The 72,089-nt window shown below is 35.8% G+C and overlaps 2 protein-coding genes across 2 annotated transcripts; one reads left to right on the forward strand and one right to left on the reverse strand.

Annotated features, from left to right (window-relative positions):
- The first annotated feature begins 11,565 nt into the window (after positions 1 to 11,565).
- On the forward strand, positions 11,566 to 14,250 carry LOC129901331 (peroxidase P7-like). The gene is made up of 4 exons (XM_055976481.1): positions 11,566 to 11,933; positions 12,793 to 12,984; positions 13,076 to 13,241; positions 13,670 to 14,250. The coding sequence occupies exons 1-4, from the start codon at positions 11,727 to 11,729 to the stop codon at positions 14,062 to 14,064; spliced, it is 960 nt and encodes a 319-aa protein (XP_055832456.1). The 5' UTR covers positions 11,566 to 11,726; the 3' UTR covers positions 14,065 to 14,250.
- A 32,367-nt stretch (positions 14,251 to 46,617) lies between these two features.
- On the reverse strand, positions 46,618 to 57,277 carry LOC129899906 (uncharacterized). The gene is made up of 3 exons (XM_055974903.1): positions 57,024 to 57,277; positions 56,674 to 56,918; positions 46,618 to 46,688 (listed from the first exon to the last, which is right to left on the reverse strand). The coding sequence occupies exons 1-3, from the start codon at positions 57,275 to 57,277 to the stop codon at positions 46,618 to 46,620; spliced, it is 570 nt and encodes a 189-aa protein (XP_055830878.1).
- Positions 57,278 to 72,089: the final 14,812 nt, after the last annotated feature.

A 72,089-nucleotide genomic window follows, 5' to 3' on the forward strand; every position in this document is an offset into this window, starting at 1 on the left:
TAAGTCAATGGAAACATCGTCTAATTATGCTTTAAAGATAAGTAAATTATAATTCCGGTAATTGTTGTTTGCAGAAAATCGTTGCCGTAATTGCTGACCTTCTATGTAAAGTACATAAAATGTTTTGGTATGGCACCTTTTGACCACTATAGGTTTACCTATTTTGCTATATCTCTTTGTTTACTTTTCTAGGAGCTCGTTTAAACGTGCTTAAAAAAAAGTAATTTTTATATATAAAGTGTTTTTAGAATTTTAAAATGCTGAAAGTTATTTTTATAAATAAGCAGTTGAGTGTTTGGATAAAAGTGCTTATGCCGAAGAAATGAGGAAAATAATGTGAATTTTAGGGTTAAAAGAATAAAAAGAGTAGTTTGGAAATTTAGTTAAAATATAAGGAATATAAAAGTAATTTCTACCGTCAAAGAAAATGACTTAAGCACTTAGAAAAAAAAAGTTAGGAATCCTATTTTTTTTATTTTTGGCTGACTTTAAGAACTTTATGGCTTAAAATTAGCATTAGACAAACACCACAATAAACTAAAAAGGACTTATAAATTGATTTGACTAACTTATGAGCCCATCCAAACGGGCTCTAGCTCACTTTTACCTTTATAACTAACAACTTTCTTTCTGTTTATTTATTTTTGAAAGATCGTAAACTCTTTTTTTGTGTTTTTTTCCTGAATGGTGTTTTTAAAGTGACAATTGATGTTTTAGATCTATCTTTATGCAAAAGTATAATTTTTTAATTATTATTTATTATGTGTCATATTTTTATTGGACAAAATTAAAATCCAACATACCCAACTTTATCTTAAAACATACAAATTATTTTTATCTGTTCACTACAAAAATATCACAAAATAAAATTATTATTTTATTTACTCACCCAATAAAACATATAAATTATTTTATTTTTTCACCACAAAAACAGTAAAAAATAAATAATTAGTTATGGACAAAAGAACAACTAATAAAATTAAGGTTGTTGATTAGGTCGTAAAATTAATTTGTTTTGATCAAAAGCAACATAAAATGAACAAATAAATAGTAATTTTTGTTGTTGTTTTTCTGGTGAACAAATAAGACAACTGTTATGAACAAATAAAATAATTTGTATGTTTTATGACAAAAATAAGTATGTTGAGTAGGGCGGTTTAATTAGAGAGAGTGTTTTAATTTTTTTCCAATAAGAATACAGGTAACAAATAATAATTAAAAAAAATTATACCTGACCATAAGATAAATTTGTGCCTCAATTGTCGGTTTAAGAAATAAATAAAAAGGAGGTAGGTTAGGCAAAAGTGAGCCAAAAAAGTGAGTGGGTATTTTTAGCAAAATAAGTTAGTGAGGATATATTTAGATCTTTTGAAATAGTTAAGGGCATTATTGGCTTTTTTCCATTTAAACAATCGGAAAAAAAATTATAAAAATGTTCTTGATGAATTAGAAATGATTAAAAATTGTCATCCTTCCATTTATCGAATTAAATTTAACTTTTACTTATATTTATTTGATCAAAAATATTTTTAACATATTGAAAATGATTCAAAACGCTCTTATTTCACCTATCACCACACAAACATTATCTTCATGCTTAAAATTGCCCCTCAACTAACATCACAATTTCACAATTGTAAGACATTTAATTAAATTATAATCAACCCCGTGACCTTTATTTATTCGTCTGTATAAAATTTTGATTCTACTCAAGAAGACTCCACTCATCCATAACTCAAATCAAGACAAAATTCATTATGTTATTTGTCTCTTTTATTTTTCCTCTTGAACTATGGTATATTTCATCAGTGAAAAACATACATGCCTCGAGTTGTATTTGTTTTTTTTTTCCTTGAGTCAATTTACTTTCACTCTTTTTCCTGGATGGACCACGTTGATATATATTCAATATATGAAAAATTAAATGTTATTTTCTTATATATCTTAGCTAATGATCCTTTGTTCACCAACATATTCTCCTCAAGTTAACCCAACATTCTTCCTCAAATTTTATGTTATGCATCTATTTTTATCGTACCTCATGTTATACATAATGCATATCAGATAAGTTCAAAATTTCAGTCTCAACTCAAACACTATGAGGTCGTTTGGTAGCTGAAAACAAATAAATTATCTATGAATTAATTTTCATTTACTTATTTGATATTAGATAGATAGATAGAAAACAAATCATTCATGTATAAAATTAATATAGCGTTGAGTTGACAATTTAGAAATCTCAATAACTAATACATATATAAGTCATGAAAAAATCTGTTAATTTTATGCAGAGTAGAAGGTGAAATTTCTAATACATGCATAACTAATACATGAATAACTAACTTCTGAAAAAAAATAATCTAGAGATAAGAGTCGAAAACACACTTAAATTATGTTTTTTATTTGAGTTTCATATTTAAACTATTGGATTTGAAAGTGTGATTTGAAAGAACCTCAGTGATGCGTGTAATACAATCTCTCTACTCTCTCTATTTGTTTTTTGCAAAAACCTTGCCACATTGTTCCACATAAGTAAAATATTCCATCTTGACAAAAATTAAATAAACTATTAATATTAATTAAAAGTTAAAGACTAAAATATTTTTATCCCCAAAAAATAAATTATTTTTAAAAAAAATAAATTATTTTAAAAAAATAACATTAAAATATTTTTCTCATCCACTCCACCACCCCCCTCCCCCCGCAACAACAATCCCCATCCTTTTATTTTTTAAAATTTCTTATATAAAATATATTTTTAAAAAATTCATACTTCACCCCTCCCCCACTCCTTTCTAAAAAAATGTTATTATTTTTATCTTTTTTAAAAATAAAATTATACTCACCCATCTAACCCTCTGCTTTTTTTTATTTTTATTATTATTATTATTATTTACATTTTTCTCATTTTGAGTTAGATATGTATATATATTTTTAGGAAAATATTTTTTTATACTTGCATACCAAATATAACAGAAATAAAAATTATATTTTAAGAAAAATCTTGCTGCAAGTAAGGTTTGTGATGATTTTTTAATCTTCCTATAAGTTAATCTAGTATCCTTATGCATGAAGATAATCAATTCAATCGTTGTGGTATACTTTCCTAAAATCATATGTATATATCTAACACAAAATGAGAAAATTTTTGAAAGCGGAGGGTTAGGTGGGGTAGGGTAAAAAAAAATTTTAAAAAAATTAAAATAATATCTAAATTATTATTTGAAGGGGGATGAAGTAAGAATTTTTTTACACCTATCTTAACAATCTATAAATTTACTCATAATAATCTTAATATTACTTATATTTGCATAACTATAAAACTACCCAACGAACCCATAAGAAGTAATCATAACTAACAAGTTTGGGACTTGGATAAGAAAGTTAATAATGACATAATGCTAAAAGAACAGAGATATTCTTTTTTAAAAAAATCATTTTTTTAGGAAATCAATATATGAGATAGAAAATCACGAGGGAAAAAAGTTTAATGAGTGGAAAGAGAGCATTTTGAGGCATTTGTGGAAATTAATATATGAAACAGAATATAACGAGGAAAAAAGTTTAATAAGTTGAAAGAGGTCATTTTTGAGGCATTTCTACTCCTTAAGGTAGGAGAGGGGGGCAAATTTAACTCAAATATTTCTTTTACCCTTCTCGGTCAATTATTTTCCCCATAGTATTTGTCTAAGTTGTGATCCATATATCCACGACTTTACCGCATCCTATGTAACTAACCAAAAAGTGGATAATCTAGTTTTCTAGCATTTCTAGAGAGAGAAACTCTACATTCTCACTAGAAAATATGCTACAAAATCAAATTTGCCAAAAACAATTCGACCCTCCTGATGATAGCCGTAAAATGAACATAGCTAAACTGGAAACTGCACCAATACCAATTAAGAAACCAACTCTTCTTAAAGATGAACTAATCTTCCTTGTTCCATCCTACAACCATCAACCAATGTCGAGATATGAAGATAGAATACCAACTAGCTCGATGAACTGCTTGAGATCAATATACAAATAATAAATTGGAACAATTTCATTCAGCAAATAAAGTTGTAACTATCTGTCACGACTCAATAACCGAGGTTATGATGACACACATCTACAAGTCTACAAGTAAAACTCATATGAGAGTCACAAAGGGGCAGTTAGGCCACAAAAGTAAAGGAAAAAAAAAGACAACAACGAATATATCTTAAAACCTAGTGTCATAAGTATAAAGAGTATCTAATACAAAGTCTGAATCTGAATATAATCACAAGTCTTCGAATACTACAAAAGACTGAAAAATAAAGGATAAAACAAGTGGCGATCCGGATCCCACGATCTCACCACTAATCTAAGGGTGCAGAATCCGCTAGAACGATTAGTTGCCACTGAGGTACCCTGATTAGTAACTGCATCAAAAAGGGACACAAAAGTAGGGGTGAGTACAATCCACATGTACTCAATAAGTTTGACCGATTGAGTATAAGGAATTAATCAAACCTATGAAATAAATTAAGGAACGCTTCCACTTGCATAGAGAAAAGTCGCATCCCAGCATCGATGCCGCTAATTTATACAGAACGGTGTGATTAAAATAAACACAGAAAGGCAGATCATTATCACAATTAACCAGATAAGTCAAGTAGTATAGATAACAATACAATGCAATGCAATATGATGATGCAATGATGTGGTGGTTCGGTGGAATCAAGGTTGTCGCACAACCTGTTGAATCTAAAATGATTACCCACTATCAAGAATGACAAGAGCTCATCAAAAGGAATCTAATGATACCCATATTGCTAGGTTTTAGAATTGAAGTCAAAATCGTCCAAAACCGCTTCAAAATCGAAAAAGACAAATCTGGAATTTTATTTTAAAAATATGTTCTACAAATCAAGGGAGTTTGTTGTTGAAAATTCCATAAAAATTGGCCAAGAAATTAGTTAGAAATCATCAGAACACTCACTTTGAATTTAGGAAGAAAATCCCTCAAAACCCATTTAAAATCAAGACTTTAAAATGATTTAAGAAGATAAAATTGATAGAAAATGAGTTAGGGATAAAGATGAACTTACCCAAGCTAAATTTCTCAAAATAACTAAACTTGGGCATCCTATTGTTGAGAAGCTCATAGGGAGTTTTGTTCAAAATTGACCTTATCAAGCATCGTTTGTCACATAAAAGCTATGTTAATAGCTTTAGCCCAAAAGTTTTTTGGAAGATTTGAATCAATAAGCATAGTTCTTGCAATATCAACCAATGTTCTATTCTTTCTTTTCCAACACCATTTTGCTAAGGTGTCCTTCAGACAGAAAAATTATGATGATCCTATTTTGAGCACAAAAGTTATCAAGCTTGGCATTTTCAAACTTTGTGCCATGACCAGACCTGATTCCTGCGATTTTGCAGTTCAGCTTCGTCTGAATAATTTTGGCAAATATCATCAGCACTTTATATGTTTCATCTTTGGACCTTAAGAACATGGTCCAATTATATCAAGAATAATCATCCATAATTACCAGAATATATTTCTTTCCACCTCTACTTTGAATTTTATAGGACCACACAAATTCATGTGAATCAACTCAAGAGGTCTTGTTGTACTAACCTGCTTCTTTGATTTGAAAAATGATTTAATTTTCTTTCCTTTGACACAAGCACCACACACCTTGTCTTCAGAGAACTTCACTTCAGGCAATCCACGGACCAGGTCCTTGGATACAAGCTTGTTCAACAGAAACGAACTTATATGACCCAATTTTCTGCGCCATAAATTTGAATTCACTTTGAGCACTAAGACAAGTTAGATCATTCCCTTGGACAGTGTCTAGATCAACAACATACATATTCTTGCATTTTCTAGCCATTAGAATTACCGCTTTTGAAGTCAGATTTGTCATAATGCATATTTCTGATAAAAATCTAACCTCATTCCCTTTATCACATATTTGAGGGACATTAAGAAGACTGTAATTCTGGCCATTCAAATAATATACATTCTCAATGGAGTGCCTAAGAGATTTTCTAATTCTTCCTACTCCCAGAATGTATCCCTTCTTACCATTTTCAAACGAGACACCTCCACCTTGAAGTGCCTTGATTGAGAGGAAGTTTTCAATCTTTTCAGTCATATGCTTTGAGCATTCACTGTCCATAAATCAACATTGACTGCTACTTCTTTCACTTACTTGCAACATATATTAATTGTTAAATTTGGAAATCCATTTCAATTTGAGTCCCCAATAATCAGACAGAGACATAATAAGAGAATTTCTTGTCTAGTATGGGAATGCAACTTTTCTCATACTATGGTAGACTCCAGAACTATGACCAGGTCTCTTGTTCTGTCTAACTTTCTATTTAGAGTACTTTGAGAATTTTACTTTTGATCTTTTTCAAGCTAGACAGTCCTTCTTCAAATGACCATTTTGGCCACAATAAATACACAGGAGATTATCAAAAACTGACACATATTTGTTGTGAGGGTTATAAGAAGAACTAGTTTTCAAACTTTTCTAGACCCTTCCACCATTGTGACCCTGACTAGTGAGATTTGCAAGTATTTTAGAGGAGGTGATCCATTTTAGTGACTTATTCTGCTCTTTTTTACTTGAACTAGGTCCTTTTCTAGCTATTCATTTATTTCTAGTGCCATAGCTAGCTTCATTTCAGCAGCATTCAACTTACCTTCAAGTTTAAGTTGTAAGCTGCTAGTTTCACACTTACCATTTGCACAATTTTTATTCAACTTCTTAAGCTCAAGTTTAAGCTGTACACCATCGGCCACTAGAACCATCATTTGTTATTTCATTTTAGATATTTGAGAAATCAAAGCCTCCTTTTTATCTTGAAGAACCTTACCATTCTCACAGTTTATATTTAACTTCTTAAGTTCGTGTTTAAGTTTTACATTATCAGCTGCTAGAATTATCTTTTGTTCTTCCATTTCAGATATTTGAGAAACCAAAGCTACTTTTTCATCTTGAAAGATGTCTAAGTTGTTGTTCATCATATCCTTCTCATTTGTTAACTCAGTAATTGAGTCAATCTGAAAAGTTGCTAGACTTCTCAACCTTTTAATAGAATAAACATGTAAGTTCTGTTTAAAGTTAGAAAGGGTTACCTCTTCTTGAGGTTCTTCTTCAACTTCCTTATCATCAGATATTGCCATGAAAGCAAATATTGAATCAAACACTTCTTTGTCATCCTTCACTACGAGCATGGAATTATCTTTAAGGTGTAAAAACTCCTCAGAATCGCTTGAGGTATTTATTCAAATGGCAAGAGCTTTCTTGACCATGTAGTCTGTAATAGTTTTTCTTCCCTTTTTAACACAGGACCTGTTCCCTTCTTTTTCTTTGTCTCCTCCAGCTTTGACATAGTCATTGTAGTTCATCTTGTGCATAGGAAAATATTTGATGAAATGCCCTGGTTTACCACACTTGTGACACAGATCTGTGGCATTTGTAGGTTGTCTGGTGTTACCCTTTTTCATGAACTCTCCGTTTTTCGTCACAGTCTTCTGAAATCTTCTAGTCAAATAGGCCATATCTTCGTCTTCTAAGAACCTTCAGGTCCTTAGCTTCAGTGATATCATCAACCTTACTTGCCCAAGACTTGGCCAACTCTCTCAGAATCTTCTTGATCTATTTGCTAGTCTTGATAGGTTCACCCATGGCTCTGAGTTCGTTAGTTATAGCTGAAAACCTCGTGTTCATATAATAGATTGATTCACCCTCCTTAGTAAATTTTTCATACTAAGAAGTGAGCATATCCATCTTCGGTTCCTTCACCTGTTCTGTTCCTTCATGAGCAGTTCGTAGACAGTTCTAGATTTCCTTAGCTAATTCACATGCAGAAATTCTATTGTATTCCTCAGCTTCTATACCACATGCAAGCAGCTTCTTCGCCATATAGCTCTTCTCAATGTTCTTCCTATCAGCTTCAGTGTACTATTGTCTGGTTTTTACAACAATCCTTGTGATATCTCCATCTTTCACTTCAGTAGTAGGAATGAATGGACCATCTAGCACCACATCCCATAGTTCACTATCTTCAGCTATCAAGTAGTCATGAATTTGAGTCTTTCACCAATTATAGAACTTGCCATTGAAACGAGGTGGCCTAGTTGATCATTGTCCTTCCTCCAGATTCAGTGGAGCAACCATTCTTTCACAAGATAATCTCTTGGTGTTAGCCAAAAAAAGAGAGCCTAGGCTCTGATACCAATTGATAGAATGTACTCATTCACTAAACGATAGGGATCGGGTCCCTTATCAGAATAATAATGTGAAAAAGTAAAGAACAGAAAGTAAAATCAAAACGCGAGATTTTACGTGGAAAACTCCTTGCTCAAGGGAAAAAACCATGACCTGCCACACATAATTTCACCTCCAACTTCACTAATCAAAGAGCCAAGATTTAGATTACAAACTATTGCAATATAGGAATTGCACCCACAATCCCTTCCCCCCCCACTGGAACAACTCTATTACAATCGAATTTAGAGCAATAGCTCTATTGCCCACTAAACCAACAAACTCTAGTTGACTTAGAATTTAAGATGTCTCCACAACGAACTCTAGCTATATTGACACATATTGAAACAACTATGAGATGATCTAAATCCTTTATAGTATAGGAATAGATCTACAAAAATAAGACCAAAAAAACCAAAACTCTAAAACAAAATAAGGACTGCTAACCCTATTTGGTCCTCCTATTCTTCGAGGCTCAATTTCAGAGAGCAATAACTTTTCAATATATTTCTTCATTCAGATTCCAAAAGGTCAAAGAGAATGGTGTAGAAGATGTATATATAAATGATATACATAGTGTTGTAAGCATTTCATTTGTTAGACAACTGTCCCTCTGCAACAGGACTCGTACGCTCACACCCCAGACCAGTGTACGGTTGTCTGCTGTTACTTTTAATGCTTCTGAGTTCTCGCAAGAAATCAGATCTCACACCTGTTCCCATGGTTTGTTAAATCATCAAAACATATAATATCGGTTCTTGAGGACGCATTCTAGGACTCGGATCTATATTATATTTCTTACACTTTATTTCATTTTATTTACTTTGTCCAATAATTAATCGATAACCAAACCACTAGTAAACTAACCTAAATAAAGTTAAATTAAGAAAGGTTCTCTTAACTTTATATAAATTTAATTGTACTATTTTTCTGATAAATAAAATATTATTTTATTCTGAACTCGAAAAGTACACGAGACAGTGAAAGTATATAAGAAACTTTCAACGAAATTAGATTTAAGTAATGGAGTCCCCTAAGAATTTGAGAAGCTTCCAATGTGAATGCACAATGAAATGATATATTCTTGTGGTTAGGCGGTTCAGGTACGAGAGAGCTCAAAAGCAAAAAAAAAAATCGATTTTTAACCTTGCCTATGGCACACGGAGGTGTGTCCACTATCCAATGCGCAAACAAGAAGAGTAGGTACAGCTTCAAATTCACGGCAATTTCTCTAACTTTTGGTAAAAGTATAAGTCAAAATTTACTTTTGGAAAAGCAACGAATAACTCAAAGTTCACGCATAATGATAATTAAACAATAAGGATAATTTCTTTTAAAAAACTCTAGAACTTAAATCAATAGGGTAAAAAGCAATTTCAGTCCCCGTATTATTGTATTATTTTTATTTTAGTGCCTAATCTGACTAAGCACATTTGATCTTTAATTAATTAAATTATGTGTGTATATTTTTAATCCTTTTACTAATGGAACCAAAACAGAAAAACAGATTGATGGCAATTTGGGATTTTCAAGCTAAAGTTTTCCAAAACAAAACAGAAGAGAAAACTTCATTTCTACCTTTTTAATTGGATCATCTGCTAGTAACTTATCCTTGTGATTGCCTTTCATGTACTTCACAATTGGACACAGATTTAAATCTTCTTTTTCCTCATTTAGTACCATTATAACCTCCTTAATCATCTGCAATGTCGCCATTCCAATTTTAGATACACTAAAATTGCTAAGTTACAAAATTTAGGTACAGTAATATTGGAAGCATTTGCAGAAGCTGCATGCTCGTGGAGTATGCTTCTCGATATTTTACAATCCTCACAAATTATTATCAGCTTAGCCTAGCTAAATTATAACTTCTTGTGATTAGGGCTGGCCCAACCCAATCCAACCCTTAAGGACTAGCGAGTTAAATGGGTTAGAATGGGCTGAGTCTTTTAACTAAATAGTCTATAAAATAGCAGCTCAATTCAACCCTAAGCGGACTGCGGGTTGAGACGGGTTGACCCTTCAATCAAAAGATAGACAATATTGGCCTCTTAGAAAGACTATCGAACATTGATCAACACAACACCAATACGTCAAAAATTCACATGTTCATGAGTTTCACACACTTTAGCGGAATACTTACAAAACAATTGAACATGCAAGATACAACAGTCAACAATCATAAGATTCATCATAAGAACATACATTACATGATCATTTTTTCATAAACTAGACAAGAAAGGAGAAACGAGAAATTAAGCATAAACACAAAAGTAAAAGAGGTCAAAGATTCAAAATTATTATTTCTTCAATTGCCTAGTTGTTGAAGATTTGACAAAATAAAACACTATTTAAAATATATATTATAAACAATTTTAAATTTCATGATCCACGGGCCGGCCTCTGAGGCTTGCGGGTTAAGCCCAAGAGGCTGGCGGGCCAAATGAGGCTGGGCTAAAAAACCTTGTTCCTAAATGAAGTAAAAAAAGTTAATCCAACACTACTTAATTCAAGGATTGGATTGGACCGACCTCATGTCTACTTGTGATTGCCGCATGATTATTTGAGGAATGCACATGTTTTACATTAATGAAGTATGCATGATTATTTGAGGAATGGACATGTTTCAGATTAATGAAGTATCAAAAAAAAATACGAGTAAAAAAAAGATATGTTGGACTCGAACACAGAGCTTAAAATTGGGGGAAAACTTAGAATAGACTTCGACAATAGCAAATTCGAGTCAGTCGTGAGCATTTTGTGTTGGTTTTCAATTAATTGTGTGCAATTACTGACAGTTCGGTAAGTAAAAAGACTAAAAATGCATATATTACTTTAATTAAGCTAAGGTTAAATAAATTAATACAGTAAAATGGGGACTAAAAACTATTTTCCCTAAAGAATACAAGTGCGCGCGTGCCTAATGACAAACCACACAATTGTATAAGTGAAAATAAATTAAAATTATCTACGTAATCTTCATTCACAATTCGATGAATCTATTTTATATTTTGCCTATGTCGGGAAAGTCCACTTTGCACATTAAGAATACCCTCATGTCTCCTCTTCACCAAATGGTCATAAGATAATTGGTTTTCTTTGGGTCCCCTTTGTTTGACTAATAAGATCATAACAAGTCCTAAAAATGTCATACTTTTATAACTACCTGTAATTTTCAAACAGGTATACGCGGATCTTGTTTTATATATTTTTCTCGTTTAATCAATGATTCTATTTTTTTTCTATTGATCTAGCTTATTGGTTTTGTTTGCTTTTACTCTTGTCAAACGTAAAAAGACATGCAATGGAGTCTCCGTGTTAGGTAGCCTGCCTAGAACAATAACCTTGAGAAAGCATTCTCTAATCTCTACAATTTCCCTATAAATACGTGATTTTTCTCATCATCCACATATACTTGTTTCTTTCAAAGTAATAGGTTATAATATCTCAAGTACTAAACCCTCTTCCATGGCTTCTTTTAAGAGTGCCATAGTTTTGTTTTTTCTAGTGAGCTTAATGGGAAGCTCCTCAGCTCAACTCACCACTGGGTTCTACTCAAAATCATGTCCTAAGCTCTATGAAACTGTGAAATCTGTGGTGAACTCTGCCATTCAGAAGGAAACCCGAATGGGTGCTTCCCTCCTTCGCCTATTCTTCCACGATTGCTTCGTCAATGTAATCTACCTTCTTCATTTTCTCTTCTTTTTGTTTTTGCAAATGTTGTTGTTGTTTTCATGTTCTAGAACATGCGGGCTAGTTTTTATTATACAGGGAAAAGATCCTGATATGTTCATCAATTTTACGAGTTAGAGCTGATATACATTTTGTTACAAAAATGACTCATGTATATCTAATCTCAAAGTGATATATGTAGTTACAAACGTTTATCTGTTAACAACATGCATGAGGGTTATAGTGTGCACTTTGCATAATTCCAAAATGGCTGGTATTTTCTATTGCCAAGTTTCATAGGACTGATTGTGATATATTTTTGCTAGAGTTTGACAACTTTGTTGGTGAGTTCGTTTACTAGTAAAGTTGTGTACGTCTTTTTCTGTCTCCAGGCATTCGAATGGTCTCTGGGCCGTTTATATATAGTCTTTTTATTTTTTCAAAAAGAATTATTTGCTTATATAATATAGTCAATTTTTCATTTTAACATGAAATTGAATTTTTCAATTTTGCAAAAATAATTCTAATCACTTCTTCAAGAAAAGAAAAGGAAGATTTTCCGTCACAATATTTCCCTAGGAGTGTTTTCCAAGTGAAGTGTGTCTAGATACCACTTTTAATTTTTAAATACATTTTTACCTCCGACTTAACTTTATTTTTTTTCTTTCAAATATCACTAAATTCATGTCCCCGCTTAATCTTGATTGAATCCATAAGTTACGTTAGTCGAAATACACCTAATTGTGTAACTTTTGACTTGGCATACTCCTAAATCAGACACGTTTACCTTAATTTTTTTATGCCTTTTGGCTCTTTGGCTCTGTTTTTTGGTTATCTAAACTCCTTAATGAATTTATTTCAGGGATGCGATGGATCATTGTTCCTGGATGATACATCAACCTTCACAGGGGAAAAGAGGGCACAACCAAATTTTAATTCCGCTAGAGGATTTGAAGTTATTGACAACATCAAATCTGCTGTCGAAAAAGTATGCCCTGGTGTCGTCTCTTGTGCTGATATTTTGGCCGTTACCGCCCGGGACTCTGTTGTCATCGTAAGTTGTTGATGTTATTATCAACATATTTCTTATGTAAACCTCCTTTTAATATTATATGCTAACAAGAATGTTGGATGTATATATGTAGCTTGGAGGGCCTAATTGGGATGTAAAATTGGGAAGAAGAGATGCCAGGACAGCGAGCCAAGGTGCTGCCAATAGCAGCATTCCTACCCCAACTTCTAACCTTAACCGTCTCATCTCTAGCTTCAGTGCTGTTGGTCTTTCCACAAAGGATATGGTTGCTTTAGCTGGTTTGTTCTCATCTCCAAAACTCTTCAAACTTAATGGATTTAAGTCATCTATACTGATATTACAAAAAAAAAAAATCATTAGACTCCAAATATTGTTTAAATCATAATAACAAGTACTCCCTCTATTCCAATTTAAGTGGCTTAATTTGATTGACACGAAATTTAAGAAAAAAAAACGACACTTGAATCTTATAGTCTTAAATTAAAAATGTGTGTAGTTCTTTAAATTTTGTAATTTTAACCTTATCATGAAAGAAATTAGAATTCGAAAACTTAGCTATTTTTTTTAAGACAAAATTAAAAGGAAAGCAAGACACTTGTAAAAGGGAGTACTATTTTTACCGAATTACCAATTAATATCGTTACGATAAAGAATTACTTTGAACGAATCTATATATAAGTTATGTTGTTTTATTGGTGTTTTACAGGAGCTCATACGATCGGACAAGCAAGGTGCACCAGTTTCAGGGGACGCATATACAACGAGACCAAAAACTTGGACGCATCACTAGCAAGAACCAGGCAAAATAACTGCCCGAGAACCTCAGGCTCAGGGGATAACAATTTGGCACCTCTTGATCTACAGACTCCTACAAACTTCGACAACCACTACTTCGTAAACCTTGTTAACAAAAAGGGTCTGCTCCACTCTGATCAGCAGCTCTTCAATGGGGGATCCGTGGATTCAATTGTCAAATCATACAGTAACAACCCCAGCAGTTTCACCACTGATTTTGTGACCGCCATGATTAAGATGGGTGACATCCGTCCTCTCACTGGATCTAAAGGAGAGATCAGGAAGAACTGCAGGAGGATCAACTAATTATGTTACTTTTGCTTAATATCAAGTGTGTTTGGAGATTTCAATTTGTAGTTGTTGTTTTGTTGCTTGATTTGTAGGCTCAATGGCTGTTACCTACCCCGTCACAGCTTTACGTGCCACGTTTTACTGCACTCTTTAATTTGTATCGTATTTGACTTTTATATATATAAAAAATACCTTTCTTTGCTAAAACTTCAAAAACAAACCGGGGTACTCTCTAGTGCCAGAAGAAAGTTTTTAGAAGTTTTTCCCACTTAGCGTACTTTAATGTAAACACCCGCATATAAATCACATTTGGACGGATTGAATACTGAAAATTGATTGAATTAACCTATATAAATATGGATAAATAATGGATTGGGCAAATAAAACATAATCCACTTCAATCTCCTAAATTCAAAAAGCTTAAACCTTTAATTGAGTTAATTAAAATCAACTTTAAAAATAATAACTTTTACACGTGATAAACGTATTTCACAACATCATTCTTGTTAATTTCCTTCAGGAGAAAATATAATGACTATCAAAACAAAGTTATTGAGTAGAAGTTTGTTGATATATTCCTATATATATTTACAAGATATTAATTTAAGAAATTCAATAAAAATTAGACATACGTAAATTAAAATCTTTTCAAAATAAATCCAATAAACATTAGACAAACACAAATTGAAAAGAGAGTATTAATTCCGAGTAAATGACTTAACATATTTAACATTCAATTAATGTAAATGTGTGTTTTGATCTCTTCATGTAGAAAATATATCATATTTAACACTATTTATAGAAGTATATTCATTTGTCAAATAAAGTGTGAAGCAACAATATAAATTTGAAACAACATATGAAACAATTAGTAATTATGATAAAATTATAAATAATTCACAAGCAAATGATCAAAAGTGTTACAATATAAATGCGACTTATTTTTCTCCTTAATATAATACTGGAATGACTTGAGAGACTCGTACTTGGTTTTATTTGTTACTTGGACCATTCTACTCATCACTTTACCTATTGAATCCTTAAACTGATCATTAGAACACAACATTCTAAACCCTTCTAATTAGATCTATTAAGAGGTTTTATAAGGAAACAAACTAAATGCACTTATTGAGGTGAATCTGAAAAACTAAGAATTAAATCATAAAAATAAATACACTTAATAGATTGAATCTAAATGATTAAAATTGAGACCTCTATTAAGTGCAAATAAATGAGGCTTAAGCTAACCTCTAGTCTTTTATTCAGGGGATTTAAAATCTATATATGTACATAAAAACTTATCTTATATATAATTTTTTACTGAGATAATTTGGATGAACACCCTCCTGCCACCTAGGTCCGTCTATGTTTGATGTCATTCTATGTCTATACTTCTTTCACAAATTTAAATTCGTTAATTTTTACACTTCTACCATTGATGCAATACTTACATCTTCTTAATAACTCTTTTTAATATTTTCTTCTATCGTCACTAAGATCCATGTAAGTTAATTTAATATAAGAAAACGGATCAAATATATTACTAATGTATTTAATATAAAGTAATTTTATTCGTCGTTTCAAAAGTGTCTCATTAGCTAAATGACCTAAATATGTCATTATTGGTTAACATAATTTATTTTCCCTACTAAAAATTACAATGACATACTCATTGTAGTCCCACGAATGGGATTTGAGAATGATGATATATACACAATCTTATTTCTACCTTATGGTATTTTTCATATTAAATATAACAATTTACTTTTTTTTACACCAAAAAATATCACCTACTAATAATTACAACGTAAAAGGGTCATATTTTCCCTTATACTTTAAGAAAAATGTCATATTTGTCCTTCGTCATATTTTTTTGATATATTTACCCCTACCATCCAAATTTAAACACATATTTACCCTTGGGATTGTTAAGTCTCATCTCCCCACTTTTATCATCCTACATGGCGCCTATGTAGCATGCCTACATGGATATATATATTTATTCCACTTAAAATTTTCTCCTAATTTAATCATTATACCCAACTCAATATTACACCACCAATTTAATCCATAAAACCCACTCTAATACTCTCATTTCATTGTCACTTTTCCATGAAAAAAATGATCCTTTTGTTAGGTGTTTGCCCTAACTTTCCTAGTATAATTAGGTTTTTCTTTTCCTAAAAGGAAAACACAATGTCTCCATATTTGGCTAGTCCTTTTTCTTATAGGAAAATGTTAATGACTCTATAAATAAAGGCTTATTCCTTCTAACTTAGTAGCATTCACAATGTAGTCTTAGGGGCTTTGAGAGTTTTGTGTAGGGGGAGAAACGGTGAGACACAAGTGTTACGTTAACACTTGTGTGAACCTCTTTTTATTCCGAGTGAATTGTGTGAGGTTATTTTTCTCGATTATTTGTACTCTCATATTTTATAGTGGATTGCTCATCTCCTCTTGTGGACGTAGGTCAGTTGACCGAACCACGTTAAATGTTTGTGTCTCTTATGGTATATTTTTCATTTGTCTTCTTACTCATGGTCATTCAAGGTTTGCTTTGCTAGCTTCCTCATGACACCTAATTATTTCGGTCCTAACAAGTGGTATCAGAGCGAGGTTAAAAAATGAGTGTTCATCTTGGCGGGTTCAGTTCTAGCTGCAACCTTTTTGACAGTAATGAAGATTTTCGTTGGAGAAATTTTTCAGAGAAGTTCTCTGTGCCCAGACATAGATTTTGCAGAGGAGATTTTGAAGATGGAGATGAAACCTGTTGAAGATTATGTGAAGAAGGTGGAGCAAATTTATTTTGTTAGAAATTCAGGCCAAGAGGGAGAATTGTTAGGTGTTTGCCCTGACTTTCCTAGTATAATTAGGTTTTTCTTTTCCTAAAAGAAAAACACAATGTCTCCATATTTGGCTAGTCCTTTTTCTTATAGGAAAAGGTTAATGACTCTATAAATAAAGGCTTATTCCTTCTAACTTAGTAGCATTCACAATGTAGTCTTAGGGGCTTTGAGAGTTTTGTGTAGGAGGAGAAACGGTGAGACACAAGTGTTACGTTAACACTTGTGTGAACCTCTTTTTATTCCGAGTGAATTGTGTGAGGTTATTTTTCTCGATTATTTGTACTCTCATATTTTATAGTGGATTGTGTTAGGACCGAAAATAATTAGGTGTCATGCGGAAGCTAGCAAAGCAAACCTTGAATGACCATGAGTAAAAAGACAAACGAGAAATATACCATAAGAGACACAAACATTTAACGTGGTTCGGTCAACTGACCTACGTCCACAAGAGGAGATGAGCAATCCACTATAAATATGAGAGTACAAATAATCGAGAGAAATAACTTCACACAATTCACTCAGAATAAAAAGAGGTTCACACAAGTGTTAACGTAACACTTGTGTCTCACCGTTTCTTCCCCTACACAAAACTCTCAAAGCCCCTAGGACTACATTGTGAATGCTACTAAGTTAAAAGGAATAAGCCTCTATTTATAGAGTCATTAACCTTTTCCTATAAGAAAAAAGACTAGCCAAATATGGAGACATTGTGTTTTCCTTTTAGGAAAAGGAAAACCTAATTATACTAGGAAAGTCAGGGCAAACACCTAATAGATTGCTCATCTCCTCTTGTGGACGTAGGTCAGTTGACCGAACCACGTTAAATGTTTGTGTCTCTTATGGTATATTTCTCGTTTGTCTTCTTACTCATGGTCATTCAAGGTTTGCTTTGCTAGCTTTCGCATGACACCTAATTATTTCGGTCCTAACACCTTTGATAGAGAAATAGCAAGGTTTGTTCATCGAATCGGGACATACGCTCTAGCTGTCTTCTAAAATGATAAATCGCCTCTATAATTGCCCTTACCCCTCCAATCTCGTGATCTAGAAGACCAGATAATTCATCTTCCAGAGACGAGAGTCTAGAAAGTAAATTTCTGAATCCCTTTCTAGTTTTTCTAAAGCCTGTTCTGCTTTTGTTTTGATTTTATTGTGATTTTTATATACTTTGGTACACACATTCAATGAAATTCATTATCCTATATTTGTAAAAGAATTGTTATTTTTTTGTGGAAAAGCGACAATGAAATATGAGTATTAGGAGTATGTTTTACGGATTAAATGGTTGGGTATAATATTGAGTTCGGTATAATAATTAAATTAGGAGGATTTTTTAATGGAATAAATATATTTATATCCATGTAGGCTTGCCTTATAAGTGCCACGTAGAATGATAAAAGTAGGAAGATGAGACTTAACAATCCAAGGAAAAATATGTGCTTGAAGTTGGATGCTAGAGGCAAATATATCAAAAAAATATGACGAATGACAAATATGACCCTTTTCTTAAAGTACAAGGGCAAATATGACCCTTTTCCGTAATTATAATTTATGAGTGACAAACATTTGAAATGAAAGGTATATTTGTTCTATATCAAATACTGTTACACCCGGTAAAATTATCAAAATACCCCTAGACTAAAGAATGCTGGTTCAATGCATCATCCTTAACTTTTTTGGTCAATCTAAGGCCGAATTATCGATCAGGGAGAAAAATAATGTGGGAAAGAGGTCTTGATTGAATTTTATGTCAACCGAATCAGAAGATAAATTTTTGGAGTGAAGTGACGGTAAACAGAGGAGTGGGCGACATGTCCGTGTTGCAGACCTGCTGCAGACTTGCACTAAATTTTATCGTAGTTATTTTCTTCGAGGATAAAATTGGATTGAAAGTTTTTTTGAAAAAAAACTATGAGGGAACAAGTCAGTGTCGCACACTTGTTCCCCCACAAGTCAAATTTTCTGCCCATTTTTTATTTTTAAAAAGGGACATTTTGGTCTTTTTTCCATCCCTACTATACTTAACGCACGACTGATATAGGTTGTTTTCGATCTTAAAAGTATTTTTAAACGTTCCTAAGTCCATTCTATGTATCATAACTAGAGACCTAGGGCTAAGGAGTGGAGAAGAGGCTAGGGTTCAAAGGATTTAAACAATTTTTTGCCAGATTGATTGTCTTATCTTCATCCCAGGTATGTAAGGCTAAGCAAAAGCATGGACTTTGTTCTTCTATGTGGTCCATGATTGTGATAGGTTGATTTGTTAATGAATTGAGTCCCCATTATTGTGTTTCTTGAGATTTTTTCTTAAACTTAACATACTTCTTTTTACATAATATTGTGTAATTTATGTTTTCTATGAACTTGTTCTTGAACGAATGATTCTTGACTATTTAATTCATAAACCCTTATGATATTTTGATCAATATTGAATGAATATGATTAAGGATTGAGTCTAGAACTTTGAACTTGTGAATGTATGATTGTGATTGGATGTGAGCATGATGATAGTTTTGATGAAACTTGTTAGCCTTGGCATCTTTATTATTGAATCAATTGAATGATCCCAACTAAATATTTTAATAAATGATTGTCCCAACTACTCATAAATGAATGATTTAAGAATGATTGGAAGATTTATTGTTCGAAAGGATTGATTGGATAGAAACGATGAACTAATGAAAGTCCATATGAGACTTCTTGATTGGTTTGATTGAAAGATTGATTATCCAATAGGATTGATTTGATAGAACTGATGAAATGATAAAATTTCATATGAGACTTGTTGATTTGTTTGATTGGAAGATTGATTGTCCAAAAAGACTGATTTGATAGAACCGATGAACTGATAAAAGTCCATATGAGTCTTGTTCATTGGTTGATTGGTATTGATTGTCTTATGAGCATTGAGTCTTAGAAGGAGTATCGAGCATCGAATTAGCTAAGAGTAAGGAATAACTCGAACCCAATAACTACATAGCCAGCGTAGGAGAGGATTGAACCATTAAAGTCAGATATTTTCTTTTATTTTAATATCCTAAAAAGATAGGACTTGATTATTTGATTGGATCCTTGATTGGATGATTCTTCCTTTAACCTAAAAAAGTGCTGGACGGTTGTGGTAACAACAATGGGCTTGTTGTACAATTACTGAACCATAAGTGATTGTTGTCGGATAAGAGAAACTCCCATATAGGTCTTGATAGTACTCTGATTTGATTGGATCGAATTGGATTGGATTGGATTGTATATGATTGGTCTCTGTCTAAACCTTACTCTTGCTTTAGACTTATGACATCTTAATTGAATTCCCTATTTTTTTGATTGCGATATCTGAACTGGTATTATTCTACCAAATGCATATTTCATTCTGCCATATTACATACTCGTTCACTCCACGTAATGACATCCATTTGGGTCTGTATTATTTCATGATGCAGAGACAGGTTCTAGAGATCATCAATAGGCGCACCGTTGAGGATCCATTTGCATTCAAGCTAATTGGTGAGTCCTCCCTACTTTCGAAGAATGCTATTCTTTTATCATCTAGCTTTAGAATTTAGACTTTTACTTTTATTTGATTTGAGGTAGCCATGAACCTGTCATTGGCAACACTCATGTAGTTGATAAAGGCTTCATAGACTAGATTATTGACTTGTTGATTTGAGATTGTCTTTTGGGTTGTTTCATTCATAGTAGTCTTGTTGATTAGATTAGATAGATTGTTGGCCTTTGTCCTTATTCCATAAGTATTTATTTGATCATCTTGATGAGTTACGTCTTCTGCTGATAGAGAGTTGATTGAATGGTGTGTGAACATGCCAAGTGGTTCGCTTAGGGACTAGCAATAATCTCTAAGTGCCGGCCATACCTAGGGTACCCTTTTGTGCATGACAAACTTGGTATTAGAGAATAGAGTTCAAGAGTCCTAGGGAGTCTATGAAGACATGTCTAGTAGAGTCTTACTTATGGGTGTGTCGTGCACCACACTTATAATCAGAAGGCCGTATGACATTAGGAATTGTTTCACTTCTTTATATTTTGAGTTCGTACGATAGAGTTTAACTCTATGAAAGTTTGCTTTTAATTAGTGCGTTCACGTTTTGACTTCAGATCATGTCCTCAAGAAAAGATGCAGGACGAGTTAGGGGCAGAGGATGCCCAGCCAGGCAAAATGTTAACCAACCTGGTAACAAGTTCCGGAGGTGTAAGGAAATCTAGCTGTGCCTGCAGAACAACCACCACAGGTTTACATCACAAATGCTGAGCTTCGCCAAGCCATACAAATCTTGGCTCAGGTAGTGACACTGCTAATTTCTAGATAGGAAGTAGGTAGACAGGAAATAATTCCTTATTCACCTTTTTCGACTAGTCTATTAGTTAGTTAAGAAGTTAATGGAATTCGGGCAGAATCTCCTCTATAACTTGCCCTATCCGAACTTTCAATTACATATTCAATTAGTAAAGACAACCAAAAACAACAACCATCAGCCAATACACAATTACACTACCTCAACATCACACCAAACAAGTCCCAAATGGCCCGCTAAAAACTATGACTCCAAAATACGATTTTCAATCTTTACTTCGTAAAATCTTAACCACACAAAATGGAGCATAACATGGCTTCAATCAGCAGAAATTTTACCCCTATTTCAACACTTTTCCATCCCTGCAACATTACAACCCGTCTCCAAATATGACACCACAATAACAACGACACTAGTTAAACTTTAAGCCAAATAGAATACGCCAAAATAGTCCCTACACAACCTGCGACCTTCTTCAGCAGTAACGTACATATTTTCACATTTACAACTCATATTTACACACCCATAACATGCTTAAACCTTTAACAAAACATGGGAGAAGAGAATCAATCCATACCTTAACAAATGGATTCCCAAACTTGCTGAAAATTAACTTCGAAAACTCCTTGACGCGGCTGAGCTTTGGTGGCTGTTTTCAGCCCTATATTGCTGCCCCAACTATAAATTTCCATTGTTAAACAACTCCACTTAGTTGAGAATACCTTAGATAATTAATTCATGGAATGAAATAGGATAGTTTACCTTGTTTTCCTCCAAGCCATGGCTGCCCTCTTCCTCTCTCATGTTTTTCTCTCTTTTTTTTGGCTAAGGAAGCTGAAAATGAGACATACTTAATCATAACATACATATATACACCTCCTTAGGAGGTGACATGTGGCAGCCTCCTAGGGGTGACACATGTCAGCCCCATAGGGCACCACCTCATCTATGAGGCCACTCATATGCTGCCACATGGCAGTGTGGGGTCCATCCCAAGTAGGTGCGTCACCTACTTGGTACAAGTAGGTGCATAACCTACTTAGTCCAAGTAGGTGCATCACCTACTTGCTTCGAGTAAGTGCTTCATCTCCTTATTTCTCTTTTGTGAGTTCGTAATTTCGTCTCACTTTAAGAGCCTGTGCATTCCTTGCTACTTAAGCTAAATTTGTACCCCAGTAGCTTAAGTATATAAAACCTCCAAATTGGTAGCTTACGCAAGTAAGTCGAGTTCCACGACTTGTTATTTGGCCCCCAACTCTTCTCAAATCCTTATAACCCTATTTCCCACCTTCGCACTTATGGCGCATTACATCCTTGCTTCCTTAGAATTATTTGATAACATTATGGATAATTTGGGTCACGTGGCAACTTTTAAAAAGTTTAAGACTGCTTTTCAAAGTACAAAAGTATGGGCATAACATCATGCTCTATTTATGATCGGGTGTCTTAAATTTAGTGTCTAAGGAGTTCAAGTCTTCCATGTTGATTAGGGAAATGGATATGTAATAGGCTCATAACCCAAGTGGAGAAAATAGAGGATGATAATATAAGGGAGATATCTAGAGAGTCCCAAAGGGCAAGGATCGATGGTGGTGATTCTTCTCATGCTAGGTCCAAAAATGGTAGGCATCCCCAATTTTGCCAAAGGTACTCCGATCAAGGTTCTTCGAATGCTCCTACTCAAAGGTTTGACAAAGATAGGGTGCCCAACCCTAAATCTAAAGGAGGAGTCCCAAATTACCAAGTTATTCTCGCATGCAAGAAGTATGGAAAGAATCACAAGGAAAAGTATCTAGCGGGAATAAATATGTGCTATAGGTGTGGCAAGACGAGTCATCATAGTAAGGAGTGGAGGGTTAAATATGGTCTTCCTCAAGGCTAATTTTCTCATGGAGGACAAGTACAACAAGGTGACCAAGCTTAACCAAAGGGTGGTCAACACAACAATCGGTTTTATGCTCTTTATGCTAGGCAAGAGGTGGAAGAGAATCCCGATGTATTCACCAGTATGTTACGGGTCGTTCACTATGATGTTTATGCCTTACTTGATCTGGGTGCAAATTTATACTTTGTTTCTCCTTATATGGCTTTGAGATTTGATGCTAGCCCCAAAATATTGTTAGAGCCCTTTTCCATCTATACTCCCATAGGTGAGTCGGTTGTGGCTAGAAGAGTCTATCTAAATTATCCGATTTTGGTTTTTCACAAAGTTACTTTATGTGATCTAGCAGAACATGAGATGACCAATTTTGATATTATCCTTAGTATGGATTGGCTATATGTTTGTTATGCTTCTATTGATTATAGAGCCTATGTGTTTAAGTTTGAATTTCCAAGTAAGCCAATCCTAGAATGAAAGGGTAGTAACTCCACGTTTAAGGACCAATTCATCTCGTTCCTTAAGGATCAGAAAATGATTTCCATCTTATGTGGGTTAAGGATACTAATTTTGAGTCCTCTACTATAGAGTCAATCCCATTTGTTAATAAGTTTCCGGCTGTGTTTCCTGATGATCTACCCGGTGTTCCTCTCAAAAGGAAAATTGACTTTGGCATAGACCTTTGTCTTGATACCCAACATATCTTCATTCTTCCTTTCGAATGGCTCCAGTGGAACTAAAAGAGTTGAATGATCAATTAAAAGATCTGTTAGATAAGGGTTTCATAAGGCCAAGTATTTCACCATGGGGTGCTCCCGTGTTGTTTTATAGAAAGAAGGATGGGTCACTTCGCATGTGTATAGACTACTGGCAATTGAATAAGATCACCATAAAGAATAAGTATCCCATTCCAAGAATAGATGATTTGTTCGCTCAACTCCAAGGTGCAAGTGACTTCTCCAAAATTGACCTTCGGTCTAGTTATCACCAATTGAGGATGAGGGAGTGTGACATCTCCAAGATGGCATTTCGAATGAGGTATAGCCATTTTGAGTTTTTGGTTAAGTCATTTGAGTTGACTAATTCTCCAAGTATCTTCAAGGATTTGATGAATTGGATTTTCAAACCTTACTTCAATATATTTGTGGTGGTTTTTATTGATGATATATTGATTTATTCACGAAATAAAGAATATCATAAGGGTCACTTGAGAATTATGTTGCAAACCTTGAGGGACAAACAATTATTTGCCAAGTTTAATAAATGTGATTTTTTTAAAGTCCGTGGAATTTCTTGGTCACATTGTTTTCGGTGATGGTATCATGGTTGATCTAAACAAAATGGAGTCGGTAAAAAATTATCCCAAACCATTGTCTCTTTTGGATATTCATAGCTTTTTGGGTTTGGCCAGATATTATAGAAGGTTCGTAGAAGGTTTTTCATCTATTTCATTGCCTTTGTCTAGGTTGAACCAAAAGAATGTGAAGTTCCAATGGTTGGTTGAGTATGAAAAAATTTCCAAACATTGAAGGATTGTCTTTTGTCAGCTCCTATTTTGACATTGTTGGAAGGTCTGAATGGGTTTTTTGTATATTGTGATGCCTCACGGGTTGGATTGGGTTGTGTTTTGATGCAACATGGCAAAGTGATAGGAAATGCCTCTAGGGAATTAAAAGTTCATGAACTAAACTATCCAACACATGATCTTAAACTTATGACGATTGTATTCGCATTAAAAAAATGGCTTCATTATCTTTATAGGGTACATGCCGATATATTCACCAACCACAAAAGCTTCAATATGTGTTTAGACAAAGAGATTTGAACCTTAGTCAAATGAGGTGGCTTTAACTACTAAACGACTACACTATGAGTTTGCTATACTATCCGAGTAAAGCTAATATTGTTGTTGATGCCCTAAGCGGATTGTCCATGAATTGTGTTGCCCATGTTGAAGAGGGTAAAAAAGGGTTGGTTAAGGATGTGCATATATTGGCTCATTTAGGTGTTCGTTTGGTTAATTTTAATGAAGGTAGTGTTCTTGTTCGTAATGGTTTGGAAGCTTCCTTTATGGCAGATGTTAAGCCTTAACAAGATAATGATCCAGTGTTGGTAGAATTGAAGAATTCGGTTACTGAAAAAGCAATTGAGGTTTTATCCCAATAGGGAGATGGTGTACTTTGTTATGAACGTCAGTTGTGTACCTAATGTGGATGGTCAAAGAGAAATGATATGATATGAGGCTCATACTTTTTGGTCTTCGATTCATTCGTTATCCACCAAAATATATTGTGATTTGAGGGAAGTGTATTGGTGGAATGGCATGAAGAGGGACATAGCGGAGTTTGTGGCTAAGTGTCCTAATTTTCAACAAGTGACAGTTGAGCATCAAAGGCCAAGAGGTCTAGCTCAAATATTGAGATTCCTACTTGGAAGTGGGAAGATGTGAATATGGACATTGTGATGGGTTTTCCTTGTACTAAGAAATAACATCATTCTATTTGGGTTTTCATGGATCGAATGACTAAGTTAGTAGATTTTCTATCGGTTAAAACTTCTTATAGCACTGAAGATTATGCTAAGTTGTACATTGTGAGTTGGTATGAATTCATGGTGTCCACGTGTCTATTATATAGGATAGAGGTACTCAGTTAACCCCACATTTTTGAAAGTCATTTCAAAGGGGTCTTGGTATAAAAGTTAAGTTAAGTACCGCTTTCCACCCTCAAACGGATGGCCAAGCCAAAAGAACGATCCAAACTTTGGAGGATATATTGAGGGTGTGTGTTATTAATTTTAAAGGAAGTTAGGATGAGCATTTACCATTGATTGATTTTGCATACAACAATAATTATCACTCAAGCATTGAAATGGCTCCTTTTGAAGCTTTGTATAGCAGAAGATGTAGGTCTCCGGTGGGATGGTTTGAAGTGAGTGAGATGGCATTGATTGGCCCTGATTTGGTCTTAGATGCTATGAAAAGTAGGGTTCATAAGATAAAGATGGAAGATGGCTCAACGTCGCCAAAAGTCATATTTGAACATAAGAAGAAGAGACCTTGAATTTGATGTGGATGATTGGGTCTATTTTAAGGTTTCACCCATGAAGGGTGTAATAGGTTTTGGTAAGAAAAGGAAATTGAGTCCTATGTATGTTGGACCTTATAAGATATTGAATAGCTTTAGCAAAGTATCATATGCGTTTGATTTGTCATTAGAGTTGGCAATGGTCCATTCGATAATTCACGTATCAATATTGAGAAAGTTTAATCCAAATTCTATCGTGCCAATGGAAAATGTGAGTATTGAAGAGAACTTGACTTATGAGAAAATTTTGATTGAGATTTTGGAATGCCAAGTTAAAAGGTTTTGTAACAAGGAATTGTATTTGTTAAGGTCTTATGGAAGAATTAAGAAGTTGAGAGCGTTGCATGGGAAGTGGAAGCAAACATGAGGAAATGCTATCCTTACCTCTTTCCTTCTGAACCATCCTAAGGTACTTAGACATATATACTCAAGTCCTTCAAACTCCCATGTTTTGACTTCTCCGTGTTATGACATAAGCATGCATACCATGAAGATGATTTGTTTAAATAATGTTGATGTTTAGAAGTTGCATTTTTGCATTCATGTTGGGCTGTTGCATTATCACTCTATTCTACTCAAGCTAGCTCCTATCTCATTCGAGAATGAATGTTCCCAAGGGGACATATTGTAATATCCCATGTATGAGAAAGATAAGAGTATGATATAATAAGGTGAATGATTAGCCTTGGTGAATACATTGATGGGTCAAGGGTGATTTTAATTAAAGGTATTATAGACTTTTCCCTATTTTTATGTAGAGAATGAACCTAGACAGTTTTGGGGATAGGTTACTAACCTATTCAATACCTAAAGCTCTAAATTCTCCTCATTCATTCACAATTCACCCATCATAAAATTCTCTCTCTACAAAAGGCTGTCAAGACCTGTATTGAAGACGGAGCAAGGATTCTCTCAAATTCTCCATTAAACTTCAAGTTTTCTTCAAGTTTCTTCAAAATTCTTATTCAAGGCAAGTGAGTTCATCCATGGGTACCTTTCACCTATGGAGTTCAAAGAATTCTCCATGTCTTCCATGAATTTCAACTATATCTTGGGATCTTCTCAATTTCATTTTCAATTGCATGAACTATGATGTATCTTGTCAATTCAAATTTATTTTGCATTAATTGATAAGTAATTGTATGGGATTGGTAGATTCTTCATATATAATCACTATATTGCTATTTAGGGCATAAAATCTCATTATGGGGGATGAATACTTATGAAAAATGCTGAAAATCTGGAAATTCCTTAGGGAAACGCTGGGGCGGGGCACCACCATCAAGCTAGGAACAACCCCTAGTTGTTTACGGACTTGGGAGACATGCCTGGGTGATCCATTACCCAGTAATCCATAAAATGCATTCAGTGAATGTGATATATGTTTCGTGCATAAGTTACATTCACCAAGTGCGATTGATCCTTACCTCTTATCAACTACTCTTTCAAGTGCATGAATTACATTTCATTTATGATTTAAACTTTTATCTAAGCATGAATTACTACTAGATTTCATGATGTTAACTTAGTTTGCAAAAATTTATGCATAACATTTCTTTCAAGTATGACTATTCAAGTATGAGTTATAAAGAGTTTGATTATAAATGAGATATGAGATATAATGAGACTGGGCTATGGTGTTTAATGATGTTTCAAGAAGTTGTTATGGTGTGATAATTCCAATTCTCACACAATAATGATTAAGATGGTGATAAGTACAATTCTCACCAAAGTTTATGGATTTTTATGAATTACTAAAGTTAACGAGCTACTCTAACGATTTATTTTCATGTTGATGTTAATGATGATGTTATAATGTTTTAATAAATTCCATTGGGATATTGATTAAGTACCACGAGGAATTTTAGGTGGGGTTCAATCGGGTAACACACTTAGTTACCCAAAGGAATCCTAGTAGAAACCTAAAGTCTCAAACTACATTGCCATCGTAGGTTGACTTGATGGCCTATATAGTGGATCCACATATAGCATAGTTGAGTTGAGATGTGTACCACGAAGGAGTAAAACCTGGAAAGGTAGCCTCATTCTTCTCGATGTGGGGATCATCGAATTTCATGTTATAGCTCGCATGGTCTTCGATGTTGGTTAAATGCCTTATTCACATAAGTTTTATAAAATAATGTAAGTTTACAATGAAGTTTATGATGCATTGACTACATGCTTTCAATATGAATTCAAATGCTTTAAGATCTTATTCATGCTCTTCATTACATTAGTCATGGCTCCTATGTACATATTTTTCATGTGCTTATTTCATTGCTAATACTTTTATCTCACATACTTAGTACATTCAAATGTACTAACGCATATTTTGCCTACATTGTATCAAAATATAGGGGTTGAAGATCACATCTAACCTCCACGTGGTTAGAGTTGATTTGCTATATTCCACTATTGGTGAGTCTTCATTTTTCGAGGGCAAGGTTATGAGTTTATTTCATGTCAAAGACTATATTTCTCATTGAGAGTGAGATAGGGACTTTTTTTGCCCCCGTATATATTGTTATGTAGAGGCTTGTTGGATATCTTTCGTAATGGCTTATGTTGTCATTTTGACTTGACTATGATATTTCCACAATTTCTTCTAACCTATTTGAGTTTATTCTTATTATGTCTTGTATGTGTTCATATATAATACGTATGATGGCTTGGTTGAAGTCCTTCGAGATTTCGATCACTGTATCATGCCTAGGCCCTAGATTAAGTCATGACACACTTCCTCTGTACAATCCCCTTCTCCAAATGAGGCACCAAAAAACTAACATGATGTATGGACCTCTTAGGGTCCCCAAATACCTCTCTCTCTTTTTCAACTCTGCCTCCTTAGTAAAACTCTCAATGGACTTGAAAGAATCCCACTCTTGAGATACCTTAAGAACAACTAATTGATAAAGAAAGTCAACCCCCTCACAAATCTACGAATCCTCGTCCAGAATAATAGCCAAAGCATCCCTAGACAACTAGCAAATATGGGCCTCATACTCTATACGGATAAGCTCTTTTGTCTCAGGCTCTCAAATATCATGCAACTCTCCAATATCATGCTCTATGGGACGTGGAGGTAATGAAAGGAACTGGAAAATATCTCCCAGTAACTGGAGGAGATCCAACTAGAAAAAAACCTGAATAATCTCTCCATCACTCTCTCGTTGGCCTACGATGAAAAAGTGTAGCATACTAAACTCCATGTGACTCAGTGAAGCCAACCATCTCTAGCAACTCTTGACATGTGGTCAGAAACTCATGAGCGTCCTTTCTCTATACACCCTAAAATTAGGGTAGATCTATTTTTTGAAATCTCTCATACCTACGCAGCTTATCCTCTGTTAGAACAACCAAAGGTGCATCCTGACCCCTAATTACTGGTGAAAGGTCACCCTCGACCCTAGGACCCATTGGTGGCCCACCATATTAAAGCCTATAGAGGCTCTGGGATTTGAGCCCCCACTTTGGGTTTAGATCCCTATGGTGTGCCTACCACACCACCAGCCTGAGTAATACCCTTAAGTACACTCAACATCCTCAACAAAGTATCCTAAATAAAAGGTGCAACTGTGTAGTCAGGAGGAACCTAGTCCTTTCTAACATAAATCTCAGGATCAGGAGAAGCAACTTTGCCATGGTCTCTTATTGGTGCCACTCCATGGGTACAACCATTTCCCCTAGCTGGGGTCTCAATAGCTGGCTCTGAGACTGCCTTCTTTCCTCTATCAATAACAGTAGCTTTAGTTCTCGCCATCTATCGAAAGAATATATGGAAAATTAGTTCTAACGAAGGTAACCACATAAGATGGGAAATAATAAACCAAAGAAAGTCTCCTAAAAGTTTTCATAGCCTCTCACAGATAAGTACAGACATCTTTGTACTGATCCTCGAGACTCTACTTAGATCTATCTTATATACACATGAGACATATGAACTTGGGTCTCTAATAACTTTTTTCCATGACATAAAAATGGACATGATAGCACTTTTCTTATCCTACCAAGACAAGTCATCCTAAAACCCAATTATAATGATATAATGCGAAATTAAAATTACAATGAAAGGTTAACAACAATAAATAACTCGTATAGAAAAGTCAACTTAATTAAAACCCTAGAAACTTGATTGTCAGATGTACAAACCTCTAATGTATTTTGATAGATTTGAAAAAAAACACAAGTCTCAAATGATGCTGCCTCTAAAGTAGAACTTGATCATAAATAGGAATTAGAAGGTCTGCTGAGATGACAAACAACTACCTCACAAATCTTCTCAGGAAGCCTTGAAAAAGAAGAGAAGAGAGAGTATCACAAAGATCTAGGTTTGTAACCTACACAATGTAGAAGTCAGAGGTGAGTACCAAACAATAAGGTACTTAGCAAGCAAACTCCTAAACATAAAGTAAAGTAATATAGAATAAGGGTACTCCTAACACTCCAAGAGAACCTCCACAACTACATGTATAAAACCAACCCAACCTAATAGTTCACAATGTACATAGTATCTCCTTAACAACACTCTAACAATTATAGAATAGCAACACATGAGATCAAGTTCATCTATGACAAGTTCCACAGAAAGTCACTCACAAGTTCACAAATGATAAAGATATGCAGTGAAATAAAATGTAATGCTAAGTATAGTGATGCATGTTTGACCTAGTGATACACACCCGCTGTCTTTCAGTTTGGGACCCATGGCTGACTTATCAGTCCATGCGTACGCCATGACCCTTGAATTAATATAACCATCATGGTGCGTGACACATCCCTCGAAATGGTACATCCTCTTTAATTCTTATTATTTTAAAATTCACATAACACTTGCCACAATCTTGTCCCTAAACTAATGCAAATAGGCATGTTCACATAAATAATGAGAAGATTACCATTTCCATAACAATGCACAATTCAGAACAACAAAATCTTGATAAAACACCAATAATAACTCAAATTGTTTTTTTAAATCATTGTCGATGCATCACACATCAATATATAATCAAGTTGCCTTTTAACTCCCTTTTCAACATTAGGATTATTCAATATGAATAAGGGAGTATAAGATTCTATACACTTAACAAGGGTCAAGAAATGCACCTGCTTTAAATAATCGAATAATCAGTCTGGACTTGTGCCTTCCCCTTTTGTTGGGATCATACATCAATACAATCTATTCAAATAAATAATTACAATAAGATTTCTAAACTAACAACACCTATATACTATATGTCTAGCCTAGAGCTAGAAATTCATCCAAATGTACAATCAAGTCTTAAATATCAAGCCTAGGGTGAAGTCTCAATTTTCTTCAAATATCATAAATTTGTTGGTATTCACATCATACATTACATCTAATATTTAATTACCTATCAAAATCTAAATCATAATATAATACCATACGAATCCAACATGGAACTAAGTTAAAATACTGAAATCTCACCCACAGAAAGAAACAAATAAATATATGCATTAATAACCAATGTAACAATTGATTTATTAATAATTCTACCTATAATTACCTAATGGTGGCTCAACATTACTTATTACTTTCAATCATGCCTCGATTTTCCAATCCAAAATTTATTCTGCAACACCTAATTCTTTTTTACAAATTTGAAGGCTCACTCTAACAGTTAAATGCCCATGTAAATATTTATAGACATTTCACCCAATAATATACTATAAATATATTTAGTGTCCACATACTTAATCATCAATTTGTTTATAAACAAGAATATGAGATTTCTCAAATTCGTACATGCACTCATCATTTTCTATGGTGAGCAATATCGCAGGTTCTCCTTCTTTTTTCTTTCCTAATTTAATTAACTTGTGATCTTGTTCTTTCCTTGGACGATTAGCTTGAGAGTATACTTGAGAGCGAAGAAATCTTTTAGGTAACATTTGTGAGAGAAGCAAGGGTTAGAGTCCTTAGAAAATCATTTAAACCTTTCTAAGTAAGCCTAAAAGCAACCTGATATTGGGAATAAAAAAGTGGGAAATGATTAGAATACCTCTAAGAAAATACTGTTGGGGCCAACTTCAAAGACCATTATTTAGTCCATACAACTTACCATGACTGTAATAGTGTCTGTAGAATAAAGGGTGGTTCTCCTAAGGGCTAACCGATACCGGAAGGTCTACGGCTCGTGGTTGTATACCCTTTTGTATGACTCCCTTAATAAAAAAATTCCCAAGTTTTTAGAACCCTTTCTATGAGGGCCTTATAAGGTCCATATAAGCTTATGTAATCCGTAGTCTTGCACCAGAAATATTTCTGTACTTTCTTTTCCAACCATTCTTTTCGACACTCTAGGTGTTATAATATCTGCCCCTTAGGAATATTTTTTCTCAAATGGGAATCAATCTACCATGAATAGATAGGAAAAGAGATGTGAAAATCCAACATAAATGCAAAACGTATGAAAATGCATAAAACCGAGTAATCAAGACCAAGCTAAAACATTACTTTAAACCTGAATTTATGAACATGTATGCGTATGCAAATATGAGAATAGCTGGAATGCAAGAATCCAAAAGAGTGAACATAAGGAAACATAATAACTCAATCTGAAATTGAGGTAGAGGGAAAGAGATGAGGATAATAAGATAGTATATCCGCTTTGCCCTCCCAATACCACCCTTACTTATTGATTCCTCCAAAGAACATTCACGAAAGGAACTTCTTTATTCCAGTAAGACTCTACAAGATAAAAATTCGAGTGAAAGAAAAATTTCAGAAAAATTAGACTTTCCCAGGTCTACGAGCCAGTCTAACTCATGCAGGTTATTACGAGTCATAAACACAACTCGTAGAATAAAGTAAGAGATGTAAATTTGGGTAAGGAAGGTATGAGGGTCTAAGAGTCGTATGATAACTCATGATAGAGTCTACGACTTCTAGATTAGAGTTGTAGTGCAGGCCTGATACCCTACAATTATTCAACTCTCACAGCCCATTACTAGTATTTGGCAAGATTTCATACCCTGCAGGACAAATAAAGTCTACAATTCATAGACTTGAGAACGAGTCGTAGACATGACTCGTATAGAAAGTTCAGACACTTATTTTCAGGTCTTTTTCTCAAGGACTACAGGATGAACTGTTCCTATGACTCATCACTGCCTCTAAGAATCGTAGAGTGCCCTCGTAGGGTTGTCTGACTCAGGGTTGATGATGGGTAGTTTGGTCCTTTTACCTATATTCTACCAATATATATGGACATTTTTAAGGACTAAATTCATTAAGTAATATGTCCTGAATACTCCTAAACCCTTTTTATTCTCTCATTATTGTCCAAACAAATTTTAGACTTCTCTCCCAAGGTTTCTCAAGGGTTCATCATTTTCATCAAGCTTTGGGTTAGGGTTTGTTCAAGATAAATACTTTTTTATCAATTTCAAAATCTTATTCCAATTAAATTAAATATGGATTTATCCATGGGCCCTTCCACCAATGGAGTCCAAGGTTTACTTCAAAAATATCATGAAATCTCATTACTTTTAAACTCCAATTTTAATGAATTGTGTTGGGTTATTTCAATTATATTTTTAATCATTATTAATGATCATTATAAATGTGTTTTTATGTAAATTACATAATTTTAAGTTAAATTATGAATGCCCATGCATGAAGCTATTTTCTTTGATGAATTACATAAAGTATAATTATGAAGTTCAATAATTTCCAAGTATGCTGTGATTTTTCAATCAAAATTGATTATGTATTTACGTTTTAGTCTAAATTCAAGTATGAATCATGATTAAAATTTTCAATTATTATCAAACTATGATACTCATGCAAGTTATGAAGAAATGTGACTTAGGGCCCTATGTGGTGACCTAGGAACCTCATGATATGAATTATGCAAGTATGATTTATAATGATGAAAGGCCAATACTCACATTGCAAATATGTTATGAAATGAGCTATTCTATGAAATTCAAACCTATGATCATAACTATGATATATGTTCATTGTGATTTCTATGCTATGTTATGTATTTTGTGGGATTTGGCTTAACATCGAGCGGACTTGAGGTGGGGGCCCTACCAAAAGACTTAATAGCAGCCTCAAGTTCCTTAAACTACATGCCACTGTAGGTTACCTTTATGGCTTAGCTAGTGGATCCACTATAATGTATGTACATGACCCGCCTAGAGGTGTAGAGCCTATCCCACATTTATATATGCTCATTATGTTATTTTATGATTTTCAACTACATCCCTTAAATGCTTTGATCATTATGGTTTTCTCATCGCTTTATTTATCCTCTTTATTATGTATATTCCTTGATCATTGCATCCTATGATTTATATTGCATGTCATGCCCACATACTTAGTACATTCAAATGTACTAACGCATATTTTTTCCTACATTGTTTCATAATGTAGGGGTCGAGGATCATTTTCCCACACGTGGCTAGTGAGCTTCCATTCTGGCAAACATTGTTAAGTTCTCATCTATCGAGGACTAGATATGAGTTGGTTATTGCATTCAAAAACATTTTGTTATGTTCTATTTCGAGGGTGAGCTAGGTATACATCTTATCCCCCACTCGTTTTTCATTAGTAGAGACATTTGTTGGACAAAACATGTAGAGTCTAGGTAGTCGAATTATATTCTCTTTATGTTTGATGTTAGACTCTTTCTTACGCGATATTCCACTTTACCTTTCCTTATGTATGCTTTATGATATATTAAGAGGCTTGGTTGGAGCCCTTCGGGGTTTCAATCTCTGTGTTAGAACCAGGACCTAGGTTGGACTGTGACAAATTTTGTATAAGAGCATGAGGTTTAAGATGTCCTAGGGTGTCCAACATGCCACATCACGTAGATTCTTATTCATGGATGTGAAGCGCACCACATCTATGAATAGGAGGCTATAAGGCATTTTAGTAATCCTAACTTCGTTCATGATCTATGTCATTCTTTAGAATACACTCTAAGATTTACTTTCCCTAAAGTTTGTACTTTGCGATTTTCAAAAAATACCTCCAAGAAGACCACCTTTGCCAAGGGGGATCAATGCTAATGAATCCCAAGATCCTCCGGTTCCTTAAGGTAATGGTCCTTTGCTGAATAAAGTGACTAATGTGGAGTTTTGGACCGCTTCCACCATTCTATCCCAAATAGTGGCCAACCAAGAGGTTGCGGCTCCTGCTAATGTTCATACTCCAGATTCTAGAGTGAGGTACTTTCCAAGAATGAACCCTCCCGAGTTCCATGGTTCAAAAGTGGATGAGGACCCCCAGGGGTTCATTGATGAGGTCTATAAAATAGTAAGTATCATGGGGGTGACTTCAGAGGAGAAAGCAGAGTTCACATCTTACCAACTCAAGGGTGTTGCTCAAGTTTGGTACACTCAATGGAATTTGGAGAGAGTAGACGTTAGTTCTATTAAATGGGAAGCCTTCAAACTCTTTCCTTGATCAGTTTTTCCCTTTAGAACTAAGGGAAGTTAAAGTGTTGTAGTTCATTAATCTTTGACGGTGCAACATGGGAATGAGGGAGTATGCCCTCAAGTTCACTAAGTTATCAAAGTATGCTCCTTCATTAGTTGCTGATCCATGTACCCGAATGAGTCAATTCATATCAGGGGTGTCAATTTGGTTTCCAAGGAATACCGTACCGCTATTCTTGTTAAGGAGATGGACATATCTCATCTCATGACTTTCACCAAAAAAAATTAAAGGAGAAAAGCTCAAGGAGATGATAATGAGGGATTCTAAGAGGGCCCGATATGAAGGTGGGCTCTCTAATGCTAGGACCGGTGGTGGTAGTTTTGGATGTTCTCAACAAGGCCAAGATTCAGGGAAGAAGTTTTCTAAGGATAGGGTGTCATACCCTAAAGTTCAAGGAGGAGGAGGTATGAATGCTAGTAGCCCTTGTTTTCCTAAGTGTGAAAAGTTTGGAAAGAATCATGAAGGGAAATGCTTGATGGAAATGGGTACTTGTTATAGATGTGGCAAGATAGGCCATAAGCAATTCAATTTCCCTCATGTTGCTAACAAAGGTGGAGATGGTCGTTCTCAAGGAGGCCAAGTGCAACAGGGCACTCAAGCTCAACAAAGGGTAGCCAACGCAACAACTAATTTTTTGCTTTTTATGTTAGGAAAGATGTGGATGAGACTCCCGATGTAGTCATGGGTATGTTACATGTATTTAACTTTGATGTTTATGCATTTCTTCATCCGAGTGACAACTTGTCTTTTGCTATTCCTTACCTTGCTATGAGATTTAATGTTTCCCCTGAAGTGTTGTTGGAACCTTTTTCTGTTTATACTCCTGTTGGTGATTCAGTGTTAGCCAAGAGAGTTTATAAAAATTATCCCATGTTCGTCTTGCATAAATTTATCCCTTGTGATCTTGTTCCACTAGACTTGACCGATTTTGACTATGGAATAGCTTCATGCATGTTATGCGTCTATATGTTGTAGGACCCGTGTGGTCAAGTTTCATTTTCCTAATGATCTTATTCTTAAATAGAAGGGTAATGATTTGATGGTTAAGGGTCTATTCATATCATGTCTTAAGGCCTGGAAAATGATTTCTAAAGGGTGCATTTATCATATTGTGTGAGTTAGGGATGTTGATTTCAAAACTCCTACTCTTGAGTTGGTCCTTATAGTTAATGAGTTTTTCGATAATTTTCTTAGTGTTTCTCCCAAAAAGGAAATCAACTTTGGCATAGATCTCCTTCCTAATACTCAACCTATTTCTATTCCACCTTACTGTATGGCTACAGCAAAACATAAGGAGTTGAAAGAGAAATTGAAAGATTTATTGGAAAGGGGTTTTATAAGGCCAAGTATATTACCATGGGGTGCTCTTGTGTTGTTTGTTAGGAAGAAATATGGGTCACTCTGAATGTGTATAGATTACCGATTATTGAATAATATGACCATAAATAACAAGTATCCAATTCCAAGGATAGATGATTTGTTTGAACAATTAGAAGGGGCAAGTTACTTATCAAAGATTGATCTATATTCCGGTTATCATCAACTAAGTGTGAGAGAGTGTAATATTCCCAAAACGGCATTTCGGACAAGGTATGGACATTTTGAATTTTTAGTCATGTCATTTGGGTTGACTAATGCTTTCGCTATTTTCATGGATTTGATGAATAATATTTCAAGCCATACTTGGATATGTTTGTGGTGGTGTTTATTGATGACATTTTGATTTACTCTCGGAATAAGGAGAATTATATGGGTTACCTGAGAATTTTGTTGCAAATGTTGAGAGATAAGAAACTATTTGCCAAGTTTAGTAAGTGTGAACTTTGGCTTAGGTAAGTTACATTTCTTGGTCATGAGGTATTCGGTGATGGGATTAAAGTTGATCCAAAGAAAAGGGAGGCAATAAAGAATTGGCCTAGACCATTGTTTCCCTCGGACATTAAGCTTTTTGGGCTTAGAAGGGTAATATAGAAGGTTTGTTGAAGTGTTTTCATCAATTGCTTTACCTTTGACTAATTTGACCCGAAAGAAAGTGAAATTTCAATGGTCGGATGAATGTGAGAAGAGTTTTCAAATATTGAAGGATCATCTTATGTCGGCTCCTATTTAGACATTGTTCGAAGATTCGAATGAGTTTGTTATTTACTGTGATGCCTCAAGTAATAGTTTGGGTTGTGTTTTTATGCAACATGGTAAGGTTATAGCCTATACTTCTAGGTAACTTAAGAAACATGAAATGAACTATCCGATCCACGATCTTGAACTTGCGAAGGTTGTGTTTGCTTTGAAAATTTGGCGTCATTATCTTTATGGGGTGCATGTTGATGTATTCCCCAACCATAATATCTTGCAATATATGTTTAGCCAAAGAGACCTGAACCTTAGGCAAATGAGATGGCTTGAACTCCTAAAGGATTATGACATGAGTGTGTTGTACCATCCGGGTAAGGCAAATGTTGTAGCCAATGCTCTTAGTCGGTTGTCGATAGATAGTGTTGCACATATCAAAGAAGATAAGAAGGAGTTGGTTAAAGATGTCCATATATTGACACATTTGGGTGTGCCTTTGTTTGACTCCAATGATAGAAGTATTCTTGTACATAACATCTCGAAATCGTCTCTTGTGGCGGATGTTAAGGCCAAACAAGATTGTGATCTGATTTCTGTTGAATTGAAGAGGTTGGTTTCCGAAAAAAATATTGAGGCTTTCTCCCAAGGGAGATATCGAGTACTACATTACCAAGGTCATTTTTGTGTGCTTAATGTGGATGGACTAAGGGGATTAATATTGAATTAGTCCCATAGATCACGGTATTCAATTCATCTGGGATTGACCAATATGTATCGTGATTTGAATGAAGTATATCTGTGGAATGACATTAGGAATGACATAGCAGAATTCATAGCTAAGTGTCCAAACTGTCAACAAGTGAAAGTTGACCATCAAAAGCCGGAGGTTTAACTTAAGACACTAAAATTTCTACTTAAAAGTGGGAAGAGTTGTATGATATTGGAGAATACTTACCATGACTTATAGGGTATAACAGATCCTTTGGAGGCTTTGGGATGATACACCCAAACATACACTCCAATTAAAAGTATAAAATAGTAGTTGTAAAATATAGAACCCAACTAGGTTGGGGTCGAACCCACATGGAATGTGGTGGAAATAAGTCTGGTAACACTTAAATTCAGTTGTAGTCACTATTTTCTGAAATTAAAAATGCATAAAGTAATTGAGGTTTCAGTTGTTTGATTAGAAATAATACTCAATGTTCGTAGTAATAAAGTTTAATAGAATTAAGGTTTAAACAGTATGAGGTAGCTAGGACTAAGTCCCCCATGATATGAAAATCAGTTGTGGTATTGTATTGGTGATTTCATTTCAATGCGTTGCATGCAAAATATAGAAAGTTATGTAAACCTAAATACCTTAAGATCCTCTTTGATGAATTTCATTCTTTACCTTCCGGTCTTCGAATGTGTATCTAACTAACCCTTGCTTTTGACCTTAGAAAACTATCCCTCTATGCTCAAGTCCTTAGATGAGGGTTTATAACTTTGAACTTCCATTGTAGTTTTCTTTTCCTAATTACTACCCCTCTCCTGAGAAAATAATGAATACAGGAAATTCTTAATACATGCAAATTAAAAGGATCACAAGATGAACAAAACTACAATGCATGCTAAAATATGGACAAAAATAACCTATACGTTTGCCTACTTAGTTATTCAGTCAAGGTTCCCACAACTCTAGTTATGGGGTTTTGCTACTCATATTCATAAGTAATGCATCAAGAAATGATGTATAATTCATAAAACAAGACTTACGTTTGTTTGATAACAAACCTTGAATCACAAGAACAAAGAACGAATCTAGAAACCAAAACATTATATTCACGTTTGATTCTTGAAAGTATTCAAACTAAGCTTCTCACTATGTCACAATGCTCAAAAATCAGTAAGATTATGTAATCCTTTGAACAAAATAAGTTTGGGTATTTATGGAAATAGAAAACTCAATCCCAAACCAACTAGGAAACCTAAGTCGGCACATGTTCACGATAGTTCTTCATGGAACATACTCCTGTTAATGCCTCGTGGTCCTACTCTATGGTGTTTAGTTTGTTTTCACAACTGTGTGGTCCTCTGCTCCTTCATGCGCAAGGTTCATATACCATATTTCCTTCCACGCCTGTTGGTGGGTGTCATGGTCATTTACTTGGTCCTTCATCCATTGTTGTAGTAATTATTTCCACGATCCTCCACCACGACCCATTGTGGACTCCATAGCCCGTCAAAGGTCTCATGGAGTTTCACTTGGTACAATTTCCTCAGCTTATTTCCTGCAGAACATCATCACAACAACCATCTTCCATAAGGAGTATATGGCTTTACGGCCCGTGGTGTCTTTCATGAATATCAATCAGTAGTGTTTCTTAGAAAACTCAGCAACATACCAAAAAAACTTGTTTTTGACATAATTTTCTTGCAAAATGAACAAAATGCACATCATATTTACAAACACATGCTTGAAACTCAAACTAGTTAACCGTTTTGAGCATCGAAAGTGTCGTAAATACGCAACCTATCAACATCCTCAACTTAGAACTATTGTTTGTCCTCAATCAATGACACAACATAAAGCAAAACGAAGTGCAAACACAAATGTCTATTAGAAAGTATTAGTAGCCCAAGTACACAATGCATAACCCTTTATATTCATCAACTCAGCTAAGAAATGAAAAAACAAATTCCAACTAACTCACAAAGATTAATTCACAACATTATACTATTCATAGTCAACCAACCCAATGCAAACCACAACATACCAGTCAAGTTAGTATCCAAATAGCAAAATCATAGTGCCCTCACCACAAATAAGTCTCTCATACAATATATATATAAACAAAGCAGAGACTGAACCGATATCACTCACATTCTCATATGAAGTTCAATCAATGCACATATACAAACCATAGGCTTGCCCTTATTTTCTACACTTAAACTTTCAAATAGCTCTTTTAGGATCACATTAAGACATTCTTTGCTTGTAACATAGGATCAGGGCTCGGGTAGGACACATATAGTATTAAAGCGACTATTTTCCCCCTCCACAATGCTACTTTGACTTAGCTATACCTTTTTAACTCCAAACTTGTGTTATCCTCCTTTTCTTCCTTTACTTACGCCTGAGTGTGGTTTCTGCTTTTTTTCTTTCTTTTTCTAAGTGTTTTTATCATTTCACTTTGAGTTTTTTGTACTTTACACTTTTTATTTCATTTTTCTAGTAGCCACAACCCAATTCCTTTCTTTTTCCTCTTATCACACAATTCTTTTCATACCCCAAATTTTCCAACTTTTCTCTATAGTAGCCACCCTCAACTTAGGCTTTTAGCCTGAGTTGAGGTACACATTGTCCCAAGAGGGACCATGGACAAGATAAAGTTCTACAATCAGACAGGGAAGGTGAATGGCATTATTTCGAAGAAAAGGTCTTTTTCAGGTTCAAGCTTTCGGTTTAAAAGGTAAAATTTCATTTGGTTGGTCATTTTTAGGCTAAGTGACTTATTTTTGACAATGGCCGATGATTTTATCCTAATAAAATTATTCAATAATTTTAGTGACACTAACCAGACAAGTTCTAGCTTACAAACACATTGTTTGAACTAGGGAATTTAGCTCACACATTCATGACACATATCTTACGCTATTCAACACCAGTCAACACAATCATGTTCTAGCTAATATTTGATCGATAGGTCAATATGTACAATTTCCTATAAAGATCCTAACAAAGTCTGTTTTCATAGTTCAGATACAATAACATAGCATTTTAAAATTTTCAACTGGGGTCATTCTTTTTCACTTCAAGGAATTCATTTTAATAGGCTTATACATACTTCTATAGACTCTTGTATTAACAATAAAAACAAACCTAAACATGCTAGTTCTACTTGATAATACGCTTGAAAGAAAAGAAATATAACAACAAAACTCCCAAGTGGTTAGGATGCCCCACCCCATTAAAATGTTGTACATTGTCCTCAATGCACATCCACACACTAAAAAGTAAATATAAGGGAGGTGATCATACATGCGATGCCCTAGGCATCAGTCTATGGATTTGTCGTTGCACCAACTGTGGCTGGCATGCTCAATGATGTGGGCTCACCTGGAGGATCATCACCCATAGTAGGAGAGAGTTTGCTGGAAGGCACCTCACTTCTAGTGGTCTATGATACCGGGGTCTCAGCAGGAGAAACTCTACTAGCCAATGCTCCAACACTCGCAAACTCAACCTGGTGCTACTCTCGCTCTTCTAGCTCTATGGATGCTCTTGTTAAAGCTCGTGTTGCTTTTTGGATTTGCTTTTCTGCAACCCTCCTCTAATTTTTTGTGTCATTTGAAGTGTTTTCCCTATATTAGTGTTTCTTTTCCTTGCCCTTTGTATCAGGATTGGGGGCCAAGATGGTGCCCCATATATCATCTAATAAAGTAGGCTCAGGTTGACTTCTCTTGTATTTTATCGAAGCCTAACTTAGAGAAGCCAACTATTTTTACATGGATTCAGTCTCCTCAGACCCCAATCTACCACTCTACTCTGTGAGATGAGCCTCGAACTCATCCACACGACCCTAAACTATAGATATCTACTTTTTGAACTTAGATCAAGTAGGGCTTCTTCCTACTATACCTATGATTAGATTATCCTTGATAGCCACTCAATAACGTGATCTACTAGCTCTCTCATTTGGCGCTGATCCTTCACCAACTTCTCCAGAAATGCATATGGTATAGTAATTATAATACCTATGGCAACAGGCGTGGAAGAAGTAGTCCTGCTCTCACCCTCAGGCTTCTTAGCGGCCTCGTCAGTCGGGGGATTTATACAAACTCCCTCCTAGGAAAGTGTAGAAGTTAGTGGGCCCTTAGTCATGGGTATAGGCATAACTAGCCGGACTATCTTGGTCTTATAGAGTGGGTTGTCCATGTCTTTGATTAATGTTATGTTCGTAGTCTTAGTTACTGTGGTGTAGTGATAATAGTAATAGCTCTCTAGGACACTCATAGAGTTACACAATTCTTGAATTAGGCATGAGAAAGGGAACCCAGCCCACTCATTAAAGGCTCTATCCCAAATCTCAACCATAATCAAATGGCCATTGTGCAATCTATACCAAGCCATAATGTAAGCCACAAGTAAATCCTGTGATGGGTTGTGATTGTTATCATTTTTGGTCGGTCGAAGTGGGCATGGACCACTACCCATCAAAACTTGGCGGGAAATGTGAGGGAAGACTTAGTGATGAGATGCCTTGGGTTGGTTACCATGTCACATTTATTCCCTCAATAGTAATATACTGGGCAATCTACCACAAGATCTAGGTATGCTCCTCGAGTTACTTATATTCTCCTCGCTAGTTACCAAGTGATACCGATGATCATAAAGACCGGTCTGGACCTATGTGTTGAAAGTTGAACTATATAGAAACCTTTTAAGAGTGGCCTTAGAGATGTTGAACTAAATTAAACTTCCGAGAGAGAGTTTAGTTATAATATCCTTATTGCTTAGTCATCCACCCGTAGTGGTGCTTTTCAAACAAATTCTTAAGATTAGGAAGTGGGAAGAGGTTGTCAATGATGACTCAAACTTTCGGTACAATAGTCCATTTTCACAGACCTATAGAACCTTTGGTCAGGAATTTTTTGAATATTTCATATTTCTAGAGCGTTTCCCACATATTTCACATGAATTCAATAAGTTTCCAACTACCTATGGGTTCACTTTTTCTTTCAGCTACTATTTGCTCTATACTGTCTTGGCTTTCTTCGCCGTCTTCGCTATCAGAGCCACTTGAGTATTCTTTGGATTGCTCATCATCACAGGTTTCCTTATTGCCTAAGCTGGCTGCCTCCTCTTTAGATTGGGAGGGAGTGGCTTCAGCCTCAACAATTGCCATGTCTCTACTGATATGGGGTATATGGGGGGAGATGTTTGTTGTGAACCGCATTTGGATCCACTAGATGATTAATTTCCTAATTCTCGGTCTAAACTGTTAGCCGACTCTCTGAATGGTAAGTTATGGAGTCAGGAATGTGGAGGCTTGCATTTGGGACCAATTTTACCTTGAAGACAACCAAGATTTAGAATGTACAAAAGAAAGTGCGACAAATTAAATGGGTACTTTGACTTCCCCAAATTTATACAAGCATGGTGATGCCCTTACGAAATGACGTCGCTCAATTCATCATAGGGTGATCGCATTTTACTTCTTAATTAAAACTCATTTTTGGTGATTTTTAGGTTTGTAATTTTTTTGTAGTTTATTTTATACAGTGGATCTTCCGGAGGATGGAAAGTTCACCACAACGCTAACTGTTGTCCCTAAAATATTTACTGCTGCCCGCTACTACAAACCTGTATCTCCAATCCTATATCATGACATAATGTAGCATCCAAGGACAGTCAGTAAAACGAGTACTGGCATGCGATCCAGAGAAGGGACAAATAATATACATATATAAAATATAGCCATAAAAGAAAGGAAAAAATCATAAGTGCAAACCCAAAAACATTTAGACATAGACCTTTCAAAAATTATTAAATCTGAGCTATATGGGTCTGGCCTCTACCCAACTGAGGACCCTAATCCATGCATGTCTCATGAATTGAGAAATAAAAGAATCTGGCAAACCAAACTATCCTATATAAAGACTAGAGGTTGTTCATTTTAACAACCTACAACGGTCAACAATATTTTAGGACAAGGACCTCTCACATTGGCAAAGGCAATTTTGGGTGATGAGTCATAAGGACTTTACTTCTTCTCGGTGGTGCTATAGAAGTCTCTTTAAACCCCATTAAAATACTTTACAAGTATCTATTTATTAAGAGTTATCCGAATTAGGCATATTTCCATTGGTATCGTCACACCAAGACTTTCAACTCATAGTAACCATGCCAAAATATATAATTAACCATTTAAAACTCTTAACCCATCCTCTGAACATCAAAGACTCATTTATGATAAAACATTCCATTTAGTATCATCATCAAAGTATTTCCATGTTACAAGATAACATATAAAATGTAATATTATTAATATTTGACTGGGAATGGGAAATTACTCTTTTTCATCATCTTAAAGCAAAGATTTTGAAAGACTCCCAAATTCCCAAATCCACTATTTATATCGAAAAAACCTTTCCAAAATCATATGAGGCAGTTCACCCATTCAAAACAAACAATCTAAGTTGCAAAATAAAAATAAGGTAATTTGAACACAATTAACAAGAGTGGAACATTTGTAATCAATTTTCGTGAAAACATCTCTCAAGACATACTAGTTTGAAGTAGGGACTGTTCAAACATATATTTTAATAAAGAACTTAGGAAAGGGACCTTGAGAGTTAATTCTAGATCTTTCTTCTTGAATCCTTGAGGGTTTTTGTCTGAAGTTCTTGAGTGTAGGAATTTAGGAGTGAATGAGCGGGTTAAATTATGAAAAACTGATTTTCTGCATGTTTAGGGCTATTTAGATAACTCCCCAAGGGGTTTTAAGAAAAAAAATCCCAGAAAAATAAATAATTGGAGCTAGAAGATGGAACTTAATTCAAGTGGACAGTGAGGTCCGTTTTGTCTCCGTGTCATAGAGACATTGCAGACTTGTGGTGTGTCTCGTGTAAATAGGCCATAAATTTTCACTCCAGAATCAAAATGACAAACGGTCGGTGACATTGGAAAGAAGACACACAGAAATTTTATTAGATAGGCTATGGGTCACCTAAATCTTTATATTTTATGAGATATGTCCATTTAAATTTGATCTAAGTAAAATATTATATGAAAACTCAATCGGTAAAGAAGTTTTCAACTTAGCTTTGAGATAGAAGTTCTTTACGACCTTAATTAATATTCAAAGCTTTTCCTAGAGTAAGGGATTATTTTCAATGCCTACAATATTACAAATCATAGGGTTTGAGATCTATATGCATTTAAAGAATGGTTGGATATGAGTTTAAAATATCTGGGTGTTACAACATCCCCTCCCTTTGAATTCTTTATCCTAGAATGAGAAGTTAAGACACGTTCAAAAAAATGTGAGGAAGGTACACTACCAAATGAACCCATTTTAAGACCTTAATTGCTAAGACAAATTCTTTTAGCACCACCAACCCAACATAGTACCCATCAAATCTATCATTTTAGAGTCCCATATAAGAATAGGCATGAGGATAAAAATATGCCGCAATATAAAGATAAGAGTGGAATTGGTACCTTTATTAATATCATATGGATGAGTGAACAAAAAGAGGTACCTACACTTCATGCCTTTTTCCTATTGCCAAGTAGCTTCCCCTATACTTTCACTGAAGCTATGTTTTTAGACCTCAACTTCCAAACTCGACAATCTAGAACTTCAATAGGGACCTAACAACCTTGTCTCATCTACATCATACCACCTAATAGGGGAATGACACCTCCTACCATATAAAGTTTTGAATGGGTCCATTTGAATACTAGAGTGGTAGATATACTTATATGCAAACTCAATTAGTGATAAGTTGTCCGCACAACCTACCAAAAATATCAATGACCCTACCCTTAAGTTTAAAAACACCTTTCAACCATGTTTCTACGATGTCTACCTCCCTTCATAAATTCCAACTTAGAAATCCCTCACACAATACATAATTATAATAGCCTGAGTATACTACATAGTGCTTCCATGTTAAAGCCTAACCCAGAGTCAAACTGTGATAGCCTAATCTATAAGGCTCCATAATCGACAACCTTTTATGAATACTACACCATCTTACCAATATAATCAAATGAACTCAAGCTCTAATAAAGGATTACTACACTCATAGTATCATGTATGTGAATCTATCAATCGAGCTATTCAACCTAACATATGTAATACCCCAGAAATTTGGAAAGTCCTAAACTAAGGAACCAAAGGATAAAATCTCAAAAAATTGCAGGAACTGGTATAAGTACTGACCATGGAAGACCATCACCGGCCATGGTGAGCAACTGTGCTGGAGATTCAGAGAATCAAACGTGCAGGGAAGGGACCACGATGAGGGACCATGGACCGTGATGAGAACCATGGACTGTAGTGCTCTCCGTGGTGACCTCTCCCATAAGGTCCTAGAAACTTACCAAGGCAAGGAACACGAACAACCACCATGGGCCATGAAGTTCTTCAAAGACCATGGTGTGTTTCTATTGTGGTCCCTCTACAGGACCTACACCACAACAATGGTTCACGGACTGTGATGCCCTCCACGGACCATGAAGGTCTCCATGGAGGAAGTTCAGAGACCCTCCCTACAAACTTCAAAAAATATTTCCCCAAGTCATTCACCATGGGATCCCACCATAGGCCGTGGTGATCACCACGGACGTAAAGTGTCCTCATGAAACTAGTCCAGCCATATTTTTAAAGGGGGAATTTTAGTCCTTTCCTGTGTTTTAACACAAACTTAGGTCGTTTTGAGGAAAAAATTCACCTATCTAAAAGACCCTAAGCCTTTCTACACTTATTCACTCTCACTCAAGTTATAAGAGTCAAACCCTAACCTCTCAAGTCTTTCTCTTCATCAAGAAATATAGGGTTTATTCCAAGGAGATCAAGTCTTCATTTCTTTCAAGGTTGTATTATGGTATGTGGGTCTCATTCATGGGTTCTTCCACCCATTGAGCCCAAGTGATTTCTAAACTTAATATTTCAATTTGAAATGATGAAATCTTATGGGTTTTTATATGATGATTCCAAATGCATGGATTATTGTCTATTTGAGGATTGTTTTTACCTATATTTGTATATATTGACACTCAATTACATGAAATTGATGATTTTATTAAAAGACTTCATATGAAGACATAAAAGGATTTCAAGGTATTTTAGTGGGTTGTTTCAAAGATATCTTAATTGATGTATTTCATTACTCTCATACATGATAGCATCCTTTTAAATGATTTGAAGGTTGAAATGAATAAAATCCACCTAGTTCTTTTATGTCCTCAATGAAGTTGAAATGAAAGATTTGACTCCAAAATGAAAGTTTATGAAAGCAAATGTTTATGATTAAAAGGATTCTTATAAAATGAAAGAATAATTTAATGATGATGAAAGGGGTTCTTAGCCAAAGAATGGATTATATGTGATAAGAGCAATTTTTACATATTTGAATCAAATGAAAGGTTTTAATAAGTTATTCTACCAAATGATGATTTGATATCTAAAGTTATATGAATGCGTATGTTATTATGATTTTTAAATGGTATTCCATGGGATTTCACCTAGCACCGAATGTAGCATGTAGATGGGGACTCTACATAAGGGGTCCTTATGTAAAGTCTCATGTTGCATTAATTGTGCACCAACATAGGAGCCCTTGTAGGCATATGCTAGTGGATCCACAAATAGCCCTTAAAGTTAAAGTTAAAGAAATGATTAAAGTTGACAGAGTTATACCCGAAAAGTAGTCTCCCCATGCCAACGTAGGGGGTTATGTTGGATTTCATGTAATAGTTCGCATGGTCTTAAATGTCAGTTACGGTCATCTTTCCATAAAATGAATATTTCAAATGCTATGTACATAATTGATTACTCGTGCATTGCACTATGTTTCATATTATACAAATGTTCTAATATTTCTTAAATTTCCATGCATGCCTACATACTTGGTGCATTAAAAGTACCAATGCATATTTTTTTCCTACATGATATCACCATGTAGGGACCGACGTTGCTCCACAGTCTCCTCCACATGGCTATTTGATTACGTTGAAGTTGACATAGTTGGGAGTTCCCATGTTTTGATAACAACATCCCCTTCCTTTTTTTGGCTTATAACACATAGACTCTTGATTACTTTTGGTACTTTTGACACTTATTATGAGGGTGAGCTAGGGACATGTCTTAGCCCCCGCCAAGTCTTTTAGTAGAGGTATGCTTGGACATAAATGTATGATATTAAAATTGACTTTTTACTCCTATTCCATGTTATTTCCCATAGTCCCATTATCCTTTTTATTTTCGCTTGTTATTGAATGTCATTACCTTTGAAAAGCTAATTGAATTCTAAGAGGCTTGGGTGAGGTACCTCTGGGTTCCTCATTCGCCGTGTCACGTCTAGGCCCTAGGATTTGGTTGTGACAACTTACTACACCCATTTTATGGTTCTCCTAATTAAAAATTAGAAACTTCAATCATTTTTGTATGGTCTACACCACATACCCTTTATATCCATTCCACATAATGACTGTTCATCTCACTCTTGCCCCTTCACCTATAACCTAAGCTCAAATTTTCACACCATAAATTTACCAATAAGAAACATCTACTCTCGTATCTATATGATTTATCCCTCTCTTTAAAACACCACTATATAACATCATAACATAACAGAGGTTACTGAGATACTAGAGTATGAGCTTCAAGACATAGGAGTAATGTTACTCAATTATGAGTCATATTTATCACACTACTTAAGAGAGGAGTAAGATATGGTATAATTTACATGAATACCTCATCTAAAAATGCATAAAAAATGGATAGATGATCGTTCTGACATACACATAACATGTCATTAGTTCTAAGGAAAATGAGTATATCAAGAATCATAAGTTCATAGCTCATGAGCACGGTAAAACAAATTTTTTGATCCATCAAATATTAGGAGGAAACTATAATTACCGTATTGGACATTTTTCTCCTTGACCGAGGAGTAAAACATGGTTCAGAATTTGTATGAAGAGCGGGCCTTTATATATAGGCACACAATGAGTGTGTAAGACATGAGCCACATGTCATCTCAAGCTTTGGCATAACATGATACTGATTGGTAACGTATTACAGAGTAATGTTGTTTAGAGTTGACTATAACATGAGACATAACCTTAAGGATCAGGTGCATCACAGTATCGTACGTGAATATTGGGAAGTTTCGAGGGGAACTTGTATCATTTGAGAACCATTATTGCTTTTGGCCAACAAGTCAGATATGACATAAGTGTGCATACATAATCTGGAATATTTCAAACATAATCATGGCTAGAATGAATAAAACATAGGTATAGTATCTTCTTAAATAAAAGTATGACAGATATGTTAGAATAAGATGGGTCACTATGGAACTCATCATAGACCCCTCTATGGAACTTAAGGTCTGCCATGGTCCAATGCTTATCATATCCCCCATAGTTCCAAGGTCACCATCCTAATTTTGTGGACCTATTGTATAAACAGATCTATAAGCACAATACTCGATGCTACGGGTAACCCTATACCCATGAATACTATATTTGGAAGGTACCAACTTCTTTCTAGTTCATCTCTTTCATAGACACTACCATTACTTATACCAAGTTAGTCATTATTCTAAAACTTAACTCTCACAGGGATACACATCCATATTATTTAATGCTTAACAATGTATTTCTCACTCTTTAGTATACTATCATTAAACTTCTAATATCCTTCCAACTCAAAGGGAAGTAGTACTATACAGAGGGCTTGTATTGTCTAGTTATAATTCCTTCAGTTCAACTCTAAATGAGAACCACATATTAACCACCTAGCCTTCTCCATATTAAGTCAAACAAGAATACTACTAGGTACACATAACATTTCTAAACTTAAAATCTCATATAACAGTATTATACCTTGGGTATAATATATTATTACAAATACAAGGCTCTTATTCATTTAATGATATCTACAGTTCACTAATTCAACACTAGTCTTCACACAAATAATGCCCATATATTAAAGATTCTCAAGAGAAACCAATTTAAACCATCCTTTACACCAAATCTAGCCTAATAGATCCATTTCCACAAAGAGTGTTCTATCATCCTCAAGATATTATCATTTTTTCCACCACAATCGGCATTTAGAGTTCAAATTTAGTGTCTAGTACAAATCATGGACTATTGATGCAACCTCCCCATGCTATAGTAGTCCATCAAAATTTTGATAATTAAATCAACCTAAATTTCTAATTTCACATAACTATGGCCAACACACATATTTTCTTTGCAACATTACTACTACACCTTAAACTTTACAATACACCTCCCTTATTAGACCCACTTGAAAATAATAGAAAACAAATTGAGGATCACGGGTCCACTAATCCCCATGATAAAATAATAAAACTTATCTTACACTCTATCTAATTATAATCTCTTAACACATTCTTCTTTTTCATATCTCCTCTATCTACCTATACATATACTTAAACCACTCTTATAGTTCTAAGAAACAAGGAGTTCCTCCCCAAAACCAACAATTGAAACTTACACTTGTAATTCTTAACCACCGTAACTTTCCATTCACCACCTACACTTGTTATTCATGAGCTCTTCCTTATTTCAAATAAACTTAAAAAAATCATAGCTAATCACCAGTTTTATATGGAATACCATAAAATATTTCTAATCTTGCTAGACCATGACCAACGCTATAAGGATGTTTCATTTCCACCACTCAATTAATGGGTACAATACTCATTCTATCTCTGCCGATCAATTTATTCTCCCATTCTTAGACTTCTAAGCTTATGACTCCACACTTCAAGCTCTGGGATCATCTAACTGCTCATGAGTCACAACAACCTAAATTATACTTTATCCTAGGTGGAAATACTAACCCAATAGTCAGATACATATATATTTCCTCAAGCTGGAATCTAGAATATATTATTATAGCATCTGGACACCTGTCTTACCTTAGCTTAACCACATGATATTTGAAAATAAAAGTATACACTTGAAACCAATAAAATTTAATGCACTAATGGACTCCTCTTAAGTTCTAGTGCAAAATTTGTACCATTTTTGATGACTAATTATGAAAAGATGGCACTTTTACAAATATGAGTTTTAAACAATTCCATCACCTCAAAAGTAAGGCATAGCAAATGAAATTAGAGTAAAGCAGGAAGTATGGATGAGATTATTACGAACGACTCGATTGTAGGATTTAGAGAATGAAAGAATGAAAACATTATCTAAATGTCTCATAGCTTCCTTGTTATAAGTGTGGTGCGCTACACACTCATAAAAAAAGACTCTACTCGACATGGTTTCATAGACACCCTAAGACACTTGAACATTAGGCTCTAATTTCAAGTGTGTCACGCTCCAAGACCCCACCATAGACATGACATGGCACTGGAAACTCCATTAGGCCCGAGAGTACCAACCTACCTGCTTAACCTAGATAATTGAAAATAAATACCAAATTAAATACCAACGAGGAAGATAAGGTCATTTCAATTAATTTTTCAAAAGAGGAAAATCAATTTGACTCTTAATAAGAAATCCAACTCCAACTAACCATAGGTATATAAAACCTCTACTAACAGAATAATTGAGTCTATATGGGACATGCCCCCCGACATACCATTAACAAATAAAGAAAAGACTGATAAAAGAAAATTCTACTTTATGGAGGATGGAAATCTCACCACAATGCTAACTATTGCCCTTGAAAGATCTATTGCTTCTCAAAACCACAGACACGTGTTTCTAATTCTACATCATAAAATGATGTAGCATCTAAAGATGGTCAGTATGACAAGTATTAGCATGATACTCGAGGGAAGGGACAAATAATATATGTGAAGATCCAACCCCATAGGCCGAACCGTGTGTGATGTGATACTATACACAAAAACCTCAATAGTTTAAAACTTTTTCACGTACATGTAGTTTCTTTCAGCCGTATCATATTATGAAAGGGCACGCGAGCCGACGAGGCTGCCATGACATAAAAATAGTTACAACATGCCATATAGGCACCATCGAAACAAACTTATAAACAACCCACATATACATATGACTACAGACCTCTAAGAATAGTAACAACAACATATGGCAGGATAGAGCCCCTGCTGTACCCTTGGACAATTAAATACATACATATTACATGACTAGTATCAAAGGTTAGGCTCCGAAATAGTGGAGCACTCCCAACATCGCTGAGTGGAAACCCTAAGCTGGAGGATCTCTAAAATGAATATCTGTACCTACGGGCATAAAATGTAGACCCCAGAGAACGGAGGGTCAGTACGATATATGTACTGAGTATATAAAGCATAACAACACATAACTAAGCTAACAATTAAAGTAGGAATGCAGAAAAAAAATATAACAGTTAACGAACTTCCCTACCTGCATCTTATGACATGAGGGCATGTATACCTTCCTTACATACCATACCTGGCCCGCTATAGGACTTGTGCTATAAGCGTGTCACTATATTTCCACATGCATGCCTACAGACTATATTCGGCCCTTTAGTGAGGGACTCAGTAAAGCTATCATTTCATTGTGTATCATGCCCGGCCCTTCATGGGACGCAGTGAATAATCATTTTATCATATATCATGCCCGACCCTTCATGGGATACGATGAATATTCATTTCATCATATATCATGCCCGACTCTTCATGAGATGCGGTGAATAATTATTTCATCATATATCATGCCCAGCCCTCCAGGGGATGCGGTGAATTAGTATTTTATCGTTTATCATGCCCGGTCCTTCATGGGATGCGGTGAATTTATCATGCCCGACCCTTTATGGGATACGATGAGTTTATCTTGCCTATCCCTTCACGGGACGCGGTGAGTGATGTATTAATGGCCTGCACGAGTAGAGTAGCGAGGAACCATATGCAATTAGCTCATTATCTGAGACTCTGTATAACAGTCGTCATGGACTATCATTTGAGAATCAAAATGATCATCATCTCACATATCCTCTAAATGCCATTAGGAGCCATATCGACGGAGTCTCAATAGTCCTAGACTTTTATTGAGGTAATACCCAATGACTTATGCAATTAGAGGCACTTATCATTATAGAGTCTTTAGGCACGAGAGCTCATACATTTAATTAGTATTCATTATATAGGGACTCGAGGGTAGTAGTTCAACTACTTCAAGAACTTTGATATTAAGAAATGAATAGGAGTTATAGTTCATGCTTCCCATGCATCCAGTTACTATTTCATGTACAGAAGGCTCGGGGGTTATAGCTCAGCTACCTTAAGCGCCTTAGCATTTAGAAGTGAAAACGAGTCAATAGGCTCTACATATATTACCTTTTATCCTATAGAAGCCTTAAAAAGGCAATAGCTCAACTATTACAGGAGTTCTACCATCACGGAGTGGATAAAAATTATGAACTGTACTCAGAGCTTTATAAATGGAATTATTTCTATTTTTCATATACAAACCATTCATAACGTAGTTATAAGACATGCTCAAAAGAAAAGAGAGACAATTTTTACATACTTATGCCAAGAACATGCTAAGAGAAAGCTTCACATACCTCTTACGAGTTACTCTTTATCTCGTTAATCTCATCATCCTCTTAACCTAAGTAATATAAAAGAAACATGAATATTAATAACCCTTGGTTTTCCATCATCTTAGGTTATATATGAGTATTCATAGAACTCAACCCCTTGCTCATCTTTCCGACTAGTTCTTTAGCTAGTTAAGGTGTTAACCAAAATCGGACAACACCTCCTCTATAATGTACCCTATCCGAATTCTCAATTATGTCCCTAATACCTACAGCCAACCAAAAACATAAACACCAGATCATATATATGTATAACATGGAAAAATTACACAATATAAACTCCAAACGACTCGCTCGAAACTACGATGCCAAAATAAGGTTTCTAGTTTCCGTTTTGCAAAACCTTTAACCATACGAAGTGGGGATTGGGTGGCTTCCACCAAAACATCCCCCACTTATTTTAGGACACATTTAGACCCCGAAACACACACGACACAACCATCAGCAACCTCCACATATACAATGCCTCATTCCGACTACAATTTACCTACAACGACTTCAATTTAGATAGTTTATTTCGCTGAGCATCTCCATGACTTTTTTATAATTAAAGTAGTATAAAAGGTACATAATTCACTCCCTAAAAACCTCATAAATTCCACATTTAAAGGAAAAATATTACCTTACCCAAAATTGGTCAAAACTAGCCAAAATTGCTCTTCAAAAACCTTTTTAGCGTGCTGAAAGTTGCGAAATGATCGTAGCTCGTTCTTACTGCCCCAAAATGGATTTTTATGTTATTAAACACCGCTATACCGCTGTAGGATACCTTAAATAATTAATTTATGGAGCAAAATCGGAACGTACCTATTTTTCTCTCCTAGCCATCCTCTTTTTCTCTCTAGATTTAGGGTTCTTATTTCATGTTGCTGCTGATATTTTTGGCTAAGGACTGAAGTTAATAGTCATTTATCATGTATTTATGGGCTCCCTTGAATGTGGCACGTGTCATCCCCTTAGTGTGACATGTGTCCAGCCGTGATTGGACCACCGCATCTATGCAGCCTCTTAGGGGCTGCCACATGGAAGTGGGGACCACCTCCCCCAAGCAGGTGGGTCACCTACTTGCTTGAGGTGCTTCCACGTGTCACTCCACCATTGGCTGCCACATGTCCTCTTTTCCTCTTCCTCATTGGTTCGTAATCTTGTCCTATTTTAAGAGCCTATGTAATCCATACTACGTAAGCTTGGTACTTACTCAAATAGCTTAGGTATGTAAGACTTCTAAATTAATAGCTTACATTGGTAAGTTGAGTCCTACGACTCCTTACTTGGCCTCCAACTCCTTCCAACGTCTCTTGACCCTATTTCCAACTTTCCCTACTATGGGGTATCACATTCTCCCTTCCTTGGAGTCGTTTGATAGTGTGGTAGATTATCCGACTTATTTGATAGCTTCTATGAACTTAAGGGACATTCTGAGCTCAAAAGTGTAGGGTGTAACATCCTTTCCCCCTTTAGAAGATTCATCCTCGAATGTTAATTAATCTTTTGAGATCTTACTAGGACTTTGGGAATTCTCTATACCAGTTGTTATCCATAGGTTTCTTACTAATAATTCTCCGCACTATCTCAGGTATCATGGCTTCTATCCGTTCATTGCTGGCTTTTAGATCTTGTTGACTCGTGCCAGTATAGGATCTCACTTGAAGCCACTTCCCCCCTTTTAGGGTATACCCATGTCACTATCTATTTGTGTTCCACTTTACACCCTTATTTCAAATGTTCAAATGCGTATGATTCTTTTCCAACACATTTGGTATACTGCACTATATCTTTATATTCCAGTCACATGGACCACGTCATTCCGTTTAGTTATTTTCTTACTAAGCTTTCCTTATTCTCGTAACAATCTTTGTTATGTTCACATGGTACCCTGTGTGCATTCAATCCCATTGTATAACACCGCTTGACCTTCTTCATGATTCTTACTATGGGCTACTTACCCTTTTTAGTTAGTCTTATCCTTAATGTCTCACAAGCTATCTTATTACTACTTTATATCTGTCATAATTGTTTTCTCCCTTGCACTCTTGTCGTAATCATACTGTTACTTCTTTCAACTATAACTCATTATAATTTATCCCTATATATCAATTCAGGCGATGCCTTAATATATCGTTTTACCTAGATCTATCAGTCTTCTCTAAATCATCTTCATTGGATCAGAAGTCTTTTCCAACTTCATTTTACCATACCAGTATCGACCTCCTAGTGTCTATTACCACCAATTTTGTAATTAACTCATTTATCGGGGTCAGCTATACTCATAGTTTAATCAAACCTTATTATTGTTGTGGGCACGACTTTCCAAGACATACTATAGCCCTATATCTCATTATCTTCTTATTTTTGGGAAAATTTGGGCAGAGTATCCTCTGTATTTCTTACTATCTCAACACCTGCACACAGAAAATGCCACCAATGCCTCATAGGGCTAACATATACATTCACATCATATCATATCATATCGTAGACACACAGGGCTCCCAATATCAATACACATATATTTCAGAAGAAAATTGATAATATACCTGTAACCACATTTGGTGATGCCTCCTAATCCCATCTGTTGCTTAAGGCATAGATGCGATTTGAAGGACCGCTAGAACTAGAAGTTCTACCACGGCCTCTACCATGGCCTGCTGGTGTCTGAATACTCTGTCCTGTAGGGCGCATAGCCACGGACGAAGATAAACCAGCAACTAGCCCAATAGGCTGAACTGTACTTTCTAAGCTGCCCCTGTATAGACAATCCCTCATAACGTGGCCCTGACGGCTGCAAGTAAAACAAGCATTTGTCCCAAAATGACATTTCCCAGAATGAGCCTTATCACAATGAGGACAATGAGGCAAGGGTGGCCTTGACTGACGTGAACCCCTGTTCATCTATGAGTCTGAAGCCCTAGAGCTCTGACCAGTTCTTGAATATCATATGCTATAAAACCTCCTACCTATGACCTATAAGGGTGCACTCTGGGCTGACTGGGAAGGGTATCTACCATACTGTTGAGGCTGCCCACCTCGACAGTCACCATAATAACCAACTGATTTAGTCCTCTTATGTTGACCTCTGTTAAAATCTCTCTCGGGCTGATGTCCCCTGTGTCGATCCTCCACTCCTTGTGCATATGCTTGTACCTGAGCAATATCTATGCCTGGATGAAAATCCATGGCCATACAACTATCAACCAAGTGACAATCTAGCCCCATCACATACCGATGCACCCTATCAGCCATATCGACCATAATAGTAGGCGCATGTCTCGCCAATGAGTCAAACTTGAGGCTATAGTCTTTAACGCTCATACCATTCTACCTCAACTATAGGAATTTATCAACTCTGGCTCATTTAATTTCCGGATGTAGAAAATGGCCAAGGAAAGCTTCCACAAACTCATCCCAGACTACTAGAGGAGCAACCTTTCCCCTTGATAATTCCAAGGACTCATACCAGTAAATGTCTACATCATGCAGTTGATATGAAGCCAACTCAACAGATTCAACCTCAGAAGCCTTGAGTACTCTTAATATGCACTGCATCTATCGAATAAACTCTTATGGGTCATCTTCAGGCCTCGACCCATAAAACTTTGGAGGGTATAAGTCAAAAAGTCACGAACCCTCAAACAAGTGTGTCTATCAACATCATCCACTCCTAACCCATGCCTTCAAGCCTGCCCTGCTATTATTCTAGTTAGAAACTGCATGGCATCTCTCATAGCCCTATCTTCTAGACTGGGCTGTAGGGATAGAGGCTCAAGTACTAGAGCTTCAAGACCTGTAGTTGTTGCTGTTCTAGGCTACTCCAAAGGTGGTGGCGTAGTAGAGCTTGCTGATTGCCGCATAATCCCTGGCATATACTGGGCATGAGCCCTAGTAACTCTCGGGGTCTAACTAGTTTCCCCTGCTACTGACTTGCCCTTCTAGGTAGTTGTCGCTTTTCTTGGAGGCATCACTATAACCATGAGGATATGTTAGTGAGAGACCATCCTAATAACATAGCTCTATCGCATGATGTAAGATACGGAAGAACGACAACACCCTAAATATCCTATAGCCTCCTGTTTATAAATGTGGTACACCATACACTGATAAACAAGACTCTACTAGATACGGTCTGTAGACACTCCAAGGACGAACCACTCTGATATTACTTTTGTCATGACCCAACCCCATTGGCCACGACTGGGGTTCGACCTGGACCCTCTTATGCATATCTATCATCTACACTTAAGTTGAACTATGTGTGATGTGACACTATATACAAAAACCTCAATAGTTTAAAACTTTTTCATGTACATGTAGCCTCTTTCATCTGTATCATATCATGAAAGGGCACGCGAGCAGACGAGGCTTCCATGACATAAAAATAGTTACAACATGCCGTATAGGCACAGTCGAAACAAACTTATAAACAATCCACATATACATATGTCTACAGACCTCTAAGAATAGTAACAATAATATATGGTGGGACAGGGCCCCCTCTGTACCCCTGGACAATTAAATAAATACATATTACATGACTAGTATCAAAGGTTGGTATCCAGAATAGTGGAGCGCTCCCAACATCACTGAGTGGAAATGCTAAGCTGACGGATCTCCAAAATGAACATCTGTACCTGCGGGCATGAAACACAGCCCCTCAGAGAACAGGGGGTCAGTACGATATATGTATTGAGTATATAAAGCATAACAACACATAACTGAGCTAACAACTAAAATAGGGATGCAGGAAACAAATATAATAGTTAACGAACTTCTCTACCTGCATCTTATGACATGAGGGCATGTATACCTTCCTTACATACCATACGTGGCCCGCTATGGAACTTGGTGCTACAAGTGTGTCACTATATTTCCACATGCATGCCTACAGACTGTATCCAGCCCTTCAGTGAGGGATTCAATGAAGCTGTCATTTCTTTGTGTATCATGCCCGGTCCTTTATAGGATGCGGTTAATAATCATTTCATCATATATCATGCTTGACCCTTATGGGACGCGGTGAATAATCATTTCATCATATATCATCCCCGACTCTTCATGGGATACGGTAAATAATCATTTCATCATATATCATGCCTGGCCCTTCAGGGGATACGGTGAATCAGCATTTTATCATTTATCATGCTTGGCCCTTAATGGGACGTGGTGAATTTATCATGCCTGATCCTTCATGGGACACGGTGAGTTTATCCTGCTCGGCTCTTTATGGGATGTGGTGAGTGATGTATTAATGGCCTACATGAGTAGAGTAGCGAGGAACCATATGCAATTAGCTCATCATTTGAGACTCGGTATAACAATCATTATTGACTATCATTTGAGGAATAAAATGATCATCATCTCACATATTCTCTAAATGCCATTAGGGGCCATAACGACGGAGTCTCAAGAGTCCTAGACTTTTATTGAGGTAATACCCAACAACTTATGCAATCATAGGCACTTGACATTATAGAGTCCTTAGGAACGGGAGCTCATACATTTAATTAGTATTCATCATATAGGGACTCGAGGGTAGTAGTTCAACTACTTCAAGAACTTTGATATTAAGAAATGAATTGGAGTTATAGTTCATGCTTTCCATGCATCCAGTTACTATTTCATGTACAGAAGGCTCGAGGGTGATAGCTCATCTACCTTAAGCGCCTTAGAATTTAGAAGTGAACACGAGTCAATAGGCTCTACATATATTACCTTTTATCCTATAGAAGCCTTAAAAAGGCAATAGCTCAACTATTACAGGAGTTCTACCACGAAGTGGATAAGAATTATGAACTTTCCTCCGAGCTTTATGAATTGAATTATTCCCATGTTTCATATACAAACCATTCATAACGTATTTCTAAGACATGCCCAGAAGAAAAGAGAGACAGGCTTTACATACTTATGCCAAGAACATGCCAAGAGAAAGCTTTACATACCTCTTACGGGTTACTTTTTATCTCATTCGTCTCGTCGTTCTCTGAACCTAAGTAATATAAAAGCAATACGAATATTAATAACCCTTGTCTTTCCAGCATCTTAGGTTACATATGAGTATTCATAGAACTCAACCCCTCTCTCGTCTTCCCGACTAGTTCTTTAGATAGTTAAGGCGTTAACGAAAATCGGGTAGTACCTCCTCTATAATATGGCCTATCTGAATTCCCAATTACGTACCTAATACCTACATCCAAAAAAAACATAACCACCAGCTCATATATATGCATAACATGGCAACATTACACAATATAAACTCCAAATGACTCGCTCGAAACTATGATGCCAAAATAAGGTTTCTAGTTTCCGTTTTGCAAAACCTTTAACCATACAAAGTGGGGGTCATGTGGATGCCACCAGAAGTTCCCCCACCTATTTTAGGACACATTTAGACTCTGAAACACAGACCATACAACCATCAGCAACCTCCACACATACAACGCCTCATTCCGACTATAATTTACCTACGACGACTTCAATTTAAATAGTTTCTTTCTCTGAGCATCTCCATGATTTTTTTATACTTCCAGCAGTATACAAGGTACATGATAAACTAAATAAAAACCTCATAAAGTACAAATTTAAAGGAGAAATCTTACCTAACCCGAAATTGGCCAAAACTAGCCAAAATTGCACTTCAGAAACCTCTTTAGCGTGCTAAAAGTTGCGGAATGTTCGTAGATCTTTCTTACTTCCCCAAAATGGATTTTTATGTTATCAAACACCGATATAACACCGTAGGATACTTTAAATAATTAATTTATGGAGTAACATTGGAACGTACCTATTTTTCTCTCCTAGACGTCCTCTTTTTCCCTCTAGATTTAGGGTTCTTATTTCATGTTGCTGCTGATTGTTTTGGCTAAGGACTGAAGTTAATAGTCATTTATCATGTATATATGGGATTCCTTGAATGTGGCACTTGTCATCCCCTTAGGGTGACACATGTCCAGTCGTGATTGGACCACCGCATCTATGCAGCCTTTTAGGGGCTCCCACGTGGCAGTGGGGCCCACCTCCCCCAAGCAGGTGGGTCACCTACTTGACCCCAAGTAGGTGGGTCACCTTCTTTCTTGAGGGTATACCATATGTTACTCCTCCATTGGCTGTCACATGTCCTCTTTTCCTCTTCCTTGTGGGTTCGTAATATCGTCTTATTTGAAGAGCCTATGTAATCCATACTACGTAATCTTGGTACGTACTCAAATAGATTAGGGATGTAAGACTTTTAAATTAATAGCTTACGTAGGTAAGTTGAGTCCTACGACTCCTTACTTGGACTCCAACTCCTTCCGACTTCTCTTGACCCTATTTCTAACTTTCCCTACTATGGTTTATCGCATTCTCCCTTACTTGGAGTCTTTTGATAGTGTGGTAGATTATCCGACTCACTTGATAACTTCTAAGAACTTAAGGAACATTCCGAGCTCAAAAGTGTGGGGTATAACAATATATACATATAATATAACTATAAAAGAAAGGCAAAAATTATAAGTGCAAACCTAAAAGCAGTTAGACATAGACCTTTTGAAATTTAATATTCCTACGTAAGGTAGTGTTCATCAACTTATGCGACCCACTTGATATATGGGTCTGGCCTCTGCCCGACCAAGGGCCCCAATCCATGTATGCCACATGAAATGAGAAATATAAGAATATGACGAACCAAACTCTCCTAAATAAAGATTGTAGAGGTTGCTCCGATTAACAACCTACATTGGTCACCCATATTTCAAGACAAGGACCTCCCACATCGGTAAATGTGGTTTTGGGTGATGAGTCATAAGGACTTTACACCTTATTGGTAATGCTACCAAACTCCTTTAATCCCCATTAAAATATTTATAAGTTTTTATTTATTAAGAGTTATCCAAATTAGACATATTTCCATTGGTATCGCCATAAAAGACTTGCAAGACATAGTACCCATGCCAATATTTATAATTAACCAATTAAAACACTTAATCCGTTCTTTAAAAATCGAAGACTCATTTATGATAACATATTCTTTTCTATACCATCATCCAAGTCTTTCAAAGTTATAAGACAACAAGTAAAATCCAATATCGTTAACATTTAATCGGGATACGAAACTACAATTTTTCATCAACTTAAAGCTTATCTTTTGAAACACTCACAAATTCCTAAATCCGTTATTTATACCAAAAACCCTTTTTAAAATCATATGAGGCAATTCACCCATTCAAAACCATCAATTCTAGTTTTGAAATTAAAATAAGGTAATTTGAATACAATTTACAATAGAGGAACATTTGTAATCAATTTTCATGAAAGTATCTCTCAACCCTAACCTCAAGTGGTAATTTATAAAAATATGAATAATAAAATAAGAACCTTATATGAGTAGTTTTAAATAGAAAATTTTCAAACATATCTTTTGACGAAGAACTTAGGAAAGGGACCTTGAGAGTTAACCCTAGATCTTGCTTCTAGAAGCCTTGAGGGTTTTTGTTTGAAGTCCTTGAGCATAGAAACTTAGGAGTGAGTGAGTGGGTTATAATTAAGAAAAAAAATGTTTTTCTACCTGTTTAGTGCTATTTAGATAAGTCCCCAAAGGGTTTTAAGATAAAATTACCCATAGAAAAATAAATAATTAGAGTTGGAAGACGAAGCTTAATTTGAACGGACAGTGAGGTCCATTTTGTGTCCGTGTCTTGGAGCCATCGTGGACTTGTGGAGTATCTCAGATAAATTATTCATAAGTTTTTACTCTGGAATCCAAATAAAAAATGGAGGATGGTGTTATAAAGATGAGTTATAGTCCTTTAATTTGTTGGTTTATGGGTCACCTATCTCTTCTTATTCTAATAGATATGGCCATTTCAAGTTGACCTAAGTAAAATATTATACAATAACTCAATCATTAAGGAATCTTTCAACTTAACTTTGAGCTAGACTTCTTTATGACCTTAATGTTTTTAAGACCCTTGTGGGTCAAGGTCTAAGCAATACCCCCAGATCTTATCTTAAATAAATAAAAAAAAGTACAACGAGGGGGGGGCATAAACCTTAACTCCACTACTATGGTGGTTCAAAGTCAACTATCATATTAAAGATGTCAACTCTTCCCTGATACTAAAAAGGAACCCTAAAATTACTAAGCACCTAAGAAGAGAGGACTCTCTCAAATACATAGTATCTAGGAATGTATAAACAAGGAAGACTCTCCCCTTATAAAGTAATAAAAGAAACTCTAAACTATGACCTATTCAAGAAAGTTATTGCTTTAACACTTTAAGAAATATCTAATTTAAAATGGTAAAGAGAAGCCAAAAATATAAGGTATAGAGGAGTCTATACCAGTAAACATAATTAACAGAACTTCAAGGTGGTTGACTAATCCTCTTTGGTTTTTTCGTTCAGAAATTAGCCAAACTAAGCTTGTCGATGATAAAATATCTTTTAGATTCCTTGGGTAATTATTGATGTATGTAGTAATACTGTGGGATATCAACTTGATGACTCTATTTTGAAAGAGCATCAGTAGTAAAATTTGCTTCCCTGTATATGTGTACACAATTGAAAAAATTTAGTTGATTAGTAAGTTTGATAAGAGTTGAAATATTGTTGCTAATCTGCCAGGGTGGTTTGATATTGTGGTTAATCCATTTCATAAGAAACTCTTAGTCAATCTCCAATATGATCCTATGTAACCATGTTGAATGCACTAATGAACTCCAAACATAGCAGCTTGAATCTCATCTAGGTTATTTGTTCCAATTCCAAGTGGTGTAGCATAAACATATATCATGTCCACATTAGAATCCCTCAAAATACCACCACCATCATTTCTACCAAGATTTTCTAGTGCACTCCCGTCAGTGTTGAGATTGTAGATGTGGTGTGCAGTTTGTTCAACATGAATTTGGTCACTTTCATTTCATACTTACAATAATCAATCCTAAGGACCAGTTCCCTCCAATTGTACGGCCAATTAATGTACGGAAAAATAGTGTTGAGGAGAAGAGAGATGTCTTTGATAATATGAAAAGTAACTCTTGAGGTGTTGGACTATTATCCGCCATATTTAACATTACATCTATTCTTCCAAAGGTTATAGCATATAATTATACGAGTAGAATGGATGAGCAATTTTATAGACTTTATTTTTATAATCCACGCCCCACCATTTCAAACGTAAATTTGCCAAGGGAATAGAATCGTGAATATGGCCTAAACTGCTGAAATTGTTTTTCCAGATATAGTTAGCAAAATTCCCCTCTGCAAAAATATGTTCAGTAGAGTCTAAATCAGGTCTAATACAACAAGAACATTCAACTGGATGCACACCAAATGAGAAAACCATCTCATTAATAGGTAGCTTACCTCTAAGAGCTCTCCACAACAAAAAGGAAATCTTAAAGGAGATGTATTTATGCCATGTTCATGTGTTTATTTTACTCTTTGTTTTCTTTTATCTGATTAACTCCCAAGAAGAGGAACAAGTAAATTTTCCATTCTCATTTGCTTTCCAAATAGCCTCATCTTCAACCCCTTCTTGATATTGGAATTGAGTGTTCAGAATATGAGGGACCAGAAGAAGGGTGCAAAAGATCTTACCATCCTTTCAACCCATTGTCCATTATCAGTAAATTATTCCACCTTGTTGTTGCATGGTGTAGCTTGCTGATTGATATAGTTTACCAAAGGTCCATATCCGAACCAGTTATCCCACAAGAATTAACACTTACTATGCTTTTCAGCGTTACGCTTGTTGTTCATCAAATGCTTCAAGACAAGAGACTGACCAATGTTCCATTTCTTGGACACTGGGTTCACTCTTTGGCAGTACCTAGATCTAAGTAATTGACCTCATAAGATTTTCTTGGATCTAAAGGTCCATCACTGCTTATATTAGAGAGTTAAGCAAGTATCAACAAGTTGCCTCACCCCAATGGCACCTTCCTTAAAAGGAAAACGTTTCCCAAGAAGCGCAATGATATTTTTTTATTTTCCTTCTCCCATTCCTAGAAGAAGTCTGATGTTAATCTCTTAATGTACTTCAATGTTGTCTTGGGAGGAGAAGTAGCTAAGAGGATGTGAATAGGTAAAGACTGTAACATATATTTAATAAGAATAACCCTGCCACCATAGCTGAGAATTTTAGACTGCCACCCATTGATTTTTTCACAACTTTTCCCATCGACCTTAATTCATATTCAAAGCTGTTCCTACCATAAAGTATTATTTTCAATACCTATGCAACATTAGAAATCATCAAGTTTGAGATCTATACGTATTTAAAGAACAGTTGGATCATAGATTGAAATATGAAGGTGTTACATTCCTTCAAAATTCTTCTTTTATGCTTGATCTTGAGAATAAAAAACTGATTTATGGAGTTTTAGTATGGAAGAACTTGGTAAAACCTTGGATAAAAGACTTTATCTAAATTCTTGAATTATTTGACATGAAATATTTAGGGTTCTTGATGGAGAAGAGGAACTGTAGGTGAGTTTTGAGAGAATCTCTAGAGACTTGGATGTTTAGACTGATTATTATGAGAGGTAAACTAGTTAGTTGAATGATATACTTCTTTAAAACAACCAAAAACAACTTAGAATAGGGCTAAAAAGCTTTGAAAAGAATCAAAATAATCATGGAATGAGTGTAAGAAAGTTTTTGAAAAATTTCACAGCAATCCTTTCACGAAAGGTTGTTCTATCCATGAAGACTTTTACCCACGGTATAGGTGTCCATGAGAGTTTGACTATCCGACATGTTTCCACTGAAATGAGCTTAACCTTTTACTCCAAACTCCAAATGAGGCAAACTTCATGGCATTGGAAAGAAGACTCATAGATTTTTAATGTGATTGGTTATAATTCACCAAGATATTTATATTCTATGAGGTATTATCAATTGAAGTTAAGTAAAATTTTATATCAAAACTCAATGGGTAACAGAGCTTTCAACTCAAATTTGTGCTAGAGGATTCTAGTGATCTTAATTCATCTCCAAAACTATTCCCACACTAAAAAAATGACCTTAACACATATGCGCAATTAAGAATCACTCGGTATGACCATATACACATATGAAGAATAATTTGGGTCTTAGCTAAGAATTTCTTTTTGGCGTGTTATAATTTATTCCTATTACTCAACTCTACACTTCACTTCTTTTCTAGCAAGCTAAAGTCTAAGTGGTTAGTCCCATTCTTATTGGTGCATATGTTTCCATTTGGGGTGACTGATCTTGAGAAGAAAGATGGACAATAGTTCAAGGTGAATGGTGAAAGAGTAAAGCTATACATAGGTAAAACTAAAGTAATAAAGGTGTTGGAACTGATGTATCTTGATGAGGTTGGTCTTGATGAGGTCTAAGTAGTCAGGTATAAATATCATGCTGCTACGTTAGATCAAGCACTTCTTGGGAGGCAATCCATGGGGGATCTTATTAGGACCCAATTTCTCAGGTCATGATGGCGCCTACTATAACCCCTATAGGCAAGTCGACCTATATTGCGGAATTATAAGTAATGGGATGTCATGGTAAAAGACCAACAATTCTATCTTAAATCAACAATGAAATAATAGAAGCATACATGAATGGGCAAAAGCAACTAAATATATATAAATAAAAGAAATCCCTCCCAGAATGTTGAAGTCACAAATATAGAGCTGCTAAATAAAAAAGTACAAGTCCCAAAAGTGGACCACGGAAACAAAGTTGTCTCAAAAAGTAAAAGACAGACAAAATGTATATACAGAAGGATATGGGTAAATCCAGGATGCTATGTGCTCCTCCTCGCCTCTGATCACGACCACAACTGGCTTGAATCAATGCCGGTAGCTAGTACTTAGACATACACCACGAAAATAGATATAGAGTATAGTATGAGTACCAAAACAACAAGTACCCAGTAGGCATCATAGGCCGACTGATCAAGATAATCAAAAGTAAACTGAAATGCGAGTAAGTAATCACAACCAAAGACAGAACCAGAAATAAAGGCATGTATGTACACGAGCGTACTAGCAAACAGAGAGAAATGATCTAACTAACTCCATCGGGCTCCAATAAACCTGATGGGTACACTCGTGTACAAATAAAGAGTAACCACATGTATAGACTCCTATAATCCCGACAGATGCAAGAATAGCTGAAAGAAAGTAAATAGAACCAAAAGGAATTTAATAGTAACACCATTTTCCAGACATAAATCGAACTATTTCCAAACTCTATCACCTCAACCCATAATTGAGAGTAGATGAAGACTTAATCGAAGATTCATCAGGAAATCAGAAATTTAACCACGTGCAAGCTAGACCATAGACTACAACTAAGTAATTGTAGCTAATGAGTCGACATGAGTAGGCTAAACCATGGACTTTAATCAGGTATCTGTATCCAAAGGTCGAGCATGGGTAAGCTAGACCGCATAATTTAACAAGGTAACTATAGCTAGGATGCCTGAATATGAGTAAGCTGGACCACGGACTATGACCGGGTATCTTTAGCTAAGGAACCGATCATAAGTAGCTAGACCATGGACTTTAACCGAGAAAATATAGCTAAATAGCTGAACACCCGTAAGCTAGACTGTGGACTTCCACCTGGAACTGTAGCTAAGGTATCAAGTCAAATTAGTATCATCGACCAACCATGCGCCACGGGAAATGCCTCCAAACTAAGTACCATAATTTTGTCATTCTAGCCCGAATGAATTATACACCAAATCACTAAGGAAACTTTCAAAAATCAAGAATCGAACAATACAGGGTCAGTAGGAGAACAAGGCATTATGGAGGGTAGGTCACAAGCTAAGTTACTACCTAGATAAGGCTCAGACTATCAGACCTAAGTCTGCTATATCAGTCTACAAAGAGCTAACCATTTGAAAAGATGTTGGAGAAAGCTCGAAGGCCCAATGGCACCAAAACTACGCATGTCCAAGGAAGCACTATTCTAAGCCTAGACTAAGGCCAAACATGCTTCTAAACACACAACCACAGGGATAACGATCATCGTAGGATAGAAAAAACCAACAATATATGAGTCATGCTAATACAGTGCAACAACTACCCGAAATAAGGCCTGGGACATAGATTCTAGGAACTTAGCATGCTGGACACCCAAACCCCTCCAAAATCATACAAACTAATGTACAATTCCCTAAACATGCTCATTCTTATGAGGGGAAAACTGTAGCCTACCTGAAAGCCGACCACAAGTGCTCCAACTCACAAAACCAAAGGTTTTCCCTTTCAAGCGGCCTCTGAATGTTGCCATGCTATCAACAATAAAATCACAACGTTAATACGATCATTATAACACTAAAATTATCAAATTTGGAGACGGACCAATTTAGGAGTCAAAAATTGGGAATTATGGGACCTGCTCCATAACTCATGGAATTGACTCCAAAAATAGGTTCCAACTAATACCCCAGCTCATGTTCCAAGGAGGAACACAATTCATACCACAAACAGGCCCAAACCTAATCATGCATTCAAGATCAACTACAAGTACAAGAACACTAGAAATACACGAAAAGGGGGAACATTACCTCAAATGAAGCCTAAACTCCTAACAATGGACAAACCACTGGATTCCCCTTGAAAATCTACGCAAGATAGACTTTTGAATCACCCAAATCACCCAAGAATTGAAGAAGAATATCAAGTTTGAAATGTGATTCAAAATTTGAAAAACAACCCTTAAGAACGACCCTCAGGTGTAGCTTTAGCGAATCAAAATAGGGCGGGACTAAACCCAAATGATCGACCAGGCGACCGAACGCCCAGTGTCAGCAAGTCATAAATGACTTGTGGTCACTAGAGAAACACTCTAAATGGCGGAATGAATGCTTAAATTCAAAAATGACTTGGAGGGTCAGTACAACATCCACTACTAAAAGACCTTTCATCCCCAAAAGTAAGAGTCAAGAAGTACCTAAAGGCTCAAATAGGAAGGGGAACTGTCCCCGCATCTCATGCTTGGTCTCCTAGGTAGCCGCATAGACAAGAATGGGTATGGAATGCAACTGTCTGACATCTCTGGCCAAAATAGCAACTGGGTTTTCAATATAGCTAAAACAATCATCCAAGTCAACCACATCATACTAAAGCACATGGGACTTATCTGGAACATACCGGCACAGCATCGAGACATGAAAAACTAAATGACTGACCAAAAAGGCCGGGGGAAAAGCTAACTCGTATGAAACCTCCCCGACTATCCTCAATATATCAAAAGGACTAATATACTTGGGGATACGCTTGCCCTACCTCCCAACTCTCATCACGCCCTTCATGGGAGATACACGGAGGAATGCTCTATCACCAATGACAAATCTCAAGGCCGAAGCCAATGATACGCATAACTCTGGTGTTTTATCTAAGCTATCCCGAGCCTATCCTAAATCACCTTCACATCGTCTAAGATATTCATCAAGTCTGTAATGCATAGCTTGGGCTCCGTAGACTCAAACCAATAAACTGGAGAGCAATAACTCCTACCATAAAAGGCCTCAAACGAGGCTATTTGAATGCTGGAGTGGTATCTATTGTCTTACGTAATCTTCGCCAAAGGAAAAAACTAATCCCAATGACCCCTAAAATATATAATACGAGCCCGCAACATATCCTCCAAAACCTGAATAGTGTGATCCGACTGACCATCAGTTTGCGAGTGAAAAGATGTGCAAAGGTCGACACGGGTACCCAACTCCTCTTGAAAAGTCCTCCAAAGGCTAGATGTCAAATGTGAGCCCCAGTCTGAGATGATAGAAATATGCACACCAGGAAGGCGAACTACCTCCCGAATGTAGATACTGGCTAACCTCTCAGCATTATTAGAAGTATGAATGTAAAGGAAGTATGCTGACTTGGTCAACTGATCCACGATGACCCAAATACTATCAAGACCACAGAAAGTGTGAGGCAACCCCAAAATTAAATCCATGGTGATCCTCTCTTATTTCTACTCGACAATGGATCTCTAAAGCTCACCACCAGGTCTCAAATACTAGGCCTTAACCTGCCGGTAACTCAAATAATGCAACACATAATCTACAATATCTCTCCTCATGCCACCCCACCAATAGTGCTTCCCTAAGTCATGATACATCTTAGCGATGCCTGGATGGATGGAATATCTAGAATCATAGGCCTCGCTAAGGATCATTTCAATCAAACCCCCAACACTCAAAATAAAAAGTCGACCACTAAACCTTAAAACACCATTTGAATCTAAGGTAGGAAGACCGGTGTCACTTCCCAAAATCCTATCGCGAAGTGCAACTAAATCCTTATCCTCAAACTAACAGCAACGAATTTGGTCCAACAAAGATAACTAAGCTCCCATATAAGCTAACACATAACGAAAATTAAAAATATGAAGTCGAATCATCCGGTTAGCTAAGGAGTGGATGTTCTAAGTTAAAGGTCTCTCCATAGTAGAAACGAAGGTTAGAATACCCATTCTCATTGCCTTCCGACTCAAGGCATCCTCTACTATATTCGCCTTGCCCAGATGGTAGAGAATAGAGAGGTCATAGTCCTTCAGGAGCTCAATCTAGTGGTGCTGCCTCAAATTGAGATCCCTCTGGCTCATAATGTACTGAATTCTCCCGTTATCAGTGTAAATCTCGCATCGAACACCATATAGGTAGTACCTCCAAATCTTAAGCGCAAAAATTACCGCCACCAACTCTAAGTCATAATTGGGGTAGTTGCGCTCATATAACTTAAGATACCTTGATGCATAAGCAATAACCCAGTCTTTCTACATCAGTACATAACAAAAACGAATGACTTATACATCACGATAAATGGTGAATCCTTCTCCCTCAACTGGAAGAGTCAATATAGGAGTAGCGATTAGCAACTCCTTCAGCCTCAAAAAGCTCTTCTCGCACTCCTCTAACCATAAAAATGGGACATCTTGGCTAGTCAACTGAGTCAGATATCATAATCCAACCCCATAGGCCATGATGGGTACCCTGACTAGACACTCGCATATACCCCTACTAACTATAAGTAACCTTGTCTCCTATTTGCATCATAAAGAATCAATAGGCACGATAACAAATAAGCTGACGAGGCTTCTATGACAAAAGAGAACATCCCAAAACATAAGTCTTATAGGCACCACTATATACACACATATACAATCCACATACATATCTACAGACCTTTAAGAGTAAGAACAGTAACATAAGGTGGGATAGGGCCTCCGCCTTACCCATAAACAAATAAATATATATATCAAGGGTTAGTACCAAAACTAGGCTCTGTCACAATGGAGCACTTTTGAACTGCTGAGTGGAACTCCTACACTGGTGGATCCCCAAAGTGTGTATTTAAACCTGCGGGCATGAATGCAGCCCCCCGACAAAGGAGGGTCAGTACGATATATGTATTGAGTATATAAGCATAGACATCATAAGGAAATTACAGTTGGCATAGGGATACAGGGGAAAGTATGACATCTAATCATTTACTGTACCTATAACTTATAACCTAAAGTCGTACATACTATCATTAGTTATTATACCCGGCCCATTCGGGGACTTGGTATAAGAAATACATCACTCTGTTATCATAATCATCTATATACTATTAGTGCTATCTCATATAATAATGCCGAGAACTACGACCCGATCCATATACCATATAGTAATGTTGAGGAATGTTCGGCCTAATCTAGATATCATATAATAATGCTGAGGAATGTTCGGCCCAATCTAGATATCATATAATAATGCCAAAGAAGGGTATCTTTACATACTTATACCAAATACATGCCAAAAGAAAGGAGGTAGCTTCACATACCTCTTACGGATTACTCTTAACCACGTTTGCCCTGTTGTCTCTTTTACCTATTTAACATGAAAGTAATAATAAGGTTAATAAACTTTCACTTTCCATTTTCCAACTCCACAACCAAATATCCATAGGAATCATTTCCTTATCCACTTTCCTCGACTAGTTTATTACTAGTTCTAAAGTTGCCAGAAATCAGGCAGTATCTGCCCTATAACTTTCCCTATCCAACTGCTAATCTTAGCTTCCATATTACCAATAACAACCAG

This window comes from Solanum dulcamara, chromosome 8, assembly GCF_947179165.1.
Source record: "Solanum dulcamara chromosome 8, daSolDulc1.2, whole genome shotgun sequence".
Taxonomy (NCBI): domain Eukaryota; kingdom Viridiplantae; phylum Streptophyta; class Magnoliopsida; order Solanales; family Solanaceae; genus Solanum; species Solanum dulcamara.

Bases quoted from the DNA above. Each gene is read 5' to 3' on its own strand.
- LOC129901331 (XM_055976481.1), top strand. From the start codon at position 11,727: ATGGCTTCTTTTAAGAGTGCCATAGTTTTGTTTTTTCTAGTGAGCTTA. The intron at 11,934-12,792 runs GTAATCTACCTT...AATTTATTTCAG, and splicing joins TCCACGATTGCTTCGTCAAT to GGATGCGATGGATCATTGTT. The intron at 12,985-13,075 runs GTAAGTTGTTGA...GTATATATGTAG, and splicing joins CCCGGGACTCTGTTGTCATC to CTTGGAGGGCCTAATTGGGA.
- LOC129899906 (XM_055974903.1), bottom strand. From the start codon at position 57,277: ATGGCTGATAGGGTGCATCGGTATGTGATGGGGCTAGATTGTCACTTG. The intron at 56,919-57,023 runs GTCAGCCCAGAG...ATAGATGAACAG, and splicing joins TATGGTAGATACCCTTCCCA to GGGTTCACGTCAGTCAAGGC. The intron at 46,689-56,673 runs GTAGAGGCCGTG...CTGAATCTCCAG, and splicing joins TCAGACACCAGCAGGCCATG to CACAGTTGCTCACCATGGCC.